Raw genomic sequence first — 60,948 nt, forward strand, 5'->3', positions numbered from 1 at the left:
CTTGTAAAGGCTGAACCATCTCTCCAGCATCAGTTTTCACATTTATTTTGAGACAGGGTCTTCTTTTGGAGGATCTAGAGCTCTTTTTCTGACTTGTTTTGTTTCTGGAGGCTAAGTGAATTTCGTGAGGTTCATTTCAGTGATTCCAACCTGGATCTTCAAAGCCACTAGAACTGCATCTTCAGACCCCATCTCTGACCCCTGAGGTTTTGAGTTTGATTTGGTTTTTGTTCTTTGGTTTTGTTGGTTTCTTTTTCTTTCTGCCTGATCCTTCATCTTGCCCTAGTACACCATCTTGAGAATACACTGGCTGCACTCAGGATTTTATTATCTCCACAAGATCATTAATCATACCTGCATAGTTTCTGTTAACTGAAAACAAATTCGCAGGTTTCAAACTGAAAGATGTAGACATCTTTCTGTGAGTATTATTCTGCTATAACTCTTATCACCACATGATACCGAGTGTCAATGGACTCTCAATGTAAGTATCAGAAAAATAGAGAACAGGTAAATAGTGAGTGATAGACTGGATTGCACATGTGCTATTATTCCAAGGGAAGTTACAGTTCAACTCTATCTGCTGTTTCTATTAAGGAATGGAGGCTCAGGTATTGCTAATCTTTCAGCTTCACAAAGAATCACAATTATTGGTTATAATGGAAAGATTCACAAAACTGAAATAAAAAAATTAAACATTGACTTTTAATTTAAGCAAGCTCAATAAATAGTTTTTTCATCCTGTAGTCCCTCCCTTCCTTCCCTTCCTTCTCTTCCTCCCTCTGCTATGCCTTCCTCCTTCCCTTCTCTCCCCTCCCATTTTCTATTTTGACACATAGTCTTGTAATGTAAACCAGACTGTCCAACTATCCTGCTTCTGCCTACCAAGTGGATTGAGGTGGGCTCCATCATCTCCAGACCCTTACCTTATCTGTGAACAAGTTAGGAGATGAGAATGATAGAATAATAATAGGAAAATGGTACCTTTCCATTCCAGATTAGGAATTTTCTGGAGCAACTGGTCTCTCTCATTAAATTCCAGTATTAGAATCTCAACCCATGAATGTAGGGCCGTGCTGTTTTTGGGAAGCCAAATACAAAATCAAGGAAGACAAAGAATCCCAAGGATGATGGAAATGAAGGAGTAAAATATCAAGATGTTATAGAAATGTATTATTCTGTTCATAGAAAACTACAAGGGAAAAATCTACCATAAGTAGGGATTAAATTGATCCCTTAAAGTTTGGTGAGATTGGCCAATTTCATAGTTGTTAGTAGTTATGGGCTTCTACCAGCCCCTCAAGCCCCATCCTAGCAACCTCTGCTGATTGTATAGTCTTGTCACACATCATACTTATTCGACCAATAGTCAATAAGCAAAAGGTTGGGAATGAAGTTAGCTACAGTGTGGGCTTAAGGCCAAGTCAATACTGGGTACAGCTGCTATAGTTGTCACCATTGCCAATGGGGACAAGATATTTCAGCAGAATTAATGTCCTATGAATCATTAGAGGGTTTTTAAATGGTAATTTAGTGACATCTGTCAATTTTTTTGTTTGTTCTATCATGTGAATAGTTCTTTGGCTCACTGCTACAGAACTAACAGCATAGCTCATAAATGGAAAAGGCAAATAAATAAAGCTTTTCTCTTGAATAGTGTTAGGAAAGTAAATTTTAAAAATGAAAATAAGAACAGGGATGGCTTTAGCACAGAGGAAGCAAGCTGAAGTGTTAGGACTGCAAGTCTCAGGCCATCCTAGCTACATAGTGTGTTGCAGGTCAGCTTAAGGTTCATAAGATGCTCAAAAGCAAACAGAAAAAGAAAACCAGAGTATCTGTCTGCCAAGAGGACCAGGGATAAAAGCAAATTACATTAGTTGAAATAGTTAAGCCACTGTTAACTTTAAAATTTTTTAAATAGAATGCATTAATATATTTTTATGCAAAACTATTGTGAGGTCCGGATTGAACCTCTTCTGGGACCTCCCAAAATGAGACTCACAGAGGCGGTGATCGATGCAAAAGCAAAAGGAGTTTAATCGTTCCAACAGGTGGGGCCATCCCACTTCGAGGGGGAGACGACCTCCAGCAGATTATAATAGGGGATCATATAGCTTGCAAACAATTGGGGCAGAATTCAAACAACTGGGGCGGATTTTGCACAATGGTAACCAGGCAGGGCACTATATACATTTCTTAGAGCAAAACAACTTTCAGATAGACTCAGTGTATTTTTCAGGACTTTCCAAGAGGGATCAGTTGGGAGTCACAGGTAGCTTTGTGGGATAGTTTGGCTTGCAGCTGTTCCAGGAACTAAACCAGCTATTTCTTTCTTCCTGGAAGGGAGGTTTCCTTGTGCTTGGAGATTTGTGGTGGAATTTTTCCACTGGCCTTAGATTGACCCCAACTCCGACTCATTCCTTTCCCCCTTTTCTTTTAGCATATCTTAAATCTTGAAGCTCATATTATTGATTCTCTGCTTCCAAATGCATATATTGTTGCCTTAAAATCATTAACTGAACTGTATTTATTCATTCTCTTATAAAAAGCTACTAAGTGGTTTAAAATGCAGTGGACAAAAGTTAGAAATAGCAATAAAATTAAGGTTTCCAGCAAGGTAGAAATCATGGTGGTAAACCAGGGCTGTGCTATTAAACCAGGATTCAAACCTTGCTAGTTCCTGTTTTCTTTCTCTCTTTCTCTTGGCAAATCTTTCTCTAATTTTGGCCATGGAGTCTTTAACAACGACTCCTGAGTGGTCTCTGTAAAAACAGCATTCTTCCCAGAGGGCTGGAGGAATAAGAGGTCTAGACCACATTGGTTCTGCAATGCCAGCAGCAAACCACTGAACTGAGAATAGGACCCCCGTTGAAGGAATCAGAGAAAGAACTGGAAGAGCTTGAAGGGGCTCGAGACCCCATATGTACAACAATGCCAAGCAACCAGAGCTTCCAGGGACTAAGCCAATACCTAAAGACTATACATGGACTGACCCTGGACTCTGACCTCATAGGTAGCAATGAATATCCTAGTAAGAGCACCAGTGGAAGGGGAAGCCCTGGGTCCTGCTAAGACTGAACCCCCAGTGAACTAGACTGTTGGGGGGAGGGCGGCAATGGGGGGAGGGTTGGGAGGGGAACACCCATAAGGAAGGGGAGGGGGGAGGGGGATGTTTGCCCGGAAACCAGGAAAGGGAATAGCACTCGAAATGTATATAAGAAATACTCAAGTTAATAAAAAAAAAAAGAAAGAAAGAAAGTGAGGTCAATGACTCTTGTAAATGGGAGATGGAAGTCTCAATTATTTCAATATCTGCATCTATAGCTATTCTGGGTTTTTGATAGCTCTGTCCCTGGGGTACTAAAGAAGTGGTCCCAGTGGGTCCCTACCACGCCCAGACCCAGCTCAGACACAGTTATAGCTACAGGCCCTCTTTTGACTTGGTAGTCTTATCCTATCTATCCAGGATTTTTTCAAAAGGGTGGTATATTAGCCTGGGGATTAACAGTACAAGAACACAGAAATCTTTTGTCTGGTCCAAGACTTGTGTGTGAACACAGGGCACAAGGTCTGTGGAGCAAGCCCACTATTGGTTCTGGGGTGGTATAATGTGTGAAGCTCAGTAACCTGGGGAATAGGTAGAGTTGCACAAAGACCAGTGCGACAGTGGGACCTGCCCTAGGCAGAGTCCAGGCCCCTTCACCACCTATAAGGTAAGATCTATTCCCAACTTTTGAGCCCACCTGCAGGAAGGTGATGCATTGGACAGGGTGATATCTGAGGGGGTAAAAGCAATGCCTTCATAATAAGAGAGTGCTAGGTCAAAGCAGAGCCAGTGAGAATTAGTGGCCCTAGGGTTAAATTCATTCAGCACATGAAAGGTTTTCTTGATAAGGTCAGTTCAAGGGGGCTGGGTCAGGTGGATATTGGGTTGGATTTCCTAAAACACAGGAGACTGTCTTATAAGCTGACTGAGTCATCAGAGGGGGAGCTCCAGCAGCTTTGGTGGCACGATGGCCATTTCTTTGTTGGGTCCCACTGAAGCAGTGGGAACTTCTACCCTGAGCCAGACAGTAAAAGGGAGACCATCATCATACCAGAGTTTATAGAGTCTAAGCGCCCAGGTTTTTCCCTTGAGTCAGCTACTATTAGCCTACTTCCCTGGCTCAGTGAAGTTTACAAGTAGGGGTTTGCAGGCCCCAGATTAGCAGGGAGAGGTTGTTAGATCTGGTTTGCAGTTAGTGGCTTTGGTTAGATTTCTCCTGACTGTAACAAGGTCCCAGGAGGAGGATGGGCCCCAGTATCTCAAGTAGTCTCACATCCCCAACTACTGCAGTAGAAGTAGTCAGCCCCCCACACCTGTACTGATCTTTCTTGGTAGGTTTGTCCAAGGGCAGACACAGACTGAGGTATCATGAAAGTGACACCATGGGTTGGAGCATCCGCAGCCAATCCCTAAGTCTCCCAGACCCTGAATTACCCTTGGTGTATTTAAGAGTACAGGAAGGCCATCTAACCTAGCCCCATCAGCCAAGGGTATAGAGTCTAGTCCCACAGCCAATTGACATAAGTCAAAGTCAATCATTGACCACCATGTGTAAGGGGGTGTTTCTCGGTCACTGTGGTCACCTCATCTCCCGTGATGTTCTAAGGCACACTCCAGGTCAGCTTGGCCACTTGGTGGGGGCTTGTCCCTCTGGCCATCCCTTCGGCTGGGAACGGGATCAGGATCAGGATCAGGATGATTCTCAGCCAGAGAAGGAGTTCCATTTCTCCTAGGCCACCAAGTGAGCTTGAACTTCAGAGATCTGTGTGGGAAATGCTCCAATTTCCATTCCAGGAAAGATGACCAACTGGGAACAAGCAGGGAACTGGCTTTACATGAGAGGCGTGTATCCAGACTGCAAATTTGTTCACCTTTATGGCCATTGGTGTGGTCATGAGTACTATGTAGGAACCCTTCCACTGAGGTTCTAAAGACTGGGACTGGTGCCAGTGGGACATATACAGTGTCTCCAGCTTGAAACTGATGGGGTACTTCAGTAGTCCCTGGATCATATAGAGCAGACAAATTGGACCTGATTTCTCTCTGAACTATCTGAAGGGCTATTAGCCTTTTATGAGCTCATGGTCGCCTTAGTTGGAAATCTCAAGGTCAGGTCCAGAAGCTACCAATGGGGCGGGCCCCCCCATGGAGAATTTCAAAAGGGGTCAAAGTTAGAAGTAAGGGTTGTTCCGGTCTCGAAACAGGGCCAAGAGAAGGAGCACCACACAGTTACCACAAATCTCCAAGGTCAATTTCATCAAGGTCTCTTTTAGAGCTCTATTCATCCTTTCTACCTATCCTGAACTTTGGGGATGATATGCACAATGGTGTTTCCAATTAATCCCCAAGACCTTAGCAAGCCTAACTTACCTGACATACGAAGGCAGGCCCATTATCTAATCCTATTACCTTATGTGCTCCAAACTTGGGAAAAATCTCTTCTAGTATTTTCTTTGCCACCACCATGGCTGTCTTCTGTTTGGTGAAAGGCCTCCACCCCTCCTGAAAAGGTAGCTACAAAAACCAGTAAATATTTGTAACCATATTTCCTAGGCTTTATTTCAGTAAAATCTATTTCCCAAAAGACTCCTGGCCTGCTCCCAGGATAGGTCTTTTTTCTTTCTCTATCTTGGTGTGGCAGGCATTCACTCATTGACAAACCTGGCATCTTTCTACTATTTCTTCTGCCAGGTTTCTCAGGTTTATAATAAACACTCAAGAACCTTTGACTACTTGCACTAGTTTCTTGGCACCCAGTGTCCATTGGTGCATCTGGGCAAGCGGGTCTCTTGATTAGACCTGAGGCAAAATAACTTTTCTTTCTTGTGTCTTCCATTCTCCATCTTTTTAAAGGTAATAGTGAGGCAACCAGAGATCTGAGCTGCTTCCTCTGGGGAGTACTGTAGAAGGGACCAGCCCTTAGTCCAGTCATTTACCCCCCTTTTCTTTGTCTTTATTAGTTGGACGGTAACTGTGGCAGGGTCTTTAGTAGCAACTTCTTTTGCCATTTTATCCGCAAAGTTGTTTCCCTGGCTATGAAACTCTGTCCTTTTTGATGGCCTGGGCAATGGATGATGCTCACTGTTAGTGGTTTAAGGAGAGCCTCCAAAAGTGCCTTGTTCTCAGCTTTGTTCGTAATTTCCTTGCTATTGGATGTCAGGGGCCCCCTCTGCTCCTGAGCACCATGCACATAAGCAGTGGTGAAAGCATACCTTCTATCAGTGTAGATATTGATTCTCTTTCCAGCTCCTAGATCTAAGGCCTTGACTAGTTCCACTTTCTGGGCTGACATTCCAGGGGGCAATGGTTCTACCCAGAGCACTCATCGCCCATTTACCACAGCCGCTCTGGCCTTGTGCTGCCTGTCTAGGAGATAGCTGCTGCTGTCAGTGAACCAGGTAACCTCAGCATCAGTCAGTGGCTGGTCAGAGAGATCTTTCTGCCACCCCTGATTCTCTGGCAGGACCTGCAAACACTCGTGGGCAGGTACCTCAGGATCAGGGCCAGGTAATAAAGTCGCCGAATTGAAATTCACCAGAGGTCTTAAAGTGATTCAATCCGAGTTCAGCAACAAAGTCTGGTAGTGGGTCATAGGGGCATTAGTGAGCCACCAGTAAGGGGACTGGCACACCACACTCTAAAGGCATAGGGGAGGGCTATTGCAGTCAAACCCTGTACCAAAGTCAGCTTATCTTCATCCTTGACCAGGACTGCCAAGACCACTATTATTCTGAGACAGGTAGGCCATCCAGCCACTACTAGGTCCAGTTTCTTTGACAGGTAAGCAATGAAGAATTTCCATAGACCCAATGATTAGGACAGCAACCCCTTAGCCATCCCTCAGAATGAAATGAAAAGGCTTGCTGTCATCAGGCAGCCCAAGCACAGGTGCTTCTAAAAGAGCACTCTTAAGGGCAAACCCAGGAATCCAAAACCAACAACAGCAAGACATCCTCCCAAATTTTCACATTTGTTTAGGGGTCTTCGGGGCTGGGATATGAAGGATGGTTTCTTTCCTGGCCTCTGATAACCAGCAACTCCCATCCTCTAACAGGTACCCCACATAGCTAACCTTACGTCGACAGATTTGGGCTTTCTTGGCTGAGGTTCAATAACCCAACTCAGCTCTTTCATGAAGTTGCTTAGTGCCCCTGAGACAGTCTTCCTCAGTCTCTGCTGCAATTAAAAGATTATCTACATATTGCAGGAGGGTCACCTATGGGTAAGACTCATGATAGATGTCGAGGACATAATATGGGGCCTCATCGAAGAAGGTTGGAGAGTCCTTGTAGCCCTAGGACAACCTGGTCCAGGTGAGCTGTCCTATGATTCCCCCTCTCCTGATCTTTCCATTCAAAAACTAAGTACTCCTGACTTTGGGAAGTCAAGTTTAAGCAAAAGAAGGAATCGTTGAGATCTGAAACTGTGTACCATGTCCTGGTAGGTGGTAGTGAGCTCAGTGGGATATAGGATTTTGTACTGTGGGGTGTATGTTGGCTGTTTACCGATTTACCACATGTAGGTCCTGTACAGGGTGATAATCCTGGGTGCCAGGTTTCTTGGCAGGTAGGAGAGGCATGTTCCATGTGACTGACATCTCCTCAGGATCCCCAAGTCCAGGAGACTATTAATGTGAGGCTGGATCCCCTCCCAGACCTCCTGAGACATGGGGTACTGGTGCACAGATGTCAGGGTAACAGTGGCCTTCAGCTCTACATGAATAGGGGCTGGTTGGTAGACTTTCCCATGCCTGCTATCTCCACCCAGGCCTGGGACTACTTTTGGAGCCAAAAGTCCAAGTTTTGGGATGTCTCCTTGATATTCTCAAATGGTTTGTATTCATTTTTCTATCTTATGGTCAGAACCTATATAGGTTCCCCCTTGGGACCCATGATGGTAGGGGCTTCCAGGAGGAAGTGGATCTGAGCACCCATTTTAATAAGCAAGTCTCAGCTAAGGAAGGAGTAAGGACATTCAGGTATGAACATAAAAGAGTAGGATACACTAGCCCACACCTAGATCAACAGATCTTTGGGCCGTCCATGAATAATCTTTGGTCCCTGTGGCTTCTTGGACCTACGTCTTTTTCTTGGACAGAGACCTCTCTCTTTGCAGGAGTTAAGACTCTTTGGATCTGTGAGCCATCTTCCTTCCTTCTTGCCCCCACCACCTGCTTTTTCTTGTTGGGATAATTTCTAGCCCAGTGGCCACATTCTTTGCAATAAGCACACTGGTCTTCTCAAGTGGATCTCTCTGTCTTCTCATTTGTGGCAGAGGCTCAGGTCCCTTCCTGAATTCTTTGGCCATTGCTGTCAGGATCTTTTTTAAGTTCTATCTTGGCAGTTCTCATTTTGCAATTCCCTTTCCTCTGCTTCTTTCTGTTTCCTCTCTTCCTTTTCTTCCTCTGTTTCCTTATTATGGTAAACCTTCTAAGCTACCTGTACTAGCTCTCTCAAGGACTTACCTTGTAAGCTTTCTAGTTTCTGGATCTTCTTCTTTATGTCCCTAGCAGCCTGATCTTTAAATGCCATAATCAGTGTGGCCCTACGTTCCTTAGCACTAGGATCATAGGGTGTATACTGGTGGAAAGCTTCCATAAGTCACTCTAGAAAGGCTGAAGAGTCTCATCATGGTCCTGCCATACTTCTCGTACCTTAGTCAGATTGGTGGGTCACTTTGCTGCACCCCTGAGACCTGCCAGCAGAGCCTGGCAGTAGACCTTTCAGCTCTCTTACCTGATGCCTCATTGTAGTTCCAGGTAGGCCTCCTGAGGGAGAAATCCCTCATCTATGTCAGCAGGGTTCTGGGTTCGGGCTCCATTATTCTCTGGGATGTTCTTCCTGGCCTCCAGGAGAATTCATTCCTTCTCCTCTGTGGTAAAGAGGACCCATAAAAGCTGCTGACAGTCATCCCAAGTAGGCTGGTGTGTGAAAAGAATGAACTCTATTAAGTTAGTGAGGCCCTTGGGGTTATCTGAGAAGGCTGGATGTTGATCTTTCCAGTTATAGATGTCAGAAGTGGAAAAAGGCCAATATTGCATGGCCTGATTCCCAGTTGCATCTGCAGGCCCAAAGGCCTGTAGTATCAGGAGATGCAGTTCTACAACTTTGCATTCCCATGCCAGGACCTGTGTACTTCTCTAGGGAGTGGGAGCAAACTGGCACAGGAGCTGGAGCCAGCTGAGCCTCAGCCTCTGCTAGGGGCTTCTGTGGCACACTCAGAATAAGAGTGGGCAGATATGGTGGAGGGGGACCAAATAGGAGATCTACAGCCCCCTGATTCATGAAGAACCTCAGTCTTCTTCCCTAAACCAGCCAGTGGCTCAGGCTGAGTCTTGAAAGTCAGAACCCTGCCAGGGAGAAAAGGACAGACCCAAGCAGGGGGGCTAGTTATAAGTTCTTTCCAGACAATTATATAGGGGACCTGAACCAGGTGACAGGCAGATTGGATCCAAGTTCCAGGAGCTTATGCTTGACTGCTATGGTTATCGGGAGATCAAATGTCTCTTCCTGGGGCCAATTGACACAAAAATCTGGCTACTCAGTCATGCACAGGGTCTGGAGTTTCTCTTTATGTCTACTGATAAGTTGTGTGCACATCTCTGGACTTCATCCCAATGCTTCAGGACCAGACCCAGTGGGGTTGTAGAAAGTTTGTGTCCCATGACCAAAAATTTTGTCAGTCCAAAAACACAAAGAAAAACAAGAATGCAAAAAAGAAACAGAACTAGCACACACAGACCAATTGCTCACTCTGTGGGCTGAATACACAGACCAGTCCATCCCACAGACAGAATAACTCAAACAACCTGTCCCTGTCACTGGCAAGATTCACACAGATTACACACAAATTCTGTTCCTGTCATGGGCAAAATACACACAGGTTCTGCCCCTGCCATGGGCAAAATACACACAGCTCTGGTGACTTTGTTGGCTCAAGCTGGAACCAAAGTCCTAGCAACCCCGTGGGCTCATGTGGGAACCAGAGCTAGTGTCCTCCAAGTTCCTCCTTAGTTACTATGGTGACCCTGTCAGCTCATGCTGGAAATAGAGTCTGAAAGGCTGGAGCATCCTCCAAGCCTCTCTCTAGTTACTGAGGCTCTCTAAGCCTTCCTGATGCTTGTAAGTACAAACCAAACCGAATGGAGAGCACAAACAGAAAAGCTAAATAGGGGAAACTCAGACAAAACTTGGTAACTTACTTGAGCTGTTCCTCCCATCCACCGTTCTCCAGAGAGTCCCCCATAGGAGGTGAGATTCTCGGCCAATGCACCAAATGTGAGGTTCGAATTGAACCTCTTCTGGGACCTCCTGAACTGAGACTCACAGATGTGGTGATTGATGCAAAAGCAAGAGGAGTTTAATCATTCCAACATGTGGGGCCATCCCACTTTAAGGGGGAGACGACCTCGAGAAAATTCTAACAGGGAGTTATATACCTTGCAAACAATTGGGGCAGAATTCAAACAATGGTAACTAGACAGGGTACTATGCACATTTTGTGGAGCAAAACAACTTTCAGATCAACTTAGTGTATTGTTCAGGACTTTCCAAGGGGGATTGGTTGGGAGTCACAGGTAGCTTTGTGTGGTAAGTTTGCCTTGCAGCTCTTTCAGGAACTAAACCAGCTATTTCTTTCTTCCTGGAAGTGAGGAGTTCTTGTGCTTGGAGGTTTGTGGTGGAATTTTCCCACTGGCCTTAGATTGATCTCAAATCTGGCTCTTTCAGTATAACATAGTTTAACAAACTATGTGGCTTCCATCTTGTTCTCTCTTTGTCCTCCAAATCTGAAACTACTCCAAAAGGTCAAAACTGGTATTTTGTTGGACACAATTCAGGCTATGGTTTTGCATTGATATAAGGATATGAATATATGTTTTTTACAGTTATATGTGACATAAAACTGCAGAATGATCCTTTAAAATTTTTTAAATGGGGGGCCTGGAGAGATGGCTCAGTGATTAAGAGCACTGGCTGTTCTTCCAGCCTGTATCTGTATCTGAATCTGTAGTACCACATGACAGCTCACAGCTGTCTGCAATTCCAGTCCAGGTATCCAGTGCTCTCCTCTCGCCTCCAGGGATTCCAGGCATGGGCATGGTGCACATACATGGATGCAGGCAAAACACCCACACAGAAAATAAAAACAAGTACATCTTTAATAAAACCAGAAAATTTAAATGTTACATTTGGGAGGGGGGCTCGTGTGCCACAACACAAGTTTGGAGTTGAAGACAACTCGTGTAAGTTGGTTATCAGGCTTGGCAGGAAGCACAGACATGTCACCTATCAAGGGTGCGCTTTTTATATTGTACTTTACTTACAGACTTTTTCCTGTTAATGAGTAAAGTCTCAGTGTTGAGCTTAGGTAATAGTTTATTCACTTTGAACATTTAGGAAGTATCCCATGTTCCACTCTTACAAAAAGGTTGCCTATGAAGATCTTTTGACAGATCGACTGGTTTACATATATAGATTCTTCTTTAAAATAATTTAGAAGTGGAAGTATTGAATGGCTAGACCTTTGGCACCTTGTTTTCTTTTGTATTTTAAAAACAATAACTTGGGGCTAGAGAGATGGCTCAGTTGTTAAGAGCACTGACTGCTCTTCCAGAGGTCCTGAGTTCAATTCCCAGCAACCACATGGTGGCTCACAACCATCTGTAATGGGATCTGATGTCCTCTTTTGGTGTGTCTGAAGACAACTACAGTATATTCATATACATAAAATAAATAAATGAACCTAAAAAGAAAAAAGAAATATCTTTTAAAAAATAAAAACAATAACTTGTCTTTATATAGTAACAGTTGCCCTTGTGGTTTATTTTTATTATTGTTTTAAAATTATATGTGTGGGTTTACCTGAAACCAGAGGTATAGGCAGTTGTGAGTTGCCCAGTGCTAGGAACACAAGTTCCTACAAGAGCAGTACATGTTGCTAACTGCTGAGCTATCTTTTCAGCCCTGTGTAATGGTTTGTTTTATCAACTTAGTTGCATTGGAATGTGTACAAAACTCATGAGGCACACTTGTACATTTCCAGAGAGGATTGAATAAGGGGATAAAGATATACCCTGAATGTGGGCAATGGTGGTTCAGCTCTGAGGTCCCAGATAGGTTAAGAGAGGGAAACAGAGGATACTAGCTAACACAGATATTCTCTAACTCTACTCTCAGACCACTACAATGTGATCTGCTCTGCCATACCCTCCTCACCAGGATGGGCTGAAACATCTAGAACCATCAGCCAAAACCAAATCTTTTCTTCTTATAGTTCATCCTGTCAGGTTATTTGTCACAATAATAAGGATACTGATACACCTTCAAATATATAGTGTATTCATCAGCTCTGAAAGTTATCAGTCTCAAATGAAATTCTTCGTTGTCTGTAGTGTTGACTAACTCTCCCAAAAGTCCAAAAGTCATAGACAGTGGGCCTGATTTGGGGGTAGGCATGCTTAGGATATCATATCTGGATTTGGACAAGGAAAGATTTTAGCTCATGATCCTATGCTCTGCTGATGGGTCTTAGACAATGTTAGAACATCATAATGGTACAAGCCTGTGCACAGTAGATTCTGTGCACAAGAGTCAGGCAAAGCAGTGATCTACAAGAAGCAGAGGACAGGCACCAGAACCAGATACACTCTTCCAAGTCATGACCACTGTGAACCAATTTCTTCGGAACTTTTCACAACCTCCAAAACCAGCACCACCAGTAGGGTAACAGTGTTCAGCAAATTAGAGGCTGTGGAGGGTGTGCCATACCCAAACCACAGAACTGGTAGTTTGTACTTCAACTTAAGTGGGAAGACCTGAAGTGGCAGAGTAGTATCTAAGTAAAAATAACTAGACTCCATCTTTGGCATACTTAACCACAGCTGAACTTTCATCTGACTATTAGCTTTTGTCTGACCTACCTCCAGGGAACTCTGCAATGGAGGCTGTGTTCTCTCTGTTACACCTTAGTTTCTTTCCTTTTCCAATATCCTTTCACTTCCTTCGATGACTTGTGATGTTTCTCTTCTGCTTCTCTCTTGGGTACAGAATCTATTCTTTCCCTATTCTGATTTTGCCCTTTGCCAAGTTGTACAGAGTAGACTCTGGTCCACCCTTGGGAACCCCGAGAATGACTCAGCATATGTGGTACAATCCTAGAGTTGGAGAGCACTTTGAGGCTGCTTATGCCAGCACTCCAGCCACAGCAGAAATCCTTTCTTCAAACACTTAGCAGAAGGCTAGGAGAGAAGGTTGCCCAAACTAGAAGCTGTCTTGCACTCAAGCAGACCCATGAGGGAAATGCCCTCAGTTTAACTGGCTCCTTTGATGTTGAACTCAAGACATATAAGGAAAGATGGTCAAGCTTCCTTTGGAAACCTTTATCCCAAGAATCCCCAAAAGAAATACATACATACATACATACACACACGCGTGCGCGCACACACGCACACACACACACGCGCACCTTTAACAATGCACACTATGCATGTACACGAAATGAAGCTTAGCTTATGCATTTTTAGTTTGTCTCCCCGTGTAGTTTAGCATTGCTGCCACCAGGGGACAGAAGGGTGCTATTGCCACTGATTGTGCCCTGAAGTATAAACTTGGAGTTTACTTTGTATGAGTAAGTGATTCAAAGTGATGCATTTTTCTTCACTCTTCCCCCTTACCTACACTGAATGTTCATAGATCCCCAGTTTTTGCTACAAAGCAGCCTTCTGTTAAAGTCATTAGACTATGTTAACCTAAACTCATGCTACAGCCAAGTTTCCCAGGCCTCACTATATGCAGTAGGAACAACAACAACCATTTTGGATTTGTTGCTATTCCTTCAGAGAAATTACCAGAATACTGGTTTTTGTTTGTTTGTTTGTTTGTTTGTTTGTTTGTTTTTAACTTTGAAGCCTCTCAGCTATAATATTGTCTTAGCGTCTTTTTACACAGGCCTTTCCTGGACTCTTTCTACAAACAACATGTGAATAGGCACTTAATGTTCGCTGTATATTCAAAATTTCAGAAAAAAAAAAGAGTGAGGAAACCTACTTGCTGAGCTTACCATTTTGGTGGAGTGAACCATAAGTCAATACAATCAAATGCTAACATGTGCTGTAGAGCACTGACAGGGTGGAAGATGGAGTGTTTGAAGCAGTAGGAAAGAAAAGTTCAAAGGAAAAATGGGGACTTAGACCTCTTTAGACTACTTGTTGCTGATTACATGGGTTAGGTTCCTTGGGGCAAGTCCAGTGTTTGTTATCAGAATAGCCACAGTCCAGCAGTAGCAAACAAGCAATAACAACCCACAAAGCCATCAATAGCAACAGTAATATGGACCAGTAGCAGCCACCACAGGCCCTCTTGGGACTCTCCTATTTATATCCCCCTCAGAGTCCCCAGGATTAAACTACCTGCAGTGGGCAAAAATCATGCCCTTCCTATAGCATAAGACAACTATAGTTAATAGCTGTGAACAAGCTGAATGAAAACAAAAGCATATTCATATACCATAACTTTTTTTTTAAGAAATCCAAATTCTCACTACACCTCTCTAATAAAAATTCTATTTCAGCTGAAACCTGGAGGAAATGAGAGGGAGTAAACCACATATATTTGAAAAAAAAATGAGTTCAGGCAACAGGGCCACAAATGTAAAGACCTAGAAGTAGAATCTACCAGTATATTTGAAGGACAACAATTCTGCCATCACTGTAGGAGCTCAGTGAGCAAAGCAGAGAAGTATACCTCATTCTGTGTTTCTGTCACCATATCTTCCCTGCCACAGTGGACTATATTGTACCCCTTAGAAGTGCCTGACCAGTGAACCTAAAACGGTAGAGAGAGTTCCCTGAACTATAGTTGTAGACAGTTTTGAGCCACCATGTGGTTGTTGGGAATCGAACCCAGGTCCTATGGAAGAGCAGCCAGTGCTCTTAACCAGAGGCGCACCTTTTCAACCCTACACCCGTAACCTTTTTAAAGAAAAAGTTTGAGTGTATGTATACGTGTCTGCATGAGCCTGTGTGTACCACTGCATGTATATGTGTCTGCATGAGCCTGTGTGTACCACCATATGTATATGTGTCTGTATGTATACGTGTCTGCATGAGTCTGTGTGTACCACTGGTTTACCAGGTGCTCACGGAGGTCAGAGGGCATCAGACTTCCCAGAACTGGAATTACAGGTCCTTGTGAGCCATCGGATACTGTGCTGGGAACTGAAGCCAGATTCTCTGCCAGGGCAATAAGCACTCTTAACCACTGAATTATCTCTTCAGACCTGGCAGTACTCTGCTCTAAATGTGTCAGAGCCTTCTTATCAGCTAGTGTTCACTGCCTGGTCTCAGAGATCTCAGGGGTCCAGGTTAATTGAGACTGCTGGTCTTCCTCTAGGGACCCCCTCCTCCTCCTCAGCTTCTTCCAGCTTTTCCCTAATTCAACCACAGGGATCAGCAGCTTCTGTCCATTGGTTGGGTGTAAATACCTGCATCTGACTCTTTCAGCCACTTGTTGGGTCTTCCGGAGAGCAGTTATGGTAGGTACCTTTTTGTGAGTGCCTCATAGCATCACTAATAGTGTCAGTTCTTGCCCGCCCCCCATAAGCTGGATCCCACTTTGGGCCTGTCACTGGACCTCCTTTTCCTCAGGCTCTTCCCCATTTTTGTCCCTGCAGTTCTTTCAGACAGGAACAATTCCAGGTCAGAGTTTTTGACTATGGGATGGCAACCTCATCCCTCCATTTGATGCCCTGTCTTTCTGCTGGAGGTGGGTTCTACAAGTGCCCTCTCCCCACTGTAGGGCATTTCATCTAAGGCCCCTCCCTTTGAGTCCTGAGAGTCTCTCACCTCCCAGGTCTCTGGTACATTCTAGAGGGTACCCCAACCTCTTACCTCCTGAGCTTGCATGTTTCCATTCATTCTGCTGGCCCTCAGGGCTTCAGTCCTGTCCCCCACCCAATACCAGATCACGTTCCCTCTTCCCTTCCATGTCCCTTTTCCCACACAGGTCCCTCCCTCCCTCCCCTTCCTATGATTGCTTTCTTCTCCCTCCCAAGTGGGATCGAAGTGTCCTCAATTAGGCCCTTCAGCTTGTTAACTGTTTTGTTCTGTGGACTGTATCCTGGGCATTCTGTACCTTTTTTTTTTTTTGGCTAATATCCACTTATTAGTGAGAACACACAGTGCATTTCCTTTTGGGTCTGAGATACCTCACCCAGGATGATATTTTCTAGTTCCATCCATTTGCCTGCAAAGCTCATGATGTCCTTGTTCTTAATATAGAACTAAACAGAGAATTCACAAGAGAAGAATCTCAAATGGCTGAGAAGCACTTAAAGAAACGTTCAAAATCCTTAGTGATCAGGGAAATACAAGGCAAAATGACCCTGAGATTCCACCTCACACTAGTCAGAATGGCTAAGATCAAAACCTCAGGCAACAACACATTGGATGTGGAGAGGATGTGGAGAAAGAGGAAAACTCCTCCATTGCTGGTGGGATTGCAAACTGGTTAAACTATTCTGAGAATCAATCTGGAGGTTCCTCAGAAAATTGGAAATAGACCTACCTAAAGATCCAGAAACACCACTCTTGGGAATATACCCCAAAGATGCCCCACCATGCCACAGGGGCACCTGTTCCACTATGTTTATAGTGGCCTTATTTGTGATAGCCAGAAGCTGGAAAGAACCCAGATGGCCTTCAACAGAGGAATGGATACAGAAAATGTGGTACATCTACACAATGGAAGCAGAGAGATGTTTTAAAAGATGTATTTATTCATTTTATGTATGTCTCCAGACACACCAGAAGAGGGCGCCATATCTCATTATAGATGGTTGTGAGTCACCATATGGTTGCTGGGAATTGAACTCAGGACCTCTGGAAGAGTAGTCAGTGCTCCTAACCGCTGCTGAGCCCTCTCTACAGCCCCAGGGATTTTGTTTTTGTTTTTGTTTTGTTTTGTTTTATTTTTATGCATCTCATATGTACCAAATAGAAAGTAAATTTTATTGCTTATATTTTACCAAGGAAAACTCACTCATCTAAAAGGTTTCAAAGCTCACTCCTTTTGTGATTTGTTCATAGTCAAGTTTCCTGTTACCTTTGATCTCAGAAAAGCCAGAGGTACTCCAGCAGAACAGAGCCCCTTGTAAATGAACGCAGCAGGGAGCTGACAACACAGAAGTCTGAGTGTGACGTTTCAGCCATTTCAGCACTGAAAACTGGGATGATCGGCTAGCTCTGCAGACCCTTACACACCAGCTATGGATTGATTTACATGTGACTAAAGTGCCATAGTGGTTTCCCAATCCATACACCATGATAGACGGTTAAATAATACTTTTTAAAATCAACCAACACAGACATAGCAGAAATTTAGTCTACAATCTTGGCAAAGATAGGTGATTTATTCTTATAGCTTGGCTTATCCACATCTGACTCTGAAGAGCGAGAAGTTCATAACTAAAAGGAGGAAGTATTGCTTAGCAATCAAGTAATCTAACATAATGGAAAAATTGAGGATTGTTTAATATTTGAATGCAATTTTAGGATTTATGAAGATGTTTTGAACTTGATGTTTTAATATAAATCAGATTTGCAGACTGTGTGATCTTCTCTAAAGAATCAAATTTCAGAATATAATGTTTGGGGATTTTTCCAATAAATAAGCAAGCACAACCCATTTGTTGTTCGTTCCCAGGGTGAAATCTCCTAACTAAACTCATAGTGGTTTCTCGTGTTGCTACTCTTAGTACTGCCTTTAGTCATAAAGCAGTTACTTGGGGATTGAGTTCTTTTTAGTACAATTTGAGAGACTCTATTTTCTTGGTTGCTGCTAATACATTGCCAGTAATTGTGTAGAGTAACCCCTCATTTACCAACACAACATGTAAGACTATAGCATTCAAACCATCTCAAGTCATGCTCGACTGCTTGATCGTTTTCCACATTTTAGAAATTACCAGTGGTCAGATTTCCCAGCCACTGTCAGCATATTTTTTTGGTTCTGCAGAACAGCACTTTAATGTTGAGAAATACTGTCATTTTATAATTTCACTTCTTCCTCCTGAAAATGTATCACACATGCATACGCTTGCACATGCGCGTGCACGCACACACACACACACACACACACACACTTACTTCAAACAGTGGCTGGTCAATTCTCCAAAAGACATAAATGTTTATAAATAAATAAATTATATACATATATATATATATATGACTTTTAAATTGAATCATTAGGCTTTTTTTTTCAAGAAAAGTAACCTTTTCTTTGTACGGGACAGAGCTAAAACAGAGTTGGATATGCAGAGCAGCCTACCCTCGAATTTATAATTCTGACTGAGCCTCTTGTGTGCTTTATTACATGGATTTACCAGAACACCTGACTCTTCTCTTCTTTTATAATATATTTCTATATATTTTCAGTAAAATTCCATCACTCTTTTCTTTTCCTCCTTCCAGCATCCTACTTTATTTAAATTTAAAAGTGACGTATTTGATCTCTATTGCCACCATTACCCATTTTCAATGCCTATTTTGATTCCATAAACCTTATCTAATCTGCTAGTGGAAAGAACATAGGCCCAATTGCTGGTAAATGTCGATTTCATGTTGACCAACTGTGGGGCCTTTGCTTATCAACCATATTCCCTTGGGCAGTTTTCTTATCAACAAGCTTAGGGTTAAAATGGCATTGTGCTGTAGCTGAGGTGTATGTAAAATGTTTGCCATAATAGTGGGCACTCACTAAATGCTTGCTATTTCTGTTATTACCATTTGTCTCTGGTGATGTGCTTTGCACCCATGATAGCAACAACCGACCCAGCCCAAAACAGATGCTCATGGCTCCATGCATTACCTACACAGGGAGAATTGTAACTGATGGACTCATTTAGAACAACCTTCTTGGTAAAAGACAGGATCTTTGCTAGTTGGATTCACCCTTTAATGACAAGTTCAATAACAAAGACACAGGGAAAGCTCACCGATTTCAGCATCAAAGCAAGCTTTAATAGTTATTTCTAAAAATTGTCTCCAGATCATCTTCTACCCCAGACTATTCATATACAATGGCTGCAAGAATTCAAATTCCATAAACATGATACTGCAAAAGCGGAAAAACCCAGGAAAATCGTTTCTAGACTTATATTCTCATTTTATATTTGTTACTAAAGACAGATCTCAGTATCTGTTACTAAATTCTAAGAACTAACTGTGGAGAGAGTTGTGCTGGCAGCTGGTGGCTGGGAGCCAGGAACTTGGGAGGAAAAAGAAGGAAGTTCTCAAACAAGAAGCACATGCGCACTGCACTCATTTTCCATCTCATAACCAGAATAACTCAGTGTAGATCTCTATTTTGGGAACTATGTTGATATCAACTATTGCCTGCTTATGGGATCCTTTTCCTCCTACTGGGTTGCCTCATCCAGACTTGATAAGAGGGTTTGTGCCTGTTCTTATTGCATCTTGTTATGCTGTGTTCAGCTGATATCCCTGGGAGGCCTGCTCTTTTTTTTTTTTTAAGGGAAACAGAGGAACAATGGACCTGGGGAAGAGGAGGTGCAGAGGTAGGGCTTAGAGAGAGGGAGGAGGGAGGCTGCAGTCTGGATCTATTGTGTGTGAGAATAATAAAGAAAAAAGGAAGAAAAAAAACCCCAGAAAACTGGAGAAACATTCTTGGAACAACAAACAGACTCATTACCATCTTTGTTAGAAAGGTATTTTCAGATTCCTTGTGACTGAAAGAATGAATGAACTAATGCCTGGGGCACAACACAAAGGGGCTGGACCTTTCTCCAAGGGCAACAATCCTTGTGGTGCATATGCATTTCTAGGAAGGCCTTATTTGCCAGAACCAGCCTTCAGTGCTCTAAGGATGGTAAGAGAACAAGGGTATAGCAGGAATATAAGGAGAATCTGGGCTCACACTTCATCTAGTCCCTTCAAAAATGCCCCTACAATAGCAAAATTTGTGACCAGCATTGAAACTATGCAATACTACATGAAGTCAAAACAAGATGAGTGCATGCATCCTTCAGTTACATGTGGTACATACCAAAGAAAAATAGAGGGTGAATGCCAACACTGTGAGATCCTTTCCCCCGCCTTTTTCCTTTTGAGTGTTGTGCTTTCCTTTGTCTCCTGTTATCTCCATGCTTTCTCTCCAACAAGGCCTCTGCCCTCTCTCTACTCTTCCTTCCTCATTACTAAAGCTGAAGAGTCATTTGTATCCCTAGTGGTGGGGTAACAGAAATGCTTTTAGTCCCCAGAAATGGGAGGAGGGATGCTTTTCTTTTTTTTTTTTTTTGGATCTTTTTTTCGGAGCTGGGGACCGAACCCAGGGCCTTGCGCTTCCTAGGTAAGCGCTCTACCACTGAGCTAAATCCCCAGCCCCTGAGGGATGCTTTTCACATCTGACTACTCTAGCAGTGATCTAGACTCTGTCCTTCACTTCTGAATACCCATAAAATATTGGGTGTGATTTTACTATGTACCCAGTTATTTGGGGATTACAGTTTCTAGGACTTATATTTCAGGATGATTGTGATACTGATTCCAGTGGTGATGAAAATGCTGTAATAAAAAACATCATTGTCTATACACATAAGATCTATTTGTGTAGGAATTTAAGCCAAAGGAGAAATGCATTCTAAGCAGGTTACGTATTATCAGGTATACATTTGCTAGAATTCAGTTCAAAATTCACAAGGGTTGGCTGGAGCAGACCAGTTAGTAAATGAATGTTTTTCTTTTCCAGCTTACAGAGTAGACGAGAAGTGTTAGCCAGCATCATCATAGGAGGATAGGTCTCTAAATTCAACCCTCCTGCCTCCAATCAGTCTAATATTCCTTAGTAGGAATAGTCTCTGACCCAGTTACGCTGTTGTGCTGGTAAACTGGAAAATACTTGTATCAATACTGTCATTAGTAAGTATTAAGTCACTGTCAGTGTCACTATCTCCTATTAAAAAAAAGTCTCCTTTAGCATGATGCTAAGGTTAAAGATGAAACAAAAAAAATGAAGAAAGATAAGCTACTCTTTGATTTGCTCGGGGAGAGTATAAGAACTGACTCTTGAGATAACTTGGTATTAAATGTGAAAAAAATGGCCATACCCAGAGTCAGATGGCTTAGATCTGGTTTCAGCTTCTGAATTGAAAGGAAGAAGGTGTTGAACTCATTTGTGTTCCTATTATTTATCTTAGAACAAGTCCCGGAAAATGCTTTTGCCTTACCCTCTTCTCGCATGGCAGAGGGAAATATGAAACAATGCAACATAACAATGTTTGTAAAAGGCGCTCTGAAACCATGACGCTCCGTGTAAAGATGACCTATGACTAGCGAACAATCTTTGGAATTCTTTTTAGGGGGCCTGTGCGAGTACAGTTTCCTTTCCTCCTCCTCTCCCACAATCAACCGGCAATATCAGGGCATTTGGCTGCATACGCTGGTTTCCTTGGGAAAGAGCTGAGTTAGAAGTTTTCCTTGTTGAAGATGAAGTGGACTCCACGTGGGCCGGACTCAGAGTTGGAGATGCTCTGTTTACTGAGAGTTTTAGCCAAGGCTTCGGGGCCACACAGAAAAACTCCTATTCTGGTGCTTTGGAGAAAGAAAAGAAAATTTCAGGCTTTGGCATAAGTTGAGCATCAAAAAGAGTTGTTAAATTTCCTATAAAGTAGAGGCTACTGAATTCCTATCTTTTTCTACAAGTGACAAAAAATGTTCAATTTATTCCCAAAGAGCAGGCTCAACTGAGTATAGAGACAGCTGTCAAACTCTAATGGCGTTGACATCCTCAGCTTAGGTGTACTGAGCCCTGTTGGACTTGAGCCCCCCAAATCTTTCCAGTATTCTGAGATCAGTAACAAACCCTCATCGGGTGCCTCAACTCTGACAGTGGCTTCATCCTCCAAAGTCTTACAGTTGAAATCCTTGTGGTCCCATGCCATCTTCAAAAGCATTATGTTTTTAATGATGCAGGTTTCTGGACCCCACTTCAAACCAACTAAATCAGAGTCTATATGTAATAACATAGCAAGGAACTTTATGTGCACATTAACGCACATTAAAGCTCATTAAAGCAATGGTTCAAGTAAAGCAAGTGTTTCAAGCCTGGGGCCAATGGGCCACATACGTCTAAGAACAGCTGTACATGCAGCCTGACACATTTCTAGATCATATCGTGTTGCAACAGCAAGTCAACCTGTTTGCTACATCTATTTGAAAAGATACATTTAAAGTTAGAAATTGAGTTTCCTGTGTGTTCTATGTGACAGGGGGATTTCCTGGGTTTCATGATAGCTAAAACTGTAATGACAATAGAAAGACTCCAGGTCACCTGTCATGCTTGTGATTTTTAGACTCACTTGATCTGAAAGTGAAGGTATGATAGTCTTAATAGTAAGCTTACACTGAACTCACTACTTAAAATCAATATATACAATAGTGAAATTTGAGCAAGCGAAGAAGAGAAATGCTGTGGTACATTGAGAGAATTACTCTCCATGTGATTTTGCTATGATTTAAAGATTATTTCTAAAAGTCAGAGCTATCAGACATCTGTTGGATAAGAATTCAACCCAGTCACAGCATTATGGAAGTGGTAATGGTAACGTTTAGATGACAAAGTACAGTCAGTGCTCAGGAACTGCTGCTTTAAGCAGACCACAAGCTTCAAGAACACTTGAGTGGAGGACTCCTTACTTGGGGTGTTGACTTGCAATGGTCTTGAACTCGTTATCCCAGTTGGGCCGTCCATACAGAGTCTTCTGTTTTAGGCCTGTAATCACATCTTTCTCCTCATCGTGGTGCACAGCAAAGTGATTGGCCTGTAGCAAAGGATATACCATCAGGCAAAAGAGACATAGCTCTTACTCCTTAACATACACACACAGTGACATACACACAGAATGATGGTAGAGGGTGATGGGGATGAAAGGGTCCTCTGTACCCATCTGCTATCACGATTTTATACTCGATATGTAGGGATCAATAAGTCAGTTCCTTATGAGACATATGGCATAGTCGATAGGTGCCTTTACAGAAGGTGCTTTTATAAAAAAGCTTTGGAAAAGTTCAGGTGTCAAGGAAGAGACCATTTGAAGCAAGACTTGCCCTGCATTAAAGAGAAAATTCCTCTTTTACAATCCAAATAAGGCCAGCCTAATCTCAATGGTAAAGGGAATATAACACAAACAAAGAATAGATTACAAAATGTGAAGAAGATCTGTCCCTGGAATGAGATGTGTCCTTTGTATACACCAAAAGCTCGGCCTCTAGAGGCAGGTGCCTATAGGACCTTCACTGCTGGGCCAGTTGGTGTAGGCAGTGGATTAGAACATTTAGGAGGGGGCTGGAGAGATGGCTCAGCAGTTAAAAGCACCCGACTACTCTTCCAGAGGCCCTGAGTTCAATTCCCAGCAACCACATGGTGGCTCATAACCATCTGTAAAGAGATCTGATGCCCTCTTCTGGTGTATCTGAAGACAGCTACAGTGTACTTATATATAATCAATGAATAAATCTTTAAAAAAAACATTTAGGAGGAGATGGATTTCAAGGCTGTGAGGGGAAATCTGCCAACTGTTTGTAACTCATCTAAAGAGTTGGCCTTCCTTTGCTGGATCAAAAAGAAGTCAGCTCCAGCCTCTCAGTAAAACATCTAGACATGCAGCTGCTTGTGACTCCTGGTAGGGCTCAAGATGAACCCATGGACAGGGCTTTGAACACCTATGGAGCCAAAGGGAAACGGCTGACAATCACTCAATGAACTCTATCTAAGCTCACAAAGCTAAAAGGTAAAGATGGTCATACATACAATTAGTCATTATTCCTCCCTGTCTCAGACATACCCTGAGCTCGGGGTCACACAGAGCAAGTGTTGACTGACTCCAAGCTAAACAAAATAATACAGAAGTTAACTATTTCCTCCCTGGTTGATGCAAAAGTGTGAAGTTCTGCTTATGCCCCCAAGGATCCTATCACTCTCTAAGAAGGGCAAATTCATACTTCAGGGAACCTGCCCTAGTTTCCTTTCTTGTCACTGTCACAAAGAATTACGATAAAATCGACTTAGGAAAGAAAGGGGTATTTGGCTCACACTTGCAGGTTACAGTCCATTATTGTGGAGAAGTCAAGGCAGCAGGTACTGGAAACAGCCAGTCACATTCACAGTCAAGAGAAGGAAGAAAGAAATGCACCCATGTGGGTTGCTCTCTGCTTCTATCTAAGCTTTCTTCTGTCCTATGTAGTTCAGGGTCCCCTCCCCAAGGACTGGCAGCACCTACAATGGGCTGCATCTCCCCACATCACTTAGCAACTAAGACAATCCCAGATAGATATGCCTGTAAGTCACTTCGATATAAATATTTAATCAATTGAGACTCTCTTCCCAGACTGACATTTATAACTAACCATATAAGCCCTAATGAAGCTTCATACAGCATTGCTTAACGTTGTCAATTATAAGATGCTTATATTGCTAAATGATCCTGGTGGGAGACTATATTGCATTCTGTTGAAGACAAGTGACTTATTTTAGTAGACTCCAAATATTCTTGTAACACATATTCATATACATATATGCATATATACTATATATCCAACTTTCTTCATCATATATGTCAATTTATTTGTTACTAATAGGCACAAACTGCTGAGAACTGCTAAGTGCATTTGGGCTCTGCTGTTTACTTGTTGAATGCCTTTATGCAAATCAAATTTAGAGAATAATAGTAGTTTATCATAGGGTTTGCTGAGAACAAAGACTAGAAAATCTGCATAAGGTCTTGGGGAGGAGATGTAATAAAAAAAAGAAAATCTGCATAAACACTAAAAACAATACCTTGAAAAAGACTCAGTATGCAAAGGATTGTAGGACCCCAATCCTTTGACACCCAAATCCATAACTGCTGAAGTCTCTTACATACTCTGAATCATATCTAGATTAGTTATGACACCTCAGGCAATGGAAGCCTTACGTAACTAGTTGTTATACTGTATCATTTAGGGAGCAATTACAAGAAAAAGAATATATGTTTAGTATGGCTAACTTTTCCCCATATATTTTGATTAGGTTGATAGCGTATATAGATGCAGAACCTCATGTATGGAGAGCTGACTAGACATAAACATGTTGAATACATCATACAGCATACATATAATATCATTATAATATCAACGCAGGCCTTTTAATTTGGAATCTAGTCTCAATGATCTAAATATCTTATGATGATATTGAGTGGCCGTGAGCAGGCTGGCTCACTTGAGTCTATTAGCTGTCCTGGTGGGGGGAGTACTGTATGGAAATTTCCCAAAAAGTAAAAGGAAGCCAGCATGTTCTGGTTATACTAAGAAATACCTGAGAACTGGATTCTTGTTCTCACCTGAGATTCATCCCAGCCAGTAAGGTAGATGTTGTAGCTGAGGAAGTTGGCATTGTTTCTTTCTTGCATCTGGGTCTCCAGGAGCTGCAGCAGGTCTGCGAACCACTCAAAAGCATGCGTGTCCCTGCACAGCCAGTAGAAGTAGATCTGGAGAAGGACAGGCCACAAATCAGATTAGATCAGCTTTGATGAATGGGTTTCGAATGATCTCAACTTTTTCATTATGCCAGAAACGTCTAGAAACAGGTTTTTAGAAATCTAGAGATGTTTGTCATTATTTCAAGACAGGGTCTTTAATATGGACTAAATCAATAGTAGTTTAAACTTGGGATCCTCCCGTTCCTGCTACTCAAGTGCTGATATTGTGAGTATGAGTTACCAAACTATATATCCTTCATAGGCTGATTTATACAAATCTTCTCTGACATTCAAGCACGCAGATCAGATTTTTCAGTAGCTGCTAGAGAGGTGGTTCACTGGGTAAGACTGCTTTTTTGCTCTTCGAGGGCATCAGAGTTCTGTTGCCAGCATCTGTGTCAAGTGGCTCACAACTGCCTGTTACTCCTGCTCAAGGCCATGCGATGCACTCTTTTAGCCTCTAACTGCATCTCTATATGTGGTGTGTGTATGCACACACAAACACACGGACATAGATAAAAATTAATATTTAAAGCTAAATCAATAAATTGATGATTTAGGCTCACAAATATGTGGCTAGCCCCTACCTTGTGGCTTGCTAATTTCCCTCTGCTGGCTGCTGTTCTGCTCCCAGAATCCCTGACTTCCTATATATCTGCTCTGAGAAAGGCCAAAGAAATCAACACAACGGCTGCCACAGGATGTTCTCCCTGCCTGGGACTGACAGATCATACTAAGTTCCTAGGGGGAAAAGGAAGTCTTACTAATACCTTCTTCACTAGAAAAGAATGAAATGTGAAGCTGGGGTCAATGACCCTCTCAGAACCAATCTTAACAATTAGTAGAATAATGTGAGGTTAATAAGGCGTCTTTCTTCAAGTAAGATGTAACCGTTCCCTGGAAGTTTATCCCCAGGAGACCTCCATAACTCATTTCCATGTCCCCTGCCCTATTCTGCTAAAAAGCAGTATATTGAAGAGCTGAAAATAGAGTCAGTATCATTGTATAATACAGGATAACAGGGAAAAGAATGCTTTCAGCTTGGCCTGCTGCTGCAGTCTATAATTGCAACACTTCAGGTCTGTAATCACAACTCTTCTGAAGACTGAGGAGGGAGGATCATAAGTTAAAGGCTTGCCTGGGCTGCACAGGAAACTGCAGGCCAGGCTAGGGAGCCTAGTGAGTCCCTGTCCTAATACAAAAAGGGAAATGAGCGTCAAGTTGTATCTTAGTGGTTCAGCAATTGACTAGCAGGTGTAAGGCCCTGGGCGCCATCTCCAACCGTGCGTTCCTGTCTATAAAAATTATGGAAAACGGGGTCTTAAATTGTATATGTTTAATATTTATAAATTTCTAAAAATATGTTAATTTACAGAGGTAAAAGTAGAAAAGAATATCCAAGGAAAAGGAGATGTAATTCAGGGGTAAAACATTTGAGTAGCACATTTGAAGCCTTGGCTGCCACCCTCAGTACTGCTTGGTGTGTGTGTGTGTGTGTGTGTGTGTGTGTGTGTGTGTGTGTGTGTGTACACATATATATGTGATCATGTATGTGCATACTCAAAGTGTAACTATTATTCCTCTTTTTCTCAAATTTTATGAATTTATAATGCTGCTAGACAAATACAGCATATTACTTTTACTTTACTAACAGGTCTGTTTATATACAAGCTTACCTTCTTCTCCCTTGAGGTAAGTCTACCCCTTTGGAGTCACTCAAACCTTTTCTTCATTTTCCCCATTCCTGAAAGCCTTTCAGAAAGTGATGGTTAATCCAGCCCCTCCAGCAAGTAAGAGGAACTTACCTTTTTGAGTCTCAGACTGGTGGCATTGTCACAATATTTGTACCAGACAGACTTGAGAATGGAGGCAAAGGGCGTGACTCCAATCCCAGCTCCCACTAACATCACCACCTCATAGCTGAACACATCTTCACTGGCTGTACCAAAGGGCCCATCAACTGCTATCCTGAATGGAGAATAAAGAGGGGATGGTTATGGGGGTATTGATCTGCAAAGCAGAATACCCACTGTTGGAAATGTGCACTATGTGGACTCTAACTGACGTAATGTATGTATTGGAAACCCCTATAAATTGACTTTCATGGAAGTCATTTAATGCCACCACTGGGGTTGAAAGTAAGAATATGAATGATTAGCTAACTGAAAATATTTGCTAGATTGCCATGGATTTTTTTTCATTTTCTTACTTTTCTTTCCCGCTACACTCAACAAATATGCCTCTTTAGATTAGTTTTATTTTGTCACTTGCATATGTGGTATTTTGTCTGCATGAATATCTGTGTACCATATACATGCCTGGTGCTCATAGAGGCTATAAAATGATGATGGGTCCCCTGGAATGGGAGTTACCATAGTTGTGAGCGCTCATACTTGAACTCAGGTCTTCTGGAAGAACAGCTAGTATCTGAGCCATCTCTGTCTGTCTCTCTGTCTCTCTGTCTCTCTGTCTGTCTGTCTCTGTTATGAAAATCTATACTTCATTTTTTTTTGTTTTGTGCTGTTGTTGTTGTTGTTGTTGTTGTTGTTGCTGCTGCTGCTGTTGTTGTGTATACACATGCCAAAGAGGACAACTTTCAGGAGTTTCTCTCCTTCAACCATGGGATCTGGGGGGCAGGGGTCAGACTTAAGGATGTCTGGTCTTCAGAGCAAGCTCTTACTCATCGAGGCATAGCCCTGTGTTTGCTTGTTTCCTTCCTTCCTTCCTTGTTTGTTTGAACCAAGATTTCTTGTATCCCAGGCTAGCTTCAATGTTTCTATCTAGTGAGTGAGAACTTTAAGCTCCCCATTCTCCTGCTTCCACTTCCCAAGTCCTGGGATTATAGACGTGGGCCCCACGCCTGACAGGAAAATCTACATTTGAGATTCCTAATTGCATTACACACTTGGTTTCTACTGAGTCCCTGACATGATTTTCAAAAGGGCACCATTTGTTTGTGTTAGGCAACTGGCGAGAAGGATATGAATCAAATAGTATGTTCAAACAAATGCTATCATTTAAAATGTAAGAATATCCCTGACACAATTTTTGTTTCCCTGAAAAACTCAATATAATTTGCCCTTGAACTATACATATTTAAAGAAAGTTGAGGGTATTACTAATATTGGATCTCAATGCTTTAATAATTCACCCAAAATATCTAAACACACACACACACACACACACACACACACACACACACACACACACACACACATACCCCATGCAATTGTGAACACAGAGAAACACCATACAGTTTTTTGAACCACTGTACTTTGTCACTCAGAAGATTATGTGGTAAGATATGAGGGAATCACAACTATTTAGCCATTTCTCCTGAACACATACACACTTGCAATATGTGTCCCATACTCACTTAGGTAGTTTCCAGGCATCTTGGAACTCCTGCTTATCACAGCCACAAGCATTGAATAGCCCCTCAGTCCAGTCTCCCACAATACGGATATGGATGCTAAAAAAGTCTTCCTCAGGAGCAGAGGTCAGTGTGAATGGGTGCCACTCTAGCTTGGATACCTGGGGACACTTGACAAAAATGTACTGTCCCACCTCCATCTTGAATCCCTTCTTCTTCATCTGAAGCTCGATGGTTTTGAAAGGGTGCGTGACCACCTGTAGAATAAAACACAGCCCTGGAAATTGCATATGCACATTTGCATTTTCATGGTCCATATGGATAAGATAATTAAGATGCTCTACATGTGTTTTTTTTTGGGGGGAACCAACACAGACGGTCTATCAGCAGACCTATCTGTCATTGGGATTTGTCCTCAAGTGTAGCTGATGGCTAACCATGGACTGAGGAATGGACACCAAGTTCAAGTCCTTCAACCTGAGACAACTCCAACAGTGCCTTTTAGGATCAGGTGGCATTGCAGCTGCAACCACATTGTGGGCCAGGCCAGCCCTTCTCTCTTCCTCATTCTGTCTTTTTCATTTTTTTATTTGTTTCGAGACATGTTTTCTGTATGTAACCCGGGGTAGCTAGAAACATGTGCTGTAGCCTAAGCTGGCCCGGAACTCTTGCTCTCCTACCTCAGTTTCCTGATTACGGAGATCGTGGGAATGTGCTACCACACTCTGGTTTTCTTTCCTTATGAGCACAGCCCCTGAGAACACACCCCTAATAAGCATTTTGCATACAGTTCTCTGTTTCAGTCTTTGTCAGGAAATCGAAACTATCAGTCTGTGTAGTTTCTCTCTCTCTTTGAAGCTAAAGAAGGTACAAAAGAATTAGAAAAAATAGTCTCCTGTTCACTCTGTGTCCCCAGGTCATGAGAGAGGACACTGGTAGCTAAACATAATATTGAGCTTTCACTGCAATAGCCCCCAAATGAAGCTAACCATGCTGTCTGTTCTTGTCCTGAATCATGCTTAAGTATGCCCAATTCCACGCATTGTTTCCACATTCCTCCTCACTTAGGGAGAGCACCATCCATCTTTCCCCAAGCCAGTTACTATATTTATTCTCTATATATTATATATATTCTCTATATATTATATTATATATTATTCTCTATATACACAAATGTCCACAGAAAATCTATTCAAATTATGCAAATCAAGTAAATCGATGCATCTAAAAGAGAATGGAATAAAAGAAACAGAAAGCAAATATTCTTTCTTGTCAGAAAGCTATCTTCACTCCCAAGTTATTTCAGCATCATAGCTAGGATGTAGAATCAACCTCACTGCACAGAAACAATGAATGCTATTCAGCTTAAAAGGGTGAAATCTTGCCATGGGTCAGATTATATGATCTTATAGGACCCTGAATAATATAGGTGAAATAATCCAGACACAGATACAGCATAATCTCCCTCAGATGATGAACCTGCATGAGTTCAACTCATAGTATTGAGTCTAAAATGATGGTTACTAGAGGATAAGGAGAATGGGGTAGAAGGAGACATGGCCATCTCAGGAACTGAGTTACAGTCAAGTATGATGAATAGGTTCTGGTGGTCTGGTGGACAGTAGCTATGGTAAATACGGTGAATAATATGTTTTCTATTTTAAGACGTTTTAGCAGACTGGATATTTTTGTAACAGTGAGATCATACATGTTTGAGTTGAAAGATGTGCTACTACTTTACTTGATGACGCAAGTGTAACATAGGAGAATACGATATTGTAGCCTATAAACACAATTCTGAGCTAAGTGAAAATGAAATCGAGCTTAAACCTAACTGCAAAGGTCATATACTGTTCCTGTGAAGACGCCTGTAACACCTAGAAGAATCTCAGAGGTATGGGTACAAACCAAAGGTCATCAAAGGACAGAAAGTTACTGAGAACTGAAACAACAGCTTTTCAATGCTCATTGATATTGCTGGGGTTTTCTTTCCTACAGTAGACTGAAGAAGTGTGGTAAATCCTATTAATAAAAATGAGTGCTGAGGCTGTGGCTAATTGGCAAAGCAGACATTTAGTATATGGGATGCCTGAGTTTGACCCCTAGCACCACCAAAAGAAATAGAAAGCATTTTCAAAACAGAGGATTAAATGTGTCTCATAAGACAAGGCTACAAACACTTTCCTCTTCTCCGAAACAAGCAATTGGAAAGCATCACTTTGAATGGAGAAAATTTTGTTGAGATTTGTTTACTGTCTTGTAATTTTGTGTGGTAAAACAGATTTTCTCATGTTGCAATTTCTTATGATAAGCATAAAGAGGATTTAACTAAGTAAGATATACTAGTAGATTTACTGGCATATTGTTGAATAACCCCGTTTCTTATATTTGCATGAGATGAAAGTGAACATTTATTTTCTTCACAAGATAGCAAATTTGCCCTAGAAATAATATTTGTCTGGTTCGGTCATGATTTATTTATGAAAGGAAAAATAAAACAATAAAAATAGCATAAAAGAAGAAGACTGCACATCCCTACACTGCAAGGCTCCCAGTGGCAGCAGGACTAGCATGACTGTGGCTCTCCCTAGGTACCAACTGGAAATAATCCAGTGGGGAGGAAAGAAGGAATTTTGGTGTCTTGCAAAAATACACTACAACACCTTTGTAAATATTTTCAGAAGTGAAGTGAAGTGAATTTTATTTAACAAAATAAACTTGTTGGGTGTTTCCTGAAATGACAACAAGGAACATTTCTGTCAGTCTATCTACCTACCTATCTATCTATCTATCTATCTATCTATCTATCTATCTATCTATCTATCTCTATATATGTACCTATTTGTCTGTCTATCAGATAGAGTGTGTCTAATTAAACTTCTATCTCTTTAGTTTATAATGAAAAACAAAACACGGGAGAATGGAGAAAAGTCAATCCAGATGTAGAGTTCAGAGAGCAAATGCATGGTGTAGCTTATATTTCCATCTGTTTGATACCTAGGACACTGAAGCTCTAATATACAGTGATTACATATAAAGAATACAAGATCTTTTCCCAATCTGTTAGTTGCCATTTTGTCCTAATGACAGTCCTTTGCCTTACAGAAGCTTTGCAATTTTATGAGGTCCCATTTGTCAATTCTTGATCTTATAGCATAAGCCATAGGTGTTGTGTTCAGGAAATTTTCCCCTGTGCCCATGTGTTCAAGGCTCTTCCCCACTTTCTCTTCTATTAGTTTCCGTGTATCTGGTTTTATGTGGAGGTCCTTGATCCACTTGGACTTGGGCTTTGTAAAAGGAGATACCAATTGGACGGGAAGAAGTCAAACTATCAGTATTTGCAGATGATATGATAGTATATTTAAGTGACCTCAAAAGTTTCACCAGAGAACTACTACAGCTGATAAACAACTTCAGCAAAGTGGTTGGGTAGAAAATTAACTCAAACAAATCAGTAGGCTTCCTCTAGTCGAAGGATAAACAGGCTGAGAAAGAAATTAGGGAAATGACACCCTTCACAATAGTTACAAATAACATAAAATTGCCTGATGTGATTCTAACCAAGCAAATGAAAGATTTGTATAAGAACTTTAAGTCTCTGAAGAAAGAAATCGAAGAAGATCTCAGAAGATGGAAAGATTTCCCATGCTCATGGATTGGCAGGATTAGTATAGTAAAAATGGCCATTTTTCAAAAAGCAATCTACAGATTCAATGCAATCCCCATCAAAATTCCAACTCAATTCTTCGTAGAGTTAGAAAGAGCAATTCTCAAAATCATTTGGAATAACAAAAATCCAGGATAGCAAAAATTATTCTCAACAATAAAAGAGCCTCTGAAGAAACCACCATCCCTGGCCTCAAGCTGTATTACAGAGCAGTTGTGATAAAAATGGCATGGTATTGATACAGAGACAGGCAGGTAGATCAATGGAATAGAATTGAACACCCAGAAATTAACCTATGGTCACTCGGTCTTTGACAAAGGAGCTAAAACCATCCAGTAGAAAAAAGACAGCATTTTCAGCAAATGGTGCTGGTTCAACTGGCTGTTATCATGTAGAAGATTGCAAATTGATCCATTCTTATCTCACCAATGGCTGATGCTCTAAAATCAATAATTGATAAATGGGACAGTGTGGAGGGGTTAGAGAAAGGACTGAAGGAGTTGAAGGGGTTTTCAACCCCTTAAGAAGAACAACAATATCAACCAACCAGACCCCCCAGAGCTCTCAAGGACTAAACCACCAACCAAAAGAGTACACATGGACAGACCCATGTCTCCAGCTGCATATGTAGCAAGGGATGGCCCTGTTGGGCATCAGTGGGAGGAGAAGCCCTTGGTCCTGTGCAGGCTAGATGCCCCAGTGTAGGGGAATACCAGGGTGAGGAGACTGGGGTGGGTGGTTAGGTGGAGGAGCACCCTCATAGAAGCCGGGGGAGGAGGAGGGGATAGGGGATTTCTGGAGGGGAAATTGGTAAAAGGGTAACATTTGAAATGTAAATAAATAAAGTCTCCGATAAAAAAAAGAGAAGAAGAAACTGGAAAGGTGCAGCATCCCTATGGTTACTTGTCGCTGGGTATTGTTTTGGTTTGTTTTGGTTTTGGACAGAAAATTTTTTTGTTTCACTAACACAATATGGGGTGTGTGTGTGTGTGTGTGTGTGTGTGTGTGTGTGTCAGAGAGAGAGAGAGAGAGAGAGAGAGAGAGAGAGAGAGAGAGAGAGACTAAACCCATTTTATCATTAAGTTAAATGCATTAAAATCAACTGATCAACTATAGGATTTCACTCGGTTTTTGCTTTAATAAAAAGAATGTGGCTAAGTGATCTTTTAGAACAACAGTATAGAGAACTCGGGACAAGTTGCTCATGTGGTAACTAGCTAGTAGCAATAATTCTACATCAGTGAATACCTTAGTGATGACCACCTTCTGTTGAGAACGCCAAAACCGGACCAACCTCTCGCAAAGGTACAGGAACATGGGACCCACTATCCATTTCCAAGTCTGTAATCACACCAAATACAAAACAAGAAGAGTCCCGTGAGAGACTCAGAAGGAACAAAGTTTTACAAATCAGGTTAACCTTTGTAAGCTTGCTGAAACACTTACTACTGATAAGATTGTTTTTTAAGAGAGTGTATATGAAAATATCAAAAGTTAAAATGATCTGTTACGCTGCTAAGAGAGCTACATTGGGGTTATATATTACATAATCGGCATCTGTAGTGTGAAACTTTCCAATGAGGAACTTCCTGAAAGAATGAGATTTCCTCTTAGTGCCAACCCCTGAACTGGGACTAAGCCTACAACAGAGCAGGGATGGCTTCAGAATGAACCTGTCTCATTTCAGCAACATGATAGGTTTAATGAAATATTGCGATTTTTTCTCTCTGTCATTGAGTCTGTGATTAATCCATTGCAAGATGACAAATTTTGTGTAAGACATCAATATATCTTCAATATGCTTATAAATTCCAGGAGTCGTGCAATGCTTTTGCTATAGGGACGCACATGCGAACTCTAAGACTTCTCTCTGAGTCTCTAGACTTGCTTCATAAGGTTGTAGGCTCTCTATAAACATTTAGGTCCAACAGATCTATCCAGTTTGATCAGTTGCATTACTAACGTAGTATCTGAAGTACCAAAAATGTAAAAGATAACATCATCTCAATGGACTCTGAGGTAAAAAAAAAAATAAGAGCCTGTTTCCCATATGTCCTGGTTTGTTTTGTTGTTTTTGTTGGTTGGTTCTTACCAACTTGACATATGCTAGGGTTATCTTGGAAGAAGAATTTCAGTTGAGAAAATGCTTCTAGCCAATTCATACAGGAGACAAATGCAGACATAGCATGCTAATGGACAACCCTTGTACCTGTTTCTTGAGATTATCAATAACAGCACTATAATAGAAGCAATACAAATACATACCATAGGAGGGTTTCCGGCAAACTTTGGTACTGGGCACTCCTTTATTTTTCCCCATTCTTTGATTTTGTCTGCACAAACATCTAAATTATGCTCTTTCAAACTGTCCGAAGTCTGTCCACGTACAATTCGTCTGGTAAATTAAAAAGAAATTCCATGTCACTTAATAACAAAACAATAAGCTGCTTAAGTATTTTAGATTTTGGGGACCTGGGGCCTCATATATGCTAGGCAAGCACTCCAACGATGATCTGTATCCTCAGTGCTGATCGTGCACATATTGCAAATATCTTCATGGGAGCCCTGTGCTTTTTAACCAGTAACACCCCTTTTATGTAAGACATGGAAGTAAATGAGATCATGTGATCTTGTACAATAGAAAGCTGTGCAGATGGTACAAAGACCATTGCCTGTAACATTGTAGTGTGTGTCTTGGGTTACCAATACATGTCTTGTCAAAGACAGAATGTGCTTCTTTTCAACTGCCATTTTTGTGTATAAACAAACAGAACCAGGGAAAACAGTCTGATTGTTAACCCAGGGGGTGCCTCTGCACAAAATTGAAAAGTTTTCTCTGTATGTGAAGATACTTCTATAAGCCAATCATGTGGCCAGCAGGAAGTAGATTGCCTTTCATCTTTTGGACAGGCCTTGGTATATACTGGACAACACATATAGCCATACATAGTGACTCTGAGGTAGCAGAGTGCTTTATTTGTAAATCCCTGACTTTTGTAGGCCAGGCATGCTGCTCACTGTAATCCCCACATGCTAAGGCAGAATGTGATTTGAGGATTCCTGGGTGGTCGACTCTACATAAAGAGATTACATCTGAAAAATGTTTTCGAAATGGTATCTTTCTGGGAAAATTTGACCATCCTCACAGATATGGACACCAGTACTGTACTTCTTAAAGTGCATAGACACTGGCTCAACTCAATAATAATCAAGTAAGCATATGTTAGAATATTACACAATTCTGGGTTAGCACGAAATGGATTAAGTTATTAAAAAATAAAAATGACATGATCTTCAGAATATATTGAGAGATGAGACATAGATATCCATTTGTAAACTTCAATTGTAATACCCATAATTTAACATAACATTTAGTGTGTTCTGAGAATGGTTTAATTGAAGGTCATGTCCCACCCCCCACCCTTTTGTAAAACAGGGTCTAATTAAGTGGCCCTGGTTGGCCAGGAACTCACTGTGTAGACTAATCCCTTCCCATTCCTAAGCTAGGTTTCCATGAAGAGACTGTCCTTGTATAAGCACTTGCTTTGAGCTTGGCATGAGGGAAAGTACTCACCACCAATTATCTCAGTTAACCTGTGGAATAAGCTTGAGAAGCAAGTATTCCTTTGCAACTTTACACCAAGGTACTAAGCCAGCATGATTTGTTGATAACATTTCTGTTTTTGACCCAGATAGCCTTGACCTTAAATCTCAATTCTACACATTCATACTTTGATAGTCTTGGTGAAATTAACTTCTCTTGAGCTTCAGTTACTCTATCTCCAGTACAGGTATATTTCTTCATTAAAGACTGAATTGAGTGCTCAATGGACGTGGCTTGTGAAACAGGTCAAGTACAAAGCAGGAGTCTGAGACATAGTAACTACAAAGAGTCTTGATTTTTCTAGTTAATGTGGGGACTAAACTGGAAGCAGTGGGATTAGTAAAGTGGGGAGGGGAAGACAAGCTTTCTCCCTTGAAGGATTCTCTGAGATAGCTGAATTGTGAGCAAGTTCCAGGGAAAGGCACTCGGTTGCTTTAGGAGACTCAGCAGATCCTCCACTCCTACAGACCTCTCAGTGCTTAGAAAGAGTTTCACAGTGGTGCAAATCAGGAAGTAGGTGAAGAATGCACACAGAAGTTGGCCACAGTTGTTTTTCTTCTATCCTTCCTCTTTTCACTCTCAAGACTTGGTCACCCCTAGTTTACTTGAATTGAGCTTTGCATATTCTCTTTCCCTCCCCCTGTGTTCCTGGAACTCTATACCCATTATGGAATGTTCCTGGCCTTGGCTTTTATGTGCAGGTGGTGCGAAAGAGTAGAAAAAATGAAACTTGATATTAAAGCAGTTTTTCCAAGCATAAAGTCAAGCACTGTGTGTCCTTATGAGAGTTTTCACCGCAGCCCACTCAAAACCACCTGTTCTCTAGGCTACTCACCAGCCTGGAGTGGCTTGGCCCACATTTTACCATTTTTACCTTTGGGTTCCACATCTACACATGAGATGGTTAAAAGAAACATTGAATATCAAGTTCTTAGTGCTGAACATAGAGTTTGGTGGAAGTTAATTAGTTTTTATCATATTTGAAATTTTGAAGGTAATGCCCATGTATTTTTCTAGCTAGCATTCCTCCCTAATTCCTGAGGTAGATTCTCATACCCAGTAGGAAACCAGTAGTGATTCAGCTACTGCTGAAACTGCTTCAGCTGATTAATCACTAATTCCTCTACCTTGGGATTTTGCCTAACCTACTCATGATTTATCTGTAGGAAGCATTGAGGTGGTCATCCAAGACCAAACCAATGATTTCAGTAAAGTATGGCCATGCAGAGAGTAGACTACCTTTCTTCTCTTTAGGCAAGAATATAGTGGGCAATCTACACAAATAATGGCCTTGAGACAAACCATAGTCAGTGTATTTTATACACGAGGTATATATTTCAAGCTTATTTTAAATCACCCATTATGAATTGCATGGGTACAATAAGAAAGCAAAAACCATTGCTGGGGTTTTTTGGGGGGAGGTTGTCTTTTTTTTTTTTTTTGACTGACCTCAACTGTTCTCTCCTGTGCCTTTCCTTGGTCAAAACATCTAGAAAGTGAAACCAAAGTATTTGGCAATGGAGTTAGAGAACTCACTCAGCTCCATGGATGGCAAGGCCGATGAAGAAGATCACAAAGAGATGGTGTGTATACCAGAACACTTCAAAGTAAGACCTCCGAATGGTTTTGGTGGAGGATGTGATGATCAATATAAGACACAGTGTGATGACAATTCCTGTGATGCCAGCCAACCGAGTCACAGCCACATACAGGCCCCCTTCAGGGTTCTGGAAAATAGAAACACACAAGCTCAGAACTGTAAGAGTATCCATTTTAAAGCTGTTTATATAAGGCATTTCCAGTCCCTTTGGTTATTATAATTATATCTCTCAGTGTTGAGATTTCCAAATTTAAATTGTCTTACATTATTGGGGAGTCACAGATAAAGAACAACATTCAGATGATTCTAGTGGAGTTTGACTTAGTAAAAGGTGTCTTCAAAATGTCTCATGCTCTCTCTCTCTTTGACTTGGAAAGGCTACAGTACATAGTTAGCCAATGAATTCTTACTACACCTTCCACTGGAGGCTGGCTTCACTATGTGTAGATGCTTAGATGAGAGTTTGGGGGTAAAGTTGACCTTATAGATGGTCTTTCACTATGTCTACTTTCAGGTAACAGAAAAAACATGGTAAAAATGTGTAGAACCAGAGAATAGGTGCTCTAGAGCAGACTGGGATGCACAGAGTTGCACAGGGTCAGGGCGAAGATATCCCTGCCCCCAGGCCCCGTGAGACTGGCCCCCACCTTTATTGTCTCCAATCTCGGAGAATTCTATTGAACAAAGATGAGAAAACGTCATATACTCAGGCATACACAAACCAATCTGAGAGTTTGTACTCATAATTTGTACTGACTAAAGGAAAGGGAGCTGGATGCCAACACCGACACTCATTGGTTATTTGACGAAGGCTTCTCAGGGAGCAGTAATTGTCCAGATGCTTTCAGATCACATCCTTACACAAAGAGAAACTTCAAGTCTCAAGGCAGTCCTTAGAAGAGGAGGGGGCTTTAGTGATTGAAAAGGAAAACATTCTGGAGGAAACACAAAGCCAGTAAAAGTGACCCAAGGAAATCTGGACAGATCATGACAGTGTTTGTTCAACTAATATGTTCAATATAACTCATTGAGAAAACAATGAGCAATGGAAAGAAAAATCATCCATGATATAACAGAAAAAAAGGATGAGTCATGCCAGCTTCTGTCATGTCAGTTTGAATGTAAAATTTGGGGCAAAATTAAAGTTCTTTGTTTTGTAGCTGTTTTTGTAAACATGGAAAATGTGTTTGAAATTCAACTGGGGAAGTTGACTGTCTCCCTAAGCCACTGGGTTCATAAAAATGGCATAAGCTCCTTTCTGAATATAAGAACCGGGGGGTAGGAGATATTTTTTACATTTATATTCTAAATTACTAGCAAACTTTCTTTGTTGGTTTTTATGGAGAAATTATTGGTTTTTTTTCATTCAGTAAAATGAAGTCCTCTGTTCTAACAGCCCGGCAAACAACTGAATCAGAGAAGGGAGGCTCACCTTGATTTTTTCTCTAGCAAAATTGAGATACTCTTCATTTTCTTTGTCTCCAATGTTAGAGAGTGCTACTGAATATGGGTCCGAAGTCCCGACTCTGGCATTCACACACCACTCCACGTTGAACAGATGTGCAATGGTGTGAATGGCTGAAGAGGGCAGGGAAAAGACACAATGAGGGGAGAAGGAAGTACCACATCAGTTCTGCCTATAGCCTCTAACTCTCAAGAGAACCAAAGGGATGAGGCCTAGGATTCAGTAAAGACACTGGGTCCCAATAACCACAGAAGTAAGGCAAGCCTAGTAGGTCAGCTTCGTTCTGCCTGTGCTACTGTGGAAAAACCATACAGCCTTTCTGGTATTGGTTCCCTTATTTGTGAAATGAAGGGGTTGAACTAATGTTTCCAAAGAGCCAGCCAACCAATTTTTAAGAGTATACATTTGATAGATTCACAGCTTCTCTTCTTCCCTCATGTGTTTGTGCTCAAATGAGAAAAGCACCCATGTAATGTCTGCTTCATCATCTCCAGAGAGTAGTGGTGGGCATAATTGAATTAATACAAACTTACGACCATCAATCAGCATGAGTCTCTTAAGTTAAAAAGAAATTGCTCGCCTAACTGGGCTGCCTTGTCTGGCCTCAGCAAGAAAGATGTGCCTAGTCCTACAGATACTGATGTGCCAGGGTGAGGGAATACCTAGTGGGAGGCCTCCCCCTTCTCAGATGAAAAGGAAGTAGGGGAGGAGCTGCAGGAGGGGTGACTGGGACTCAGTCCTTATCACTCAGTCCTTACATTAAACCAATGAAATAAGTGTGTTTAATATTAGCTCATCTAAAAGATGAGGGAACTAGGGCACTGTTTGCTTTAAAACCTTGACCAAAGTAATCTAAGCCAAAAAGAAGCTGAATTAGGAATCAAATCCAAGCTATGTGGCACACATGTCTGGATTCTTACTGGTATAGCATGCTAATTTCTAACAGGATCTTGTCACTCATCTCTTTTAAAGCTTTCTTTACCACAACTCAAAGTTCTATAAAATCTGGGAGAAGAATCTGGAGTCAGTAAAACACCTCTACGTTAAGCTCATTTTTCCTCAGTAAAAGATAACACTCCCCACAGGCAGAGTAAAGGGCCTTTTTCTTCATTCCTATGCGTGTCTACTTCCTGGCAAATAAATTGTGTAAGTGAATTCATGAAGATTGTGTAACAGTTCTAAGAACACTCTTTGCCACAACAACATCCCCACCACAATCATGATAATAATATATAATATACCACATATTGTATACAAACAATGTATTATATACATATTACACATTGTATACAAACATAGTATGATATAGTAATAATTACTAAGGTATACATATGATAAGGGTTTTATTAAGATATTTTCAATTTATGGCTCATAGTTCGGCAGATTTATTGAAAAATCGACAAAGTCCACATCCATAGCAAAGCATTTGTAGAATGGATAAAAATGTTTGTGTGTTCACTAGCAGACATTTTTTATACTAAAATAATAGGAAATGGTGGGAACAGGAAGTCAGACTGTATAGCATATTTTAATTTTATGTATCTAGGAAGAACTTATGGTTAAAAATTATTCAACCCAAGGTATGAATCCTAACATCAGGAAATGGAGTTTGAATGATTTTGACCTAAACTCATCTGACCACAACTTAATGGACCTGCATACATTTATCCAAGATCACTCTGTGCATTTCAAATGTCTTCTGAAACTTACCCGTGTGAAGTGCTATCATCCAAGCTACCATCTTATGGAAAGTAAGGTTCCTGTCCAGTTGTCTTCGAATTCTGGTTGAGCAACACTTCAGATGGAGAGAAAAAAGAATGGTAGAAATTATTCATGTGAACGCTTTCTGTGTCCCAGATGCTTGACACGTAATTCTCATAGCCACTCTATAAAGACAGGTTTCCACCCATTTGGTTGATGGCAAGACTGAGACAGTCATCCCTCCCAGTTCAGACAGCCAACTTAAGTCATACGTTTCCTCTTCTCATACTAGTGACACGAGGCCTTGTCTCAAATACAGTTTTCCTTGTCCAAAGTTTTGAATTTTGACAAAATATATTTCTAGTTTTAATTAATTTATTTAATAAACAGGTATCTAAAACTTCATGAAGAGTTGACACATTCCTAAGAGTCTGGTAGAGACAAAGATGAGTGAAAAATTCTAGAACAAGTGAATATGTCCTTGCACAGTTGCTCATATATTCTTTAGGAGGGTGGAAATGGATTCACATGTTCATTTAGGCCAGAGACATTACAAGGAACATCATTGTCATATATTAATAATAATAATAATAATAATAATAACAATAACAACAACTAAGAGTTACTGAGAGCTTGTGAAAGGAACTGCTTTAAGCCTTTTACAGTTTGACTAAGGAGGGTCCATTATGATTGCTCTCTAGCAGTTAATGAAAGAAAGGTGGTTGGTGATCTTGCCTCATAGTGACATAGCCTAGTGAGTGGCACAGATGGAATTTAAATTCAGCCTGTCCGAGACTAGTGTGAACCAATATTGCAGTATTTTATCATTTATATGGTACCTTGACATTCAGAATAGAAAGTGAGTCCGTATCCTAGTACACTTGGCTCACCTGCATATGGTAGAGTGCATGGGTTTGGATCTGGAGTCAATGAATGCTCAAAGCAGGGAAGGCAAAACCTCGTAACAACTAGCCACGTGCTTGTTCTAGCTGCTCTGCTCCACAAATGTAGTGACACAAGAAAGTCAAAATTCTTGAACGACATCAGTGAACTTCTCAATCTGAGGTATTGTGAATACATTGGTCTAAATATCCCATTCAATTTAAATAAGGAGGTTACTTATTTTTAATGAAATATTTTGATTTTGCACAAAAAATATGATTGTATGGAAAATTGTATCTGCGCCATTGCTTCTCAGTGCACCGCACCAGCAAGGTGGGAAGGCTGCATAAAAGATGACACTTGGAATCACAAAAGTCCTGGAAAGGAAAACCATAAGGATTCCAGATAAAGGAGAAACGCTTTATCAAGTGGACTGTGTGATCCACACAATTTACCTATCACTTAATACAATAATGTGTGCATTTTTGTCTGTGTTATAAATAAAATATTAAAATTTCAATTTGGCTAGGATTCCAGTCTATTATTTGTCTATCAAAAGTCTATGCCCCTTTCCCTGAAATCAGATGCAAGGACACCATCATTAGTATTCTAAGTGTCTCAAAATCAGATTCAAGAATTGAAGTATTAGGATCCTTAGTGGAAAGTGGTCAGAGAAGCTGAGGCTAGAAGAACAGGAAATAGAAGGGCAATTAATCAACGAAGGGTCCATTATCATTTGGCTAGCACTGTCCTTTAACAGCGGGCTCGTTCAGTCCTGAAAACTCCTACAGTTTTAAGGAAATAGCACCCTGTTTCTTAACTGCCACATTCCTCAGGTTTTAATAGTCCTTCTGGTAAGCAAAATTCTGGAAGAACTTGTGCAATCTTCCCCCCTTGAGTTTGGATGGGACCTGTGTGGATGACGTGTGGTTTTGTTATATTATATTAATTATATTATATTATATTATATTATATTATATTATATGGCGGATTCTGCAGATGTAAAGTTCAAACTTGATTTAAAGAGGGAGCTCCCCCAACCCATGGTGATCTGACACTATCACATAAACTCTAGAAGTCCAAAGTAGAGGAAGTCAGAGATTTGAAAAACAAAAAGAATTTAAGGTACTATTGCTGTCTGGAAGACGGAGGCAGGTACATGGCAGGGGGTAATAGGGCCTGTGGAGTCCAAAAGTGGCCTTGGGATGGCTGCTAGCTAGGAAACAAGGACCACAGACCTCAAATGAACAGATCTTTGCTAAGAAGGAGACTGGAAGAGGTTTTGTGTTTGTTTGGTTGTTGTTTTATTTGTTTCACTTCATTGTACAGAACTGAGGTTGGAACCCTGTGCATGCCAGAAAGACACCCTATCTCTTCCGAGCCTAGACTCTCAGAAGACTTGCATTTTTCTCTCAGTTTCACAGAAAGCTGGACCTCTTTTTTTTTTTTTTTGGTTCTTTTTTTCGGAGCTGGGGACCAAACCCAGGGCCTTGCACTTCCTAGGTAAGCGCTCTACCACTGAGCTAAATCCCCAGCCCCATGAGGCTTGTTCTAAACCAATACATCTGTGGCAATTTGTTGCACAGAACTTACGATTATTAGCATCTTTCCTGGAGTGGTAAACTGTATTGGACACTTAAGAATCATAGGTTTGTCCAGGCAGTGAGCAGTGGTGGCTTTTAATCCTGCACTCAGGACACAGAGGCGGGTGGATCTCTGCATTTGGGGCCTGCCTGGTCTACAGAGTTTCAGGACAGCTAGGGCTACACAGAGAAACCCTGTCTCAACACAACACAACACAAAACAAAACACAACAAAACAAAACAAAGAAAAGGATAGCAGGATAGGAATTAATTTAGTTAGTTGAAAGCAGTGATGAATTACATTTGAAAGTAAGTTCTGCCTTCACATGTATCCGTATATGGTGAGTCACAGACCTACCACATAATTGTAGGACAGGTTCTTCACATATTTAATCATCAAAGCTCTTTCCTAGGAGGCATGTATTCATTTAGAGAGGCTTTTTATTAGAATCAGATGTTATTTTGCACCATTGCGTACCTAAGTTCTCCATTACCTGTAGCCTGGCTCTGCAGCTAGAGGGCAAGCATTTCAAACAAAGATCAACATGCTACCTACTTTAAAAAGTGTTCTTTAATGATTCATTGATCATACAAACAGGTCACACTTTAACCACCTCGGAAATAAGATCACTAAGCCCATCTGCATTCACTGCTGTATAGTTTCTATTTTCTTGAAGAAGGGGTGAGAGGAGTAAATTCGCTAGCCCCTGCATCCTAACAAACTTGAAGAGAAACAATGTGGCTTTATTAGGCTCCCTATGGCATTCCCTCAGCAATATCTTTGTCACTATTAGCATCAATAAAATTTGAAAAATAATAGATGTTGATGCCCCTTACAAACCTTTGACACAAACACTTAGAAAAATAATAAATGCAGGGTCGGAGCATCAGAGGGATCTGATGAGGTAATACAATGCCCATTCAGAGATAACCGTTATGGCTTAAGATCCAGTGAACTCAACGCACATTGTAGTCAAAGAAAAAACTAATGAGTCAGAGAGCAACGGGTCCCACCAGGGCAGCAAGTCTTCATCCCACCCCGACTCCTGTGTGGTCAGGAATGGTAAACAAAGGATGCTGGTACTAAACTTTCGAGAAAATGATCTCCTCACCACTTCCTGAAAAGGGGGCAGGATGATCAGCTGGTAAGGTTTGAAGGGAGGTCTTTATTCTCTGAGATTCTGTTCCTCCTTAGTCTACAGAGAGCATGTGGGTGCTTTGACTCACCTCTGAGTTATTGCCAGCCAGCTCCCAACTAGCCAAGCTGTCATCACACCTTACAGCTTCCACAGGGAACGATCGCTTAGCTCTTGTCCACTGCCTCCTAAAGGGAAGTTTCTCTCTTACTGCCACCAAAAGCCTTGCCCAACTTTGATCAGCTATCATTATAGTGCAAGGGCAATTGTTGGGACATTCTGGCAAATTTCTAGGCTGTATTGAAACGGAATTTCAAAAGTATGAAAAGTGGAAGTAAAATAAATTACATAGTTAATAGGGTATACTGTGGGCTTTTGTAACTCCATCACATGTATACTTGATCGTACTGTGCTTGTCTTGCAAATTCATAAATATTTTAGGTGAAATGTCAAAAGCTAGGCTTATATCTACCTACAAAACGCAGGCAAAGAATCTGACAGAAACATTGGCACATGGTGGCAGTAAAAACGCATGAAGAATGCCACTTTGCATGACACTCCTCATAATTTTGAAAGCCCATACTTAGTCTCTAGCTCTTCCACAAGACTCTAAGCTCCTTGAACTATGGCTATCCGTCTTTCCTCACACTGTGTCTCCAGTTATTAGGACACAGAGAGACCTCTAAAGGGGAACTACTCAGTAATTGACACATTTAATTAATTAGTTTTATTTTTACTAAAAATATACCTATTCATTCTCCTTCCCCCCAACCCTGGGGACAGAATTTAGGGCCTTTCACACTTGCCCTGTTCTTCACTGCTGAGTTGCAGCTCTACCTAGGAGAGTATCTGTATGCTTAATTAGGAGGCCACAAGGTTAGAGGAAGAGCCACGAAGAGGCCATCTGATCCCGAGACTTTAGAAGACAAAAGACCTTTTCACCTTCCTGTTTGATTCTGATCTGAAGATTAGAACTGTCACAAGTTCCAAAGTTGTTTCTACACATCAAGCTGAGGTGACTAAAGGTTCAGCAGATGGTTCTGCATGTTCAGGCCTAGCCTTTTCTCACCGCCCTTGAAAAGCTAGCTAAGAGCCTGATGCTCTCCTTGTTTGTTTGCTTGTTTGGTTGATTGGGTTTTTGGTTTGGTTTGGATTTTGTTTCTTGTTTGGTTAGGTTTTTTTCTTTTTCCTTTTTTTTTTGTTTGTTTGTTTGTTTTTGGAGGAGGGTAAGGTTCCACAGCCAGAGGGCTTTTCCCCGTCCTGGTAAACCCTGAAGGTTTCAAAACCAGAGTCTGCATGATTCAGACCTCTAAAACTGAACTGAAATTCTACACCTGTTAAGTTAGCTCAGTCCTTAAGTTATAGCCCAATCAGACCAGGTTACTTAGCAGGTTCAAATACGCATATTAAACAGAGCCAGGGGGACACTTCAAGGTGTTTAGTTGACACATACAAAAGTGAATAGTCTCTGGGAGCAAAATGACCTGGTTTTGAATTCCAATACTCCTATTTGTATTCCAACCTCGCATCCTTGACATGAGTTCCAATGGAGCTCGGTGAGCTGCTGCTGTTACAGTTTCTTTTTTATTTTTATTTTTATCCTTTTTCTTTTTTCTTTTTTTTTATTAACTTGAGTATTTCTTATTTACATTTTGAGTGTTATTCCCTTTCCCGGTTTACGGACCAACATCCCCCTAACCCCTCCCCCTCCCCTTCTCTATGGGTGTTCCCCTCCCTACCCTCCCCCCATAACCACGCTCCCCCCATCAATCCCGTTCACTGTCGGTCCAGCCTTGGCAGGACCAAGGGCTTCCCCTTCCACTGGTGCTCTTACTAGGCTATTCATTGCTACCTATGAGGTTGGAGCCCAGAGTCAGTCCATGTATTATAGTCTTATCTAGTTTGGTGGCTATATATGTATGGACCACATGTTGGGCAGTCTCTGAATGGGTGTTCCTTCTGCCTCTGTTCTAAACTTTGCCTCCCTATTCCCTCCCAAGAGTATTCTTGTTCCCCTTTTAAAGAAGGAGTGAAACATTCACATTTTGGTCATCCTTCTTGAGTTTTATGTGTTCTGTGCATCTAGGGCTGTTACAGTTTCTAACATCAGTCACAACATACTCACTCATTTAAATCCCAATCAGAAAAAGTAGCTTTGTTTGCAAACTCCAGCTTTCAGATTGCCAACCTCAGAAGGAAGGGCATGTTATACCCAACAAGATCATTGATTTTGAGGGAAGGGAATTGGGAAGGGTAACAGAAGTGGTAGTATGAAGGTACCAGTAGCAATTCAGGGGGAAGAAGAATATAAATGGGGATGGGTGACAATTAGGGAGGAGAGGTGGTGGGGAGGCTCATCAACCAGAACAAAGTAGGTACAAAAATGCCCTAAGGAAAAACATCATTATTTTGTGTGCTAATATAAATAAATAAATAGGGGAAATTGTACTTCTGTTTGAAGATGTATCTAGTTACAGAGCTTGGCTTTTCTCCAATTTACTACTGCTATTAAAGATTCTCATAAGGGTATTCCCTGTGGGTGAGAAGATGCCCCAAAGCTGACATTTTATATGTGCTGTTCATGGGACGTGACCAAGGCAATGCAACTCCGGGTTATGGGGTAACAAGATTTCTTAACTGACCACCTCCGTGAAAACACTGCCTGTTTTTCAGGCTTTACTTCCTCTAAATAAAAAGTATTCAGATGGGGATAGGGAGATTTTTTTTAAGTTCCCAAATCATGTCTCCATAAAAACAAAAAGATATTACACAATGGTGTCATTTAGCAAGCCTTCATCTGGCTCATGTGTTATTTAAAAGATGGGTAGCTTGGTAGTCAGCCTTGCAATCTAGTGAGATTTCATCTATGTGGATCCTTCCATTCAGTAGATTATTTGGAAAGCCTTCTGATGAATGGCTAACATCAAGCGCTATTATTGGGTGTTGCCTTGGTTTACAATGAACAAGTATGACGCATCAAATTAATGATTTAAATAAAGGAGCTTCATCACAGTATTTTCCGGAGACAAGGCTCTTTCCAGAGAATCTTAAAGGATTTGTGAACATTCTTTTGATTATGTTTGTTTGACTTGTTGTTTTGCTGCTGGACGAAGTGACTCTAATACTTTGCTTAACTATTTATGGGTTTGCAGGGCTGAAAGTGGGTTCAGGGCCTCTGGCATTCTAAGTTAATGCTTTACTACTGAGCAACCCCTTCTTCCCAAGTCTTCATGTAAAATGAGACCCCTGAGAATGGAGTTTAAGGAGTATGTTTAAGACAAAAGGGTATTTTATAAAGTAGTGGGTAATATCAAAGTTTAATTGTTGTCCACTCATCCCATTTGAGCAAGTTGAGTGCTGTCTTTTCTTAAATAAAAACTCTTTTTTAAAAAATTAATAGGAATTTTATATGACTAGGGAAAGGAGGCAACGTCGTGAAAAGCCAAGTTGTACCTGTGACTGATAACTTAGTTCAGATATTCGGTAGCTGTCAAATGAAGTGTTGCTTCTTTAGCAGTACATTTAAGTTTCTGGTTTTCCCAGCAGAATCCTTTCTTTCTTCCCCAGCCTTATCTTAGACATTTTGCACATTAAAATTACTGTACCCTCATGGAAATAGTTTTCGGGCCATTTTCTTTTAAAAGTGATTTTTAATTCAAATACTGTCAAATTTTAGGAAAGAGAAAGACAGACAGAGGAGGTGGGTGGACATGTTTGTGTGGTGACCAGAGGTCAATGCCAAGTGTCTCGATTGTTCTCCATCTTATTTCTGAAGCAAAACATCTCACTGAATCGGGAGTTCACCAACTCTGCAGAACTAGCTGGCCAGTGAACTACAGGTCCCAGGAGGCACTAACCCCTTATATTTATCAGGAATAGCAAAACATTCAAAGTGAAACAATGACTTGCTGATATTAGGTTTTAAAGACGAGTTACACAGAAATATATCCTAACCAAGCTCGGGATGTGGCATGTCCTTAGCTTGAGTGACATGCTCAACCTGTCCAATTGTTTCTATTTCTCCCTATTGAAAACATGCCACATCCCTTTTTTCTCAATCCATACGAAGCTGACTATGTCCATCTTCATTTTCCAAGTACAGAAATGTTCACAGAAGCTAAAGGAAAACAATTTATCCATCAAATCACACACTGGGGCTGGGGATTTAGCTCAGTGGTAGAGCGCTTACCTAGGAAGCGCAAGGCCCTGGGTTCGGTCCCCAGCTCCAAAAAAAAAAAAAAAAAAAAAATCACACACTGGCAAAATATTATCCTTTGCTTTTCTTTTGGTGTTGACCACTCAATCCACAGCCTCATGCATGGTTGGCAGACCCTATACCATTGAAGTGCATTTCCTACCTGATAAATAGATTACATTTAAATAGAATGCAATAAAGGTTGACTCAGAAAGTACTATACTATTTCGGATTTTTGTGAATAAGGTTTTCTCACATCTTCTGTGCTTTTGCCCATGCTATCTTCTCCATATATAATACTTTTCTACTTCATCAGCAAAGCCTATATGTTGATTAATCCTCACCTGCCCATTCTCAGGCTACTTTCTCTCCAAGACCTTATTTTAAATGTTTTATGGGACTCAACATATTTTGCTCTATACCACATTTATTTGAACATGTGTGCTAAATCAGTATCAATAACTTAATTTTCATTTTCATATAATGCTACCAGTAAAAAAAAATATGAAGAGTCCTACAGCTTTAAAATACTGTGTCTACATCAATGTGTTCATTAAAGCGTTTATATGAAGGCAAAGGGGACTCTGGGCACATAGAAAGCTCTAAAATCTCGAATCCTGTGGAGCTAGCAATGCTTTTCTTGTCTTTCGTTTTTTGTTTTTTAAAACAGGATCTCACTATGCAGCTGAGACTGGCCTAGAACTCACTATGTGGCCTGGGATGGTCCCAAACATAAAATAAGCCTGTCTCAGGCTCCTCATGTTGGAATCATAGGCATATGCCAACATAGGAGCAAACTTTTCCGAATTATATTTTGCTGTTTTGTGCAGTGATTGGATTTGCTTGAGACATACAGAAAATATGTTTTCTCTGATATGATTTTAAAAACATTCTTGAACTCTTTGTTCCTAAATGTTGTGTGTCTGGCTCATAAAACCCTACGCATGTATACTTACTTCATTACTATTGCTGGGAAATAGTTTTTAGCTGCTTTTTATAATTTTCAAGTTAAATGATATTTCAGGAAACTCTGCCCTCAACTAGTATAATGTATGGTGTGTGTGTGAGTGTGTGAGTGTGTTTGTGTGTGTGTGTGTGTGTGTGTGGTGTGTCTGAGGGAGTATGTGTGTATGTGTGTGTGTGAGTGTGTGTATGTATGTGGTGTGTGTGTGTGTGTGTGTGTGTGTGTGTGTAGAGGTAGATGCTGACACAAATGATGTGTATCATAGCATATGACATGACATAACTCCAGAATATTCTACACAAGATGAGCTTTACAGAGCATTACTTGACTTTTCCTTGGAAAGAGCATTTGGTGTGATTGATAGCTTTGACAATCTGGGGCACTAGACAGAATGTTTGCTCTTACCGCACTGGAACCCCTGAGGAAGGAGAGGAGATTCCGACACACTGGCAGCAAGATCAGCATGCAGTTGAAATTCAGGCAGGCTGCAGGTGCCCGGGCCAGAGCCAGTGCTGACTAGACGAGAGAGAAAAGACAGGAGAGAGGTTGGTGAGCAGAATACCTGTACTCTTCTTTCCCAGAGTCTCATCATGGGACACTAAAAGCTCCTTCAAGAGATCAGGAAAGAAGCACAGGAGTTTCTCTTAGGAGCTACTTGTATGCTTTATTTTAACTTTGAAACAGCATTTTTACCCCAAGTCAACACTTTAAGTCTCACACCTGAGAAGAAGTGGGACACATTTACTTTGAGTTCTTGTTTATTCCCCTCCAAGACCACACTTTTTAAGCTTTCCTATGCATTCTTTATCACAGATCTCTCTTTCCATTCCTTTCTCAATCACAGAATATCAGGTGTTTCCTTTGTTTGAACTACACTCCACCTTATCTTCTTGAGACGGGGTCTCACCTTGAACCGGGAGTTCACTATCTTGCCTAGTCTGGTGTTCAGCAAGTTTTACTGTCCCAACTACTCCCCCCTTCTCAGTAGTAGAATTATAGGTGCATGTGGCCACACTTGAGTTTTTACATGGAAGCTGGGGTTCTAAACTCTTGTCCTCATGTCTGTGTAGCAAGAATTTCTACCCTTTGAGCCTCCTCCACCCCGCCTCTTATATATTCAATATATTTTAAAGTAAGTTGCATGCCTCAGCTTACTTCCTCCTAAATCTTTAAGCACATATACTATTAACATGAGGTCAGTATCAAAACTAGATCTTTCATTTGGAACATTTCCCTTAACACTTAGACCTTCACTGTAACTTAGGTTGGTATGGTGTAATGCTTGGGCAAAATTGGTTTAGCAATATCTGAAGATGTTGCCTATTATACAGGGAAAGCAGATCAGCATTAATGCATTAAAGACAATTTTAATAATGTCATGATTATTTGATATGACTTATACATATGATTATAACATAATATTAATGTAAAAAAATATGATGTGCCCCAAATGATATGAACCACCAAACTTAGAAAAAAATAAGGAAAATGTCAATTGTCATACCAGTGTCACCCCTGTACAAATGGCTCCTAGTAGGCTTTCCATTGTAGAGATAACTTATGTTAAGCTCAGTATATTGGTGGATAGGGATGTGGCAAGGACCTTCTGCCATGCACTTGTTACACTGGCAGACCATAAGAGACTTACCAAAGAGTTGCAACTGGGGGATAAAGCTGGTGGTGTTGTCTTAGTTGGTCAGTAGATTTATTCAAAGTCTTAGAAAGGAAGACATATAAGTACAGCTGCTGTAAGTCTGAACTGGCCAGGACTGCGTGAGGCAGAAGTTATACTCACCCCAAGAAGTTTTCGAGTGTAATTATATTTAGGCTCATCGTCATAAACCTTGTAATACTTGACAAAGAGGAAGACATTCAGCCCCAACCACACCAGCTGCACAAACAGAAAAAGTTGTGTGAGGTTTGTATCTCTCAATAGATTCCGTATGAGACTGGAGGCAAATGAAGGGCAGGACTTCCCCAAGTTCAGACTCTGGCATAGGTCTGGGTGTGCCCAGCTCAGGGCCAGCTCTTTCCTATCCCAGCACCTCTACACTTTTCAGGAACTAACTTTACCTTCCTTCATTGTGATTGCCTCACTACCTGGTCAACATACTGAATTAATATCTGTCTGTCTCATCTCTTTTCTCTTTCCTCTTCTTTTCATCTAAACTTCAGACAGACGGGTAACAGTGATTGGAGAGTAGAGAGCAGATGGAAATAAGGTATTGTTCTTGTCTCCTGACCTGTAGGAAACTGAACTCAGTGCTCACAGACTCTAGTCTCCTGCTTGCGACACACTCAGCTTACCATTCTATTGGAGAAGTTTTCCTTTAGCATGGACAAGGGGTGAAGGTCATGGAATTTAAAAGTAAAATAAATGCTCTAGGTTTGAAGTACACATTGGATCCCAACAACAACCTCATCAAGGAATGGTACTAGTAGCTCAGTCTTCTACTTCAGCTCCATAGAATTTTCCTTAAATAGTAAATTATCAGTTGCTATTAATATTAACTACTTAATACCCATGGACGCTTCCTTCTGAACAGTGTGTCTTTTTACAAACGATTGCTACCAAAACTCCATTTCTTATGTTGCCATGCTCCCTAACTCTGTATTTCTAAGCCACATTTTACTTTCACATATATGCATAGATAATATAAAAGATCACTTTCTGAGAAAACTGTAATTAGAATGAAAGTTAAGAGTTCAACTTGTTTCTTAAGTGAGTAACCTGCTCTTAAAATGGCAGCGAGGACTCAAGACTAGAGTTTCCAACCCTCACGCTTCTGTATTGCATAAACATGTTGGTTTGTCGTGAACTATGTTTCAACAAAACATTTGTTGTTTTAATTTTAACTACGCTAATAATTTATTAATACCTCCAGAATTCGGAATCTATGCATTGCATGGTTAATCCTTATAAAACTTCCATTCATAAGTAATTTTTAATATCATGTTTCATGAGCTGTTTGCCAAGAATATTTAGATACCACGTTTCTTCCTATCCAGAAATTGCTTTGCTGAGAATGCTGTTAGAGTTCAGAACAGAAATCAATTAGCTATTAAAACATTCCAAAATTGTTTCTTAAATACATAGTTTCCTATTATACACACACATATTTTATATATGTACATATTATATTACATACATTCATAAATGTATATAATCCACATACTGCATAGGTATGAGTTTAGATACTTTACTTCAATTCTTTTACCTAGATTTGTTGTAAAATTCACAAGTAACTCCAGTTCAGACTGCATAGAAAAAAATTGTCCTTGTTTTAAAAAGAAACTTGAGAACTTTGATTGTTTTGGTGTTGTGACTGAAATAAAGCCAACTGCCCTATCTAAGAAATCCGTAAGAATAAATGTTATTCAGAAAGCAGTAGAGTTTTAATTGACCATTTAAAATAGTTAACACAAAAAGTGAAGAAACTTATCTTGGAGTAATTGAGAAAAATTTTCTCATCATTAGAGATCTTTCGTATGAAGTACCTTTTATGCTCTCTGTTAAATGCTGGCTAACTTCATAGTCTTAGGAATTCAGAAATAAACTATGAAAATGAGAGCCGCTGATGCATATTTTTAATTAAGAAGCTTGAGATGGGAGAATTAACTGAAACTATCTCTAAGTAGATGTTTGTTCACAGAGTAAGTACATTTCTTAAGAAAACAACAATAAGAAAAGCCAGCGCTCCAGTTTAGCTTCCAAGAGAACTTCAACATGTCAAAAGAATTCATGTTACCTGGTTTTAGTACTTACAATGACAAAGATGGAGAGTCCCTCATTCACAGCCCAGTTCCCCATGTTCGCAGAGGTTAACTGTGCTGCCTCTGCCTCTCTTCTCTACTGTGCTGCTTCTCCTCATGAGGAAATGAAAACAGCAGCCTTGGGGCAATATGTTTCCTTTTCTATTATCAGAAATTAGCTAATCATTGGCCAACTGAAAGGCTGTTTCCATAACAAATTTAAATCTTCAAACCACACAAAAACTGCAGAAAGGAAAAAAAAAGATCTCGTGATTCAATCACAAGTAAATACACTAAAATATGAAATCTATTGGTACAACTGAGAGACTATTTGTCACGTTTTAAATTTTGTTTTATCATTTATCAGTTATTTGTATAGTTTATGGATGTATTGCAGACAGCAACTGTTTTAAATAACTAGTTATCTACTTGAAATTTTCAAGTTATCCAGCCAGCCTTGGTGCTAGGTAAAACACATTAAACACATGTGACACCTTCTTACAGACTCTTCCAACAGTATTGGTGCTCACTGGGTAATGTATAAAAGAGTGATAGATGATATTTATAGGGTGATAATCATGAGCCAATTTTATATCCTAAAGTGGATATAGGTCCATATCGTGTTTGTGTATATGTGTACACAGAAACGTTCTTGTACACACATACAAATCAAGCCATTTGATTCTTACAACTCGATTCCTATAGAGTAAGCTTTAGTTCATGACTACATTTATAGATGAGGAAACCAAGTCCCAGAACAGTGAATTTACTTGGACCCAGTTGCAGTGCCAAGAAATAATACACTTGCTTATTTGAAGTCCAAACGACCAATATTACCTATGACTAAGATACCAGAAAAAAATAAAGCTTAAATTTGTCACCTCCATCCTAAATTACTCCACGTAGAACTACAGTAAAGGAAATAGCAAAATGTTTAGATAGCAATCATGGTCCCAGGCAGACATTCTATATGCTAAGTTTGTAAACATGCTCAGATCGAAGTTATGTCAGTGTATGGTAGATGCTAAAGCCAGAACTACCTCCTGGCGGCTATTCAGTCTTCAAGACATGAATGAGAAGGCCTTGATGGTAACCTGATGCTGTGATGAAAGTTGACTGACTGCCCAAGCTCTACGGTAGTTACAGCTAATAGAGAAGTTCAAGAAACAAACTGGATCACTGGAAGAGGACAAAATGGCAAACGAACAAGAGGCACAAACTCTACAAAGTACATGGACAGCCTCTGGGCTTGTGGCAATTAGTAAACCAGTGCGTTTGGTCACTGCATGGTAGTTAAACAAGGGTAGTCTGACAGTCTCCGTTGCAATTAGAACATGTAAGACCCACATCAAGGCAAACTGACCTGGGTTCATCCCCAAAATAGACAGATTCAAAGAAAACAGGGCTAGAAAAATCAGAATGAGAGGAAGTTATGTGCTCCTTTGTTCCCTCATCTGTTTGTCTACTGCATGTATTTCATTGAGAGCTACATTGGTCAGCCAGCTTAGATTGACGGTTTCTGACTGGTTTAGATAAACCGGGCTAGAAGAGGAGCCACAATGTTTCTCTCGCCAGATTTTTGCTTGAAGAAGCATTCGCCAGGTGGCTGCGCCGCTGCTGGGCCTCCAGCTTCCCCGGGTTAGCCATTTCTTCCGTGTCAAGAGCACCTGCCAGTCAGTAGCACTGTAGGGCTCCATGCAGCCAGATGGCCCCTGCTGCTGAGTGGGGGTGGGGAATTAGACAGCCTCCTCCCAGTTCCTCTCTTGCTGAGAGGTAACCACTTCCTGCAGTTGTTCTTTTTGTATGTTGACTTTTGTCCGCTGTTGGGATTCTCCACTTTTCCATCATCCATGTGGCACTTTCCTGGTGTGAAAGTCCCTCTGTTGAAATATGGTGGTTTCTGTTTTTTTTTTTTTAATTGGATTGTGAAACAAACCAATTCAGACGAGTACTTGCCTTGGTTCTATCCTGGAATCAGGTCTTCACTGAAGCAGCCTTGGGGGAAGAGTGTAAGAAGGGGCTTGGTCCTCTAATTGTAAAAGTTGCTTTCTATAATAACCTATGCCTATCTTGACTTTAAATTATTCTGAGACCAGAGGCTGCAGGCCTATGGATCTATTGACACGTGCTGCTGACAGTGGGGTGATTCTGTCAAGGATTTGTTGCTTCTGCTCTCTTTGGCAAAGCAGCCTTCCAGAAGCCTCCCTGGTTAGACTGGTTAACTCTTTACGAACCAGAGAGGAAGGAAAGGAAAAAAATTAAGATGCTTTATATGAGCAGATAGGCACAGACACATAAACATTCATACACACACTTATATTTTCATTCACATTTTAACACATTCACATTTTTGTTTGGCCCAACCATTTGTCACATAAGTCCCACAAGTATTTATGTATACCTACATACATATATACCTACACATATACATATAGACAAACGGACATTTATATGGATATATGGGCAATATGTATGTATGTATGTATGTATGTATGTATGGATGGATGGATGGATGGATGGATTGATGGGGCAGAGCCCTCCAAGCAAAACCACCCAGCCAACAACTTTATTTCTTCTCTCTGGTCTTTTTTATACCATCTTAGGCAAAAAGTTATTTAGAAAATTACCTCATAGATAAAATGTTGGATAGAATGGGAGTTACAGAAGGTTGTTGATATTAAGTTCAAAGCAGTGTTTCATTCTATACTTGTGAGCTCAAAGCAATGTTTTTCCGTGACCTTGCCTTATCATAGTGCACACCCATGGCTATATCCTTGAACCTGAATGTTTTTCTTTGAACACAAATTTGTCCCAAGCCTGTATATTGTCTTAGTGCAATTATGAGAGCTCCTCGCATTTCTTATTGCACAACGTTTACTTCCTATATGAGGAGTGGGCATGTACTATTCTTGATTCTAACTTTATTACATTTTTCTAGCAAAGCAACCAGAACCATCTCTTAAACCTTTCTTCCTAAAATTATCTGAATCAAATCCGGATCTTAATAAAATCGTTAATTCATCTAAACAGCAGTAATTAACAAAAGTTCATCTTTATGTTGATCTGAAGGAAATATGGTCAATAGGGTGGCTAATACCCAGGGATTATTTATATTAATTCAATAATGACAGGAGAGGCTGTCATTCTATCATATCATATCAACTGCAAGAAGCAATCCTGAGATGAGCTCTCTTTGGGCCTTGCCATTGAGCTCTCCCATTTTAGACCATGCAAAAAGTGACAGGCCACCTCCAGAAAGGTTACCTGCTAGCCTTAGCATATACTGGATGGCTTCTGACAAGTCCTTATTGTTTCATATAACTAATGAGTCATATGTGCCTCAAGAACAACACCATAAACATGAATTCTATTTATATTCTCCAATCTCAAACTCTTTCTTAAGAATGACTTCAAGCTTTTCCAAATTCAACAAGGTCTTCCGTTGTCTACATTTCCCCCTCTTTTCACTTTCTCTACCTAATGGTTTATCTTCTCTTGCTCTAGCTAAGTCTTCCCATTTCTCCCACCATTTTTTATCTGCTTTCTGAAACCTCTGCTCTACCATGGAAGAAAAGAGCATACTATGAATATTGACATACAAGGAGAACACCATTTTCTACTTCTTATAAACATGTTTCTTGAATATTTCCCCCTCCTTTCCTTCCTTCTAGAAGTTTGGAAGAAAAGTCAGAGAAGGAATTATTTTTCCATGGATAGGCAGCCATTCACTTCTATTGTTTTTCCCCTTTATGAAAGTTGCCACAGCACTCGGAGGAGCCTTTTGGTGAGTCTGGAGAACCTCAATCAGGGTCATGGATGAGAAAATCACCTGCAATGAAAAGTAAAATCGTTCTTCCATGGAAACTAACTGCCCTAGGAGGAGACTTTAAGAAGGCTATGGTGTGTGCTGCTCTTAGAAACATGGGTGGCAAGAGTAATAAAGGAGCAATGGAATTAGCTGTGTAGCACTGACTACACAGGAGAGTGAAAAGAAATTAAACCTCCGTATTAGCTAATGGGTTTTAGCTAAGGATTCATCTTGTCCCAATCCCTTCAGCTTCCATTGTGTCTTTAAACTGTTGACATTCAGTTAGACTATGGAAAACTTAAGCATGAACTCACAAGCCCTTGAGACAGGGAAGAGAGGAAGTCCCAAGTTTCAGATTTCACTTCCTGAATATGATTCTGTCTTTCTATCTTGATAGCTCAATTTGTAAATTAGAATTCTCACAAGTTCAAGAATGGAAATTGCTATAGAACGGGAGATGTGTAACTACATCAAAAGCCCCAATGAATTTTCTCCCTGGTGCTGATCGAAGTGTGTTTTCCTTCTTCTGTAGCTAGCTTACATATGCTCAATTTTCCAGAATTGTCAAGTTCTGACAAAATCAGCATCTATAGGTGATGTGGTCCCACATTCCTTGCCTAAGGATTACTACTGAGAAGTCCTTTTGAACACAGTAATTGTCCTAGTTTGAGTCCCTTGATGGAAACGAAACCAGTGTTTTTGCATCCTGTGGTAGACTTTTTATTTTGGAGGAACAAAAATAAAACCTTGTTCTCTTCCTCTTTGTCAATGATGTATGCTTGGTGTGATCACAGTCTGTCTCTCCTATCATGTGCTAAAAATCTGAGTTATAATTATACCAGGTCATGGAGGAATTGAGCTAGAACTGACTGGGAAGCCTCCTCCCTAATGCCCAGCTCTCACAGTATCATAAGGCACTATGAAACCAATGAGGAAAAAAAAGCAATCAAAACTCCTACCCAGATGTAAAGCTTACAGACCCCAGCAATGACTGGCCAGGCAAGATATCCTGACTGGTACAATTGTGGCACTTTTATCTTTGAGGTAATCGACAGCTATCTAATTATACTAAAGACACCTTTATTAGGAAGGAATTTGTGTCTGTACCATGAACATAGTCAACTAACTGTGGCTAGGGCAGTCATAGGCTCCAGAGGAGAATCTAATACTGCCATTTTCCCAACCCAATACATTTCTAACTCTATTCTAATCACTTAATCACTTATCCTTATACCCAGATAAGTGTAGCTCTCCTCCCTCTCCAAAGAAGCTTCATTTTGGCAGCAACAGCCACCACAGAGGTCCAGAACTAGTCAAAGCTCAGAGGACAAGTGACTGTATGCTGTTCTAGTTTGCTTTCGGTCACTGTGATAAACACTATGACCAAAAGCAGCATAAATGTATTGCATTTCACAACTTCCAGATCATAATTCATCACTGAAGGAAGCCAGCTCCAAAATTTAAAGGCAGGAACTGAAACAGAGGCCATTGAGGAGTGCTACTTACTGGCTTGTTCCTCCATTGCTTTCTTATACAACCTAGGACCACCTACCATGTGTCACCCAGAGTGATCTGGGCCCTCATTCAGCAACCATTAATAAAGAAAATGTCACACAGCTATTTCCATAGGCCAATCTGATGAAGACAGTCCCTGTGCTGTCTCTCTTCTGTCCCTGTACTTCTGGGTTCCCTCTTCCCAGATGACTCTAGTTTCTATCAAGTTAACAAAACCTAATCGTCAAAAGTGACCTGTCTCACTTTGTATATCTACCATGCAATACCTACACCTAAAGCTTGGCAACCATAGAAGAAGGTGGGGCACAAAGATTGCAAGGAACAAGACTGGGATGACTGATCCTAGATAACATCTTCTAGACTTGACAAGGATGCTGTATGCATAAAATCTCAACAATGAGGTTGCTTAAAGAAGATTCGAATAAGGAAAACACCATTCAGGATGCCATTGCCGAGGGTAGAAATTTAACCAGGACCTGACCCAGATAAAAAACTATAAGCAATCAATGGCTGCAGAGCAAGGGGGAAAAAATCACCCCATTCCTGGGATACGAACATTGATAGATTATCAAATGCTAAATGGTAAATCTTAAATATATGTACAGATGAGCAATATTAAGGGAGTCAGTAGTATATATTATAAACAGTTGGGAAATAAATTTTTAAATTAAAAACCAGGGTGTATGCATAAAATAATTATATCAACACAAATAAATCTGAATTAGTAATTAAGAATGGATGAGGAGGGGTTGGGGATTTATTTCAGTAGTAGAGCGCTTGTCTAGCAAGCACAAGGCCCTGGGTTCAGTCCTCAGCTCCGAAAAGAAGAAGAGAAAAAAGAATGGATGAGGAGATTTGAAGTTATGCTGACAGTGTTTGCATTTTTGGGTCTTATCTACCTAGACATTTAGGCGTTCTAGTTATTCTTAGCGAGTGGGTTTCCTAGGAAGTAGACTCTAAAGGAGCGATTGGTATGCAGCTTTATTAGGGAGAGTTCTTGGAGGTAAATGCCTACAGAAGGAAATAAAACCTAAGAAAACAGGAGCAGGCCAGAGAAGAAAATGAAATTTTTGGGGTTGGGGATTTAGCTCAGTGGTAGAGCGCTTGCCTAGTGAGCGCAAGGCCCTGGGTTCGGTCCCCAGCTCCGAAAAAAAAAAAAAAAAGAAAATGAAATTTTCCTGCAGCAACACCAAGAGTTCAGCAATCAAGTGGAGAGATCTGAAACTGGAGTAACCTTGGGGAATATGAGTCTGGATTTTAGTTCCTTGGTTTGGTTTGAGACGAGGTCTTGGAACTGTAGTCAAACAAGCCTGAACCTCACAACGCTCTCCCTGTTTCAGCCTTCTGAGTGCTGAGATGCTCAGCGTGGGACACCACCCCTGGAAAAGATGGTTTTCACTGAGACAATTCCTGTAGGTGTTTATACTGTGGTAGAAATAATATGCCTTCTCTGTGAGAAATCACTCTGCATCCCCAGAGCTAAAGGAAAGCTCTTTAGTAAAGTTCCTGGCATACTGGGGCTAGTGCTCAAGTAACAGTCAACCTTGAATACAAGAGGTCCCTAGCTTATATACACCTTAGACTTAGGAACTTAACATATGTACTGTCATCCTTAAATATCTTTCAGGGTCTAGCTACACTTAGAACAATTCGATCAGAGAAAGGAAATGGAACATATTGGCAGAATTCTTTCTTAAGTACACCAGTATTGTTCTGAACAGTTGTTGCCCTGGGGTCATCTTGCCTACTTGGCAGAATTATGTTTCCTGGTAAGCTTTTTGGGGCTTAATTAGCATGTGTAGAGTCTTAGTTCAATCTCCAGTTCCCTGACAAATAGAGGAAGAGAAGTAAGGAGCTTAAGTGAGTACTCTGTAGCTGATAGTGGCTCTGTCTCTAAACTAGAAGAGACCAATGCTAACAGTTCTTCAAGTGAGAACTTCTAGCACATAGCACCAAGTCCTCTTAGCATATAAACTTTGATATTTTCAAGTCATCCAGTCTATGTAACATCATGACAACCAAAACTAACAGCTGGGTGGAGCAGACCTAGAAGGCACAACAGAAGTCTGGGACTGGGTGCGTGTCCAGGAAAGACCCAAGAAGATCACAAGGGCTTTTTCTAGACCCAG

General features: G+C 40.9%; 1 protein-coding gene across 1 annotated transcript; it reads right to left on the minus strand.

Moving 5' to 3' along the window:
- Positions 1–19,039: 19,039 nt before the first annotated feature.
- Cybb (cytochrome b-245 beta chain) lies at positions 19,040–53,607 on the minus strand. The gene is given in 13 exon segments (NM_023965.2): positions 19,040–21,650; positions 22,755–22,879; positions 25,436–25,582; positions 27,379–27,541; positions 28,950–29,203; positions 33,862–33,954; positions 34,879–35,008; positions 37,754–37,944; positions 39,250–39,395; positions 40,993–41,077; positions 50,149–50,259; positions 51,539–51,634; positions 53,510–53,607. Coding segments are annotated over 13 exon segments (1,713 nt in total). The 5' UTR covers positions 53,555–53,607; the 3' UTR covers positions 19,040–21,523.
- Positions 53,608–60,948: the final 7,341 nt, after the last annotated feature.

The sequence above is a fragment of the Rattus norvegicus genome, chromosome X (assembly GCF_021556685.1).
Source record: "Rattus norvegicus strain SHRSP/BbbUtx chromosome X, alternate assembly SHRSP_T2T, whole genome shotgun sequence".
Classification (NCBI taxonomy): Eukaryota; Metazoa; Chordata; class Mammalia; order Rodentia; family Muridae; genus Rattus; species Rattus norvegicus.